Source organism: Schistocerca cancellata, chromosome 2 (assembly GCF_023864275.1).
Source record: "Schistocerca cancellata isolate TAMUIC-IGC-003103 chromosome 2, iqSchCanc2.1, whole genome shotgun sequence".
Lineage (NCBI taxonomy): Eukaryota > Metazoa > Arthropoda > Insecta > Orthoptera > Acrididae > Schistocerca > Schistocerca cancellata.
In genome coordinates this window covers 1,578,363-1,650,451 of record NC_064627.1, presented here as the reverse complement: position 1 = coordinate 1,650,451, position 72,089 = coordinate 1,578,363, and positions in this window count along the sequence as shown.

Genomic DNA, 72,089 nt, shown 5'->3' with positions numbered 1-72,089 from the left:
GTGTTCTATCGTCATTAGGAGGCCCTGAAAGTTACAATTCACTATCAGTTTTTCGTCCGCATGGAGACAAGTCTGCTGGAGGACGATGTATTGAATTGGGACGGAATTTGAGTGTTCCATCGTCATTAGGAGGCCCTGAACGTTATAATTCACTATCAGTTTTTCGTCCGATTCGAAAATCTTTGAGTCACAGCAGGCCTGCCATAAGGAGCCCGAGGCAGCAATAGACCCATGGAGACAAGTCTGCTGGAGGACGATGTATTGAATCGGGACGCAATTTGAGTGATCCATCGTCATTAGGTGGCCCTGAAAGTTACAATTCACTATCAGTTTTTCGTCCGATTCGAAAATCTTTGACTCACAGCAGAACGGCCATAAGGTGCCCGTGGCAGCAATAGACGCATGGAGACAAGTCTGCTGGAGGACGATGTATTGAATCGGGACGGAATTTGAGTGTTCCATCGTCATTAGGAGGCCCTGAACGTTACAATTCACTATCAGTTTTTCGTCCGATTCGAAAATCTTTGACTCACAGCAGAACGGCCATAAGGTGCCAGAGGCAGCAATAGACCCATGAAGTCAAGTCTGCTGGAGGACGATGTATTGAATCGGGACGCAATTTGAGTGATCCGTTGTCATTAGGTGGCCCTGAACGTTACAATTCACTATCAGTTTTTCGTCCCATTCGATAATCCAGATTCACAACAGAACGGCCATAAGGTGCCCGAGGCAGTAATAGACCCATGGAGTCAACTCGGCTGGAGGATGATGTATTGATTCGGGACGCAATTTGCGTGGTCCATCGTCATTAGGTGGCCCTGAATGTTACAATTCACTATCAGTTTTTCGTCCGATTCGAAAATCTTTGACTCACAGCAGAACGGCCATTAGGTGCCCGAGGCAGCAATCGACCCATGGAGACAAGTCTGCTGGAGGACGATGTATTGAATCGGGACGCAATTTGAGTGATCCATCGTCATTAGGAGGCCCTGAACGTTACAATTCACTATCAGTTTTTCGTCCCATTCGATAATCTAGACTCACAGCAGAACGGCCACAAGGAGCCCGAGGCAGCAATAGACCCATGGAGTCAAGTCGGCTGGAGGACGATGTATTGAATCGGGACGTAATTTGAGTGATCCATCGTCATTAGGTGGCTCTGAACGTTACAATTCACTATCAGTTTTTCGTCCCATTCGATAATCTAGATTCACAGCAGAACGGCCATAAGGTGCCCGAGGCAGCAATAGACCCATGGGGTCAACTCGGCTGGAGGACGATGTATTGAATCGGGACGCAATTTGCGTGGTCCATCGTCATTAGGTGGCCCTGAATGTTACAATTCACTATCAGTTTTTCGTCCGATTCGAAAATCTTTGACTCACAGCAGAACGGCCATTAGGTGCCCGAGGCAGCAATCGACCCATGGAGACAAGTCTGCTGGAGGACGATGTATTGAATCGGGACGCAATTTGAGTGATCCATCGTCATTAGGAGGCCCTGAACGTTACAATTCACTATCAGTTTTTCGTCCCATTCGATAATCTAGACTCACAGCAGAACGGCCATAAGGTGCCCGAGGCAGCAATAGACCCATGGAGTCAAGTCGGCTGGAGGACGATGTATTGAATCGGGACGTAATTTGAGTGATCCATCGTCATTAGGTGGCTCTGAACGTTACAATTCACTATCAGTTTTTCGTCCCATTCGATAATCTAGATTCACAGCAGAACGGCCATAAGGTGCCCGAGGCAGCAATAGACCCATGGAGTCAACTCGGCTGGAGGACGATGTATTGAATCGGGACGCAATTTGAGTGATCCATCGTCATTAGGAGGCCCTGAACGTTACAATTCACTATCAGTTTTTTGTCCCATTCGGTAATCTAGACTCACAGCAGAACGGCCATAAGGTGCCCGAGGCAGCAATAGACCCATGGAGTCAAACGGCTGGAGGACGATGTATTGAATCGGGACGCAATTTGAGTGATCCATCGTCATTAGGTGGCCCTGAACGTTACAATTCACTATCAGTTTTTCGTCCGATTCGAAAATCTTTGACTCACAGCAGAACGGCCATAAGGTGCCCGAGGCAGCAATAGACGCATGGAGACAAGTCTGCTGGAGGACGATGTATTGAATCGGGACGCAATTTGAGTGTTCTATCGTCATTAGGAGGCCCTGAAAGTTACAATTCACTATCAGTTTTTCGTCCGCATGGAGACAAGTCTGCTGGAGGACGATGTATTGAATTGGGACGGAATTTGAGTGTTCCATCGTCATTAGGAGGCCCTGAACGTTATAATTCACTATCAGTTTTTCGTCCGATTCGAAAATCTTTGAGTCACAGCAGGCCTGCCATAAGGAGCCCGAGGCAGCAATAGACCCATGGAGACAAGTCTGCTGGAGGACGATGTATTGAATCGGGACGCAATTTGAGTGATCCATCGTCATTAGGTGGCCCTGAAAGTTACAATTCACTATCAGTTTTTCGTCCGATTCGAAAATCTTTGACTCACAGCAGAACGGCCATAAGGTGCCCGTGGCAGCAATAGACGCATGGAGACAAGTCTGCTGGAGGACGATGTATTGAATCGGGTCGGAATTTGAGTGTTCCATCGTCATTAGGAGGCCCTGAACGTTACAATTCACTATCAGTTTTTCGTCCGATTCGAAAATCTTTGACTCACAGCAGAACGGCCATAAGGTGCCAGAGGCAGCAATAGACCCATGAAGTCAAGTCTGCTGGAGGACGATGTATTGAATCGGGACGCAATTTGAGTGATCCGTTGTCATTAGGTGGCCCTGAACGTTACAATTCACTATCAGTTTTTCGTCCCATTCGATAATCCAGATTCACAACAGAACGGCCATAAGGTGCCCGAGGCAGTAATAGACCCATGGAGTCAACTCGGCTGGAGGATGATGTATTGATTCGGGACGCAATTTGCGTGGTCCATCGTCATTAGGTGGCCCTGAATGTTACAATTCACTATCAGTTTTTCGTCCGATTCGAAAATCTTTGACTCACAGCAGAACGGCCATTAGGTGCCCGAGGCAGCAATCGACCCATGGAGACAAGTCTGCTGGAGGACGATGTATTGAATCGGGACGCAATTTGAGTGATCCATCGTCATTAGGAGGCCCTGAACGTTACAATTCACTATCAGTTTTTCGTCCCATTCGATAATCTAGACTCACAGCAGAACGGCCACAAGGAGCCCGAGGCAGCAATAGACCCATGGAGTCAAGTCGGCTGGAGGACGATGTATTGAATCGGGACGTAATTTGAGTGATCCATCGTCATTAGGTGGCTCTGAACGTTACAATTCACTATCAGTTTTTCGTCCCATTCGATAATCTAGATTCACAGCAGAACGGCCATAAGGTGCCCGAGGCAGCAATAGACCCATGGGGTCAACTCGGCTGGAGGACGATGTATTGAATCGGGACGCAATTTGCGTGGTCCATCGTCATTAGGTGGCCCTGAATGTTACAATTCACTATCAGTTTTTCGTCCGATTCGAAAATCTTTGACTCACAGCAGAACGGCCATTAGGTGCCCGAGGCAGCAATCGACCCATGGAGACAAGTCTGCTGGAGGACGATGTATTGAATCGGGACGCAATTTGAGTGATCCATCGTCATTAGGAGGCCCTGAACGTTACAATTCACTATCAGTTTTTCGTCCCATTCGATAATCTAGACTCACAGCAGAACGGCCATAAGGTGCCCGAGGCAGCAATAGACCCATGGAGTCAAGTCGGCTGGAGGACGATGTATTGAATCGGGACGTAATTTGAGTGATCCATCGTCATTAGGTGGCTCTGAACGTTACAATTCACTATCAGTTTTTCGTCCCATTCGATAATCTAGATTCACAGCAGAACGGCCATAAGGTGCCCGAGGCAGCAATAGACCCATGGAGTCAACTCGGCTGGAGGACGATGTATTGAATCGGGACGCAATTTGCGTGGTCCATCGTCATTAGGTGGCCCTGAATGTTACAATTCACTATCAGTTTTTCGTCCGATTCGAAAATCTTTGACTCACAGCAGAACGGCCATTAGGTGCCCGAGGCAGCAATCGACCCATGGAGACAAGTCTGCTGGAGGACGATGTATTGAATCGGGACGCAATTTGAGTGGTCCATCGTCAGTAGGAGGCCCTGAACGTTACAATTCACTATCAGTTTTTCGTCCCATTCGATAATCTAGACTCACAGCAGAACGGCCATAAGGTGCCCGAGGCAGCAATAGACCCATGGAGTCAAGTCGGCTGGAGGACGATGTATTGAATCGGGACGCAATTTGAGTGATCCATCGTCATTAGGAGGCCCTGAACGTTACAATTCACTATCAGTTTTTCGTCCCATTCGATAATCTAGACTCACAGCAGAACGGCCATAAGGTGCCCGAGGCAGCAATAGACCCATGGAGACAAGTCTGCTGGAGGACGCAATTTGAGTGATCCATCGTCATTAGGAGGCCCTGAACGTTACAATTCACTATCAGTTTTTTGTCCCATTCGATAATCTAGACTCACAGCAGAACGGCCATAAGGTGCCCGAGGCAGCAATAGACCCATTGAGTCAAGTCGGCTGGAGGACGATGTATTGATTCGGGACGCAATTTGAGTGATCCATCGTCATTAGGTGGCCCTGAACGTTACAATTCACTATCAGTTTTTCGTCCGATTCGAAAATCTTTGAGTCACAGCAGGCCTGCCATAAGGTGCCCGAGGCAGCAATAGACCCATGGAGACAAGTCTGCTGGAGGACGATGTATTGAATCGGGACGCAATTTGAGTGATCCATCGTCATTAGGTGGCCCTGAACGTTACAATTCACTATCAGTTTTTCATCCCATTCAATAATCTAGACTCACAGCAGAACGGCCATAAGGTGCCCGAGGCAGCAATCGACCCATGGAGACAAGTCTGCTGGAGGACGATGTATTGAATCGGGACGCAATTTGAGTGATCCATCGTCATTAGGTGGCCCTGAAAGTTACAATTCACTATCAGTTTTTCGTCCGATTCGAAAATCTTTGTCTCACAGCAGAACGGAGATTAGGTGCCCGAGGCAGCAATCGACCCATGGAGACAAGTCTGCTGGAGGACGATGTATTGAATCGGGACGCAATTTGAGTGATCCATCGTCATTAGGAGGCCCTGAACGTTACAATTCACTACCAGTTTTTCGTCCGATTCGAAAATCTTTGACTCATAGCAGAACGGCCATTAGGTGCCCGAGGCAGCAATCGACCCATGGAGACAAGTCTGCTGGAGGACGATGTATTGAATCGGGACGCAATTTGAGTGATCCATCGTCATTAGGAGGCCCTGAACGTTACAATTCACTATCAGTTTTTCGTCCCATTCGATAATCTAGACACACAGCAGAACGGCCATAAGGTGCCCGAGGCAGCAATAGACCCATGGAGTCAAGTCGGCTGGAGGACGATGTATTGAATCGGGACGTAATTTGAGTGATCCATCGTCATTAGGTGGCTCTGAACGTTACAATTCACTATCAGTTTTTCGTCCCATTCGATAATCTAGATTCACAGCAGAACGGCCATAAGGTGCCCGAGGCAGCAATAGACCCATGGAGTCAACTCGGCTGGAGGACGATGTATTGAATCGGGACGCAATTTGCGTGGTCCATCGTCATTAGGTGGCCCTGAATGTTACAATTCACTATCAGTTTTTCGTCCGATTCGAAAATCTTTGACTCACAGCAGAACCGCCATTAGGTGCCCGAGGCAGCAATCGACCCATGGAGACAAGTCTGCTGGAGGACGATGTATTGAATCGGGACGCAATTTGAGTGATCCATCGTCATTAGGAGGCCCTGAACGTTACAATTCACTATCAGTTTTTCGTCCGATTCGAAAATCTTTGACTCACAGCAGAACGGCCATTAGGTGCCCGAGGCAGCAATCGACCCATGGAGACAAGTCTGCTGGAGGACGATGTATTGAATCGGGACGCAATTTGAGTGATCCATCGTCATTAGGAGGCCCTGAACGTTACAATTCACTATCAGTTTTTCGTCCCATTCGATAATCTAGACTCACAGCAGAACGGCCATAAGGTGCCCGAGGCAGCAATAGACCCATGGAGTCAACTCGGCTGGAGGACGATGTATTGAATCGGGACGCAATTTGCGTGGTCCATCGTCATTAGGTGGCCATGAATGTTACAATTCACTATCAGTTTTTCGTCCGATTCGAAAATCTTTGACTCACAGCTGAACGGCCATTAGGTGCCCGAGGCAGCAATCGACCCATGGAGACAAGTCTGCTGGAGGACGATGTGTTGAATCGGGACGCAATTTGAGTGATCCATCGTCATTAGGAGGCCCTGAACGTTACAATTCACTATCAGTTTTTCGTCCGATTCGAAAATCTTTGACTCACAGCAGAACGGCCATAAGGTGCCAGAGGCAGCAATAGACCCATGAAGTCAAGTCTGCTGGAGGACGATGTATTGAATCGGGACGCAATTTGAGTGATCCATTGTCATTAGGTGGCCCTGAACGTTACAATTCACTATCAGTTTTTCGTCCCATTCGATAATCTAGATTCACAACAGAACGGCCATAAGGTGCCCGAGGCAGTAATAGACCCATGGAGTCAACTCGGCTGGAGGATGATGTATTGAATCGGGACGCAATTTGCGTGGTCCATCGTCATTAGGTGGCCCTGAATGTTACAATTCACTATCAGTTTTTCGTCCGATTCGAAAATCTTTGACTCACAGCAGAACGGCCATTAGGTGCCCGAGGCAGCAATCGACCCATGGAGACAAGTCTGCTGGAGGACGATGTATTGAATCGGGACGCAATTTGAGTGATCCATCGTCATTAGGAGGCCCTGAACGTTACAATTCACTATCAGTTTTTCGTCCGATTCGAAAATCTTTGACTCATAGCAGAATGGCCATTAGGTGCCCGAGGCAGCAATCGACCCATGGAGACAAGTCTGCTGGAGGACGATGTATTGAATCGGGACGCAATTTGAGTGATCCATCGTCATTAGGAGGCCCTGAACGTTACAATTCACTATCAGTTTTTCGTCCCATTCGATAATCTAGACTCACAGCAGAACGGCCATAAGGTGCCCGAGGGAGCAATAGACCCATGGAGTCAAGTCGGCTGGAGGACGATGTATTGAATCGGGAAGTAATTTGAGTGAGCCATTGTCATTAGGTGGCTCTGAACGTTACAATTCACTATCAGTTTTTCGTCCCATTCGATAATCTAGACTCACAGCAGTACGGCCATAAGGTGCCCGAGGCAGCAATAGACCCACGGAGTCAACTCGGCTGGAGGACGATGTATTGAATCGGGACGCAATTTGCGTGGTCTATCGTCATTAGGTGGCCCTGAATGTAACAATTCACTATCAGTTTCTCGTCCGATTCGAAAATCATTGACTCACAGCAGAACGGCCATTAGGTGCCCGAGGCAGCAATCGACCCATGGAGACAAGTCTGCTGGAGGACGATGTATTGAATCGGGACGCAATTTGAGTGATCCATCGTCATTAGGAGGCCCTGAACGTTACAATTCACTATCAGTTTTTCGTCCGATTCGAAAATCTTTGACTCACAGCAGAACGGCCATAAGGTGCCAGAGGCAGCAATAGACCCATGAAGTCAAGTCTGCTGGAGGACGATGTATTGAATCGGGACGCTATTTGAGTGATCCATTGTCATTAGGTGGCCCTGAACGTTACAATTCACTATCAGTTTTTCGTCCCATTCGATAATCTAGATTCACAACAGAACGGCCATAAGGTGCCCGAGGCAGTAATAGACCCATGGAGTCAACTCGGCTGGAGGATGATGTATTGAATCGGGACGCAATTTGCGTGGTCCATCGTCATTAGGTGGCCCTGAATGTTACAATTCACTATCAGTTTTTCGTCCGATTCGAAAATCTTTGACTCACAGCAGAACGGCCATAAGGTGCCCGAGGCAGCAATAGACGCATGGAGACAAGTCTGCTGGAGGACGATGTATTGAATCGGGACGCAATTTGAGTGTTCTATCGTCATTAGGAGGCCCTGAACGTTACAATTCTCTATCAGTTTTTCGTCCGATTCGAAAATCTTTGAGTCATAGCAGGCCTGCCATAAGGTTGCCGAGGCAGCAATAGACCCATGGAGACAAGTCTGCTGGAGGACGATGTATTGAATCGGGACGCAATTTGAGTGATCCATCGTCATTAGGTGGCCCTGAACGTTACAATTCACTATCAGTTTTTCATCCCATTCTATAATCTAGACTCACAGCAGAACGGCCATAAGGTGCCCGAGGCAGCAATAGTCCCATGGAGTCAAGTCGGCTAGTGGACGATGTACTGAATCGGGACGCGATTTGTGTGGTCCATCGTCATTAGGTGGCCCTGAACGTTACAATTCACTATCAGTTTTTCGTCCCATTCGATAATCTAGACTCAAAGCAGAACGGCCATAAGGTGCCCGAGGCAGCAATAAACCCATGGAGACAAGTCGGCTGGGGACGATGTATTGAATCGGGACGCAATTTGAGTGATCCATCGTCATTAGGTGGCCCTGAACGTTACAATTCACTATCAGTTTTTCGTCCCATTCGATAATCTAGATTCACAGCAGAACGGCCATAAGGTGCCCGAGGCAGCAATAGACCCATGAAGTCAAGTCTGCTGGAGGACGATGTATTGAATCAGGACGCAATTTGAGTGATCCATCGTCATTAGGAGGCCCTGAACGTTACAATTCACTATCAGTTTTTCGTCCTATACGATAATCTAGACTCAAAGCAGAACGGCCATAAGGTGCCCGAGGCAGCAATAAACCCATGGAGACAAGTCGGCTTGAGGACGATGTATTGAATCGGGACGCAATTTGCGTGGTCCATCGTCATTAGGTGGCCCTGAATGTTACAATTCACTATCAGTTTTTCGTCCGATTCGAAAATCTTTGACTCACAGCAGAACGGCCATTAGGTGCCCGAGGCAGCAATCGACCCATGGAGACAAGTCTGCTGGAGCACGATGTATTGAATCGGGACGCAATTTGAGTGATCCATCGTCATTTGGTGGCTCTGAACGTTACAATTCACTATCAGTTTTTCGTCCCATTCGATAATCTAGATTCACAGCAGAACGGCCATAAGGTGCCCGAGGCAGCAATAGACCCATGGAGTCAACTCGGCTGGAGGACGATGTATTGAATCGGGACGCAATTTGCGTGGTCCATCGTCATTAGGTGGCCCTGAATGTTACAATTCACTATCAGTTTTTCGTCCGATTCGAAAATCTTTGACTCACAGCAGAACGGCCATTAGGTGCCCGAGGCAGCAATCGACCCATGGAGACAAGTCTGTTGGAGGACGATGTATTGAATCGGGACGCAATTTGAGTGGTCCATCGTCATTAGGAGGCCCTGAACGTTACAATTCACTATCAGTTTTTCGTCCCATTCGATAATCTAGACTCACAGCAGAACGGCCATAAGGTGCCCGAGGCAGCAATAGACCCATGGAGTCAAGTCGGCTGGAGGACGAAGTATTGTATAGGGACGCAATTTGAGTGATCCATCGTCATTAGGAGGCCCTGAACGTTACAATTCACTATCAGTTTTTCGTCCCATTCGATAATCTAGACTCACAGCAGAACGGCCATAAGGTGCCCGAGGCAGCAATAGACCCATGGAGACAAGTCTGCTGGAGGACGATGTATTGAATCGGGACCCAATTTGAGTGATCCATCGTCATTAGGAGGCCCTGAACGTTACAATTCACTATCAGTTTTTTGTCCCATTCGATAATGTAGACTCACAGCAGAATGGCCATAAGGTGCCCGAGGCAGCAATAGACCCATTGAGTCAAGTCGGCTGGAGGACGATGTATTGAATCGGGACGCAATTTGAGTGATCCATCGTCATTAGGTGGCCCTGAACGTTACAATTCACTATCAGTATTTCGTCCGCATGGAGACAAGTCTGCTGGAGGACGATGTATTGAATCGGGACGGAATTTGAGTGTTCCATCGTCATTAGGAGGCCCTGAACGTTACAATTCACTATCAGTTTTTCGTCCGATTCGAAAATCTTTGAGTCACAGCAGGCCTGCCATAAGGTGCCCGAGGCAGCAATAGACCCATGGAGACAAGTCTGCTGGAGGACGATGTATTGAATCGGGACGCAATTTGAGTGATCCATCGTCATTAGGTGGCCCTGAACGTTATAATTCACTATCAGTTTTTCATCCCATTCTATAATCTAGACTCACAGCAGAACGGCCATAAGGTGCCCGAGGCAGCAATAGTCCCATGGAGTCAAGTCGGCTAGAGGACGATGTACTGAATCGGGACGCAATTTGTGTGGTCCATCGTCATTAGGTGGCCCTGAATGTTACAAATCACTATCAGTTTTTCGTCCGATTCGAAAATCTTTGACTCACAGCAGAACGGCCATAAGGTGCCCGAGGCAGCAATCGACCCATGGAGACAAGTCTGCTGGAGGACGATGTATTGAATCGGGACGCAATTTGAGTGATCCATCGTCATTAGGTGGCCCTGAAAGTTACAATTCACTATCAGTTTTTCGTCCGATTCGAAAATCTTTGACTCACAGCAGAACGGCCATAAGGTGCCAGAAGCAGCAATAGACCCATGAAGTCAAGTCTGCTGGAGGACGATGTATTGAATCGGGACGCAATTTGAGTGATCCATCGTCATTAGGTGGCCCTGAAAGTTACAATTCACTATCAGTTTTTCGTCCGATTCGAAAATCTTTGACTCACAGCAGAACGGCCATTAGGTGCCCGAGGCAGCAATCGACCCATGGAGACAAGTCTGCTGGAGGACGATGTATTGAATCGGGACGCAATTTGAGTGATCCATCGTCATTAGGAGGCCCTGAACGTTACAATTCACTATCAGTTTTTCGTCCCATTCGATAATCTAGACTCACAGCAGAACGGCCATAAGGTGCCCGAGGCAGCAATAGACCCATGGAGTCAAGTCGGCTGGAGGACGATGTATTGTATAGGGACGCAATTTGAGTGATCCATCGACATTAGGAGGCCCTGAACGTTACAATTCACTATCAGTTTTTCGTCCCATTCGATAATCTAGACTCACAGCAGAACGGCCATAAGGTGCCCGGGCAACAATAGACCCATGGAGTCAAGTCGGCTGGAGGACGATGTATTGAATCGGGACGCAATTTGAGTGATCCATCGTCATTAGGTGGCCCTGAACGTTACAATTCACTATCAGTTTTTCGTCCCATTCAATAATCTAGACTCACAGCAGAACGGAAATAAGGTGCCCGAGGCAGCAATAGACCCATGGAGTCAAGTCGGCTGGAGGATGATGTATTGAATCGGGACGCAATTTGCGTGGTCCATCGTCATTAGGTGGCCCTGAATGTTACAATTCACTATCAGTTTTTCGTCCGATTCGAAAATCTTTCACTCACAGCAGAACGGCCATTAGGTGCCCGAGGCAGCAATCGACCCATGGAGACAAGTCTGCTGGAGGACGATGTATTGAATCGGGACGCAATTTGAGTGATCCATCGTCATTAGGAGGCCCTGAACGTTACAATTCACTATCAGTTTTTCGTCCCATTCGATAATCTAGACTCACAGCAGAACGGCCATAAGGTGCCCGAGGCAGCAATAGACCCATGGAGTCAAGTCGGCTGGAGGACGATGTATTGAATCGGGACGTAATTTGAGTGATCCATCGTCATTAGGTGGCTCTGAACGTTACAATTCACTATCAGTTTTTCGTCCCATTCGATAATCTAGATTCACAGCAGAACGGCCATAAGGTGCCCGAGGCAGCAATAGACCCATGGAGTCAACTCGGCTGGAGGACGATGTATTGAATCGGGACTCAATTTGCGTGGTCCATCGTCATTAGGTGGCCCTGAATGTTACAATTCACTATCAGTTTATCGTCCGATTCGAAAATCTTTGACTCACAGCAGAACGGCCATTAGGTGCCCGAGGCAGCAATCGACCCATGGAGACAAGTCTGCTGGAGGACGATGTATTGAATCGGGACACAATTTGAGTGGTCCATCGTCATTAGGAGGCCCTGAACGTTACAATTCACTATCAGTTTTTCGTCCCATTCGATAATCTAGACTCACAGCAGAACGGCCATAAGGTGCCCGAGGCAGCAATAGACCCATGGAGTCAAGTCGGCTGGAGGACGATGTATTGTATAGGGACGCAATTTGAGTGATCCATCGTCATTAGGAGGCCCTGAACGTTACAATTCACTATCAGTTTTTCGTCCCATTCGATAATCTAGACTCACAGCAGAACGGCCATAAGGTGCCCGAGGCAGAAATAGACCCATGGAGACAAGTCTGCTGGAGGACGATGTATTGAATCGGGACGCAATTTGAGTGATTCATCGTCATTAGGTGGCCCTGAACGTTACAATTCACTATCAGTTTTTCGTCCGATTCGAAAATCTTTGAGTCACAGCTGGCCTGCCATAAGGTGCCCGAGGCAGCAATAGACCCATGGAGACAAGTCTGCTGGAGGACGATGTATTGAATCGGGACGCAATTTGAGTGATCCATCGTCATTAGGTGGCCCTGAACGTTACAATTCACTATCAGTTTTTCATCCCATTCTATAATCTAGACTCACAGCAGAACGGCCATAAGGTGCCCGAGGCAGCAATCGACCCATGGAGACAAGTCTGCTGGAGGACGATGTATTGAATCGGGACGCAATTTGAGTGATCCATCGTCATTAGGTGGCCCTGAAAGTTACAATTCACTATCAGTTTTTCGTCCGATTCGAAAATCTTTGACTCACAGCAGAACGGCCATAAGGTGCCAGAAGCAGCAATAGACCCATGAAGTCAAGTCTGCTGGAGGACGATGTATTGAATCGGGACGCAATTTGCGTGGTCCATCGTCATTAGGTGGCCCTGAATGTTACAATTCACTATCAGTTTATCGTCCGATTCGAAAATCTTTGACTCACAGCAGAACGGCCATTAGGTGCCCGAGGCAGCAATCGACCCATGGAGACAAGTCTGCTGGAGGACGATGTATTGAATCGGGACACAATTTGAGTGGTCCATCGTCATTAGGAGGCCCTGAACGTTACAATTCACTATCAGTTTTTCGTCCCATTCGATAATCTAGACTCACAGCAGAACGGCCATAAGGTGCCCGAGGCAGCAATAGACCCATGGAGTCAAGTCGGCTGGAGGACGATGTATTGTATAGGGACGCAATTTGAGTGATCCATCGTCATTAGGAGGCCCTGAACGTTACAATTCACTATCAGTTTTTCGTCCCATTCGATAATCTAGACTCACAGCAGAACGGCCATAAGGTGCCCGAGGCAGAAATAGACCCATGGAGACAAGTCTGCTGGAGGACGATGTATTGAATCGGGACGCAATTTGAGTGATTCATCGTCATTAGGTGGCCCTGAACGTTACAATTCACTATCAGTTTTTCGTCCGATTCGAAAATCTTTGAGTCACAGCTGGCCTGCCATAAGGTGCCCGAGGCAGCAATAGACCCATGGAGACAAGTCTGCTGGAGGACGATGTATTGAATCGGGACGCAATTTGAGTGATCCATCGTCATTAGGTGGCCCTGAACGTTACAATTCACTATCAGTTTTTCATCCCATTCTATAATCTAGACTCACAGCAGAACGGCCATAAGGTGCCCGAGGCAGCAATCGACCCATGGAGACAAGTCTGCTGGAGGACGATGTATTGAATCGGGACGCAATTTGAGTGATCCATCGTCATTAGGTGGCCCTGAAAGTTACAATTCACTATCAGTTTTTCGTCCGATTCGAAAATCTTTGACTCACAGCAGAACGGCCATAAGGTGCCAGAAGCAGCAATAGACCCATGAAGTCAAGTCTGCTGGAGGACGATGTATTGAATCGGGACGCAATTTGAGTGATCCATCGTCATTAGGTGGCCTTGAACGTTACAATTCACTATCAGTTTTTCGTCCCATTCGATAATCTAGACTCACAGCAGAACGGCCATAAGGTGCCCGAGGCAGCAATAGACCCATGGAGTCAAGTCGGCTGGAGGACGATGTATTGTATAGGGACGCAATTTGAGTGATCCATCGTCATTAGGAGGCCCTGAACGTTACAATTCACTATCAGTTTTTCGTCCCATTCGATAATCTAGACTCACAGCAGAACGGCCATAAGGTGCCCGAGGCAGCAATAGACCCATGGAGTCAAGTCGGCTGGAGGACGATGTATTGAATCGGGACGCAATTTGAGTGGTCCATCGTCATTAGGTGGCCCTGAACGTTACAATTCAGTATCAGTTTTTCGTTCCATTCGATAATCTAGACTCACAGCAGAACGGCCATAAGGTGCCCGAGGCAGCAATAGACCCATGGAGTCAAGTCGGCTGGAGGACGATGTATTGAATCGGGACGCAATTTGAGTGATCCATCGTCATTATGTGGCCCTGAACGTTACAATTCACTATCAGTTTTTCGTCCGATTCGAAAATCTTTGACTCACAGCAGAACGGCCATAAGGTGCCCGAGGCAGCAATAGACGCATGGAGAAAAGTCTGCTGGAGGACGATGTATTGAATCGGGACGGAATTTGAGTGTTCCATCGTCATTAGGAGGCCCTGAACGTTACAATTCACTATCAGTTTTTCGTCCGATTCGAAAATCTTTGACTCACAGCAGAACGGCCATAAGGTGCCAGAGGCAGCAATAGACCCATGAAGTCAAGTCTGCTGGAGGACGATGTATTGAATCGGGACGCAATTTGAGTGATCCATTGTCATTAGGTGGCCTTGAACGTTACAATTCACTATCAGTTTTTCGTCCCATTCGATAATCTAGATTCACAACAGAACGGCCATAAGGTGCCCGAGGCAGTAATAGACCCATGGAGTCAACTCGGCTGGAGGATGATGTATTGAATCGGGACGCAATTTGCGTGGTCCATCATTAGGTGGCCCTGAATGTTACAATTCACTATCAGTTTTTCGTCCGATTCGAAAATCTTTGACTCACAGCAGAACGGCCATTAGGTGCCCGGGGCAGCTATCGACCCATGGAGACAAGTCTGCTGGAGGACGATGTATTGAATCGGGACGCAATTTGAGTGATCCATCGTCATTAGGAGGCCCTGAACGTTACAATTCACTATCAGTTTTTCGTCCCATTCGATAATCTAGACACACAGCAGAACGGCCATAAGGTGCCCGAGGCAGCAATAGACCCATGGAGTCAAGTCGGCTGGAGGACGATGTATTGAATCGGGACGCAATTTGAGTGATCCATCGTCATTAGGAGGCCCTGAACGTTACAATTCACTATCAGTTTTTCGTCCCATTCGATAATCTAGACTCACAGCAGAACGGCCATAAGGTGCCCGAGGCAGCAATAGACCCATGGAGTGAAGTCGGCTGGAGGACGATGTATTGAATCGGGACGCAATTTGAGTGATCCATCGTCATTAGGAGGCCCTGAACGTTACAATTCACTATCAGTTTTTCGTCCGATTCGAAAATCTAGACTCACAGCAGAAAGGCCATAAGGTGCCCGAGGCAGCAATAGACCCATGGAGACAAGTCGGCTGGTGGACGATGTATTGAATCGGGACGCAATTTGAGTGATCCATCGTCATTAGGTGGCCCTGAAAGTTACAATTCACTATCAGTTTTTCGTCCGATTCGAAAATCTTTGACTCACAGCAGAACGGCCATAAGGTGCCCGAGGCAGCAATAGACCCATGGAGACAAGTCTGCTGGAGGACGATGTATTGAATCGGAACGCAATTTGAGTGATCCATCGTCATTAGGTGGCCCTGAACGTTACAATTCACTATCAGTTTTTCGTCCCATTCGATAATCTAGACTCACAGCAGAACGGCCATAAGGTGCCCGAGGCAGCAATAGACCCATGGAGACAAGTCTGCTGGAGGACGATGTATTGTATCGGGGCGCAATTTGAGTGATCCATCGTCATTAGAAGGCCCTGAACGTTACAATTCACTATCAGTTTTTTGTCCCATTCGATAGTCTAGACTCACAGCAGAACGGCCATAAGGTACCCGAGGCAGCAATAGACCCATGGAGTCAAATCGGCTGGAGGACGATGTATTGAATCGGGACGCAATTTGAGTGATCCATCGTCATTAGGTGGCCCTGAACGTTACAATTCACTATCAGTTTTTCGTCCGATTCGAAAATCTTTGACTCACAGCAGAACGGCCATAAGGTGCCCGAGGCAGCAATAGACCCATGGAGACAAGTCGGCTGGGGACGATGTATTGAATCGGGACGCAATTTGAGTGATCCATCGTCATTAGGTGGCTCTGAATGTTACAATTCACTATCAGTTTTTCGTCCGATTCGAAAATCTTTGACTCACAGCAGAACGGCCATTAGGTGCCCGAGGCAGCAATCGACCCATGGAGACAAGTCAGCTGGAGGACGATGTATTGAATCGGGACGCAATTTGAGTGATCCATCGTCATTAGGAGGCCCTGAACGTTACAATTCACTATCAGTTTTTCGTCCCATTCGATAATCTAGACTCACAGCAGAACGGCCATAAGGTGCCCGAGGCAGCAATAGACCCATGGAGTCAAGTCGGCTGGAGGACGATGTATTGAATCGGGACGCAATATGAGTGATCCATCGTCATTAGGAGGCCCTGAACGTTGCAATTCACTATCAGTTTTTCGTCCCATTCGATAATCTAGACTCACAGCAGAACGGCCTTAAGGTGCCCGAGGCAGCAATAGACCCATGGAGTCAAGTCGGCTGGAGGACGATGTATTGAATCGGGACGCAATTTGAGTGATCCATCGTCATTAGGAGGCCCTGAACGTTACAATTCACTATCAGTTTTTCGTCCGATTCGAAAATCTAGACTCACAGCAGAACGGCCATAAGGTGCCCGAGGCAGCAATAGACCCATGGAGACAAGTCGGCTGGTGGACGATGTATTGAATCGGGACGCAATTTGAGTGATCCATCGTCATTAGGTGGCCCTGAAAATTACAATTCACTATCAGTTTTTCGTCCGATTCGAAAATCTTTGACTCACAGCAGAACGGCCATAAGGTGCCCGAGGCAGCAATAGACCCATGGAGACAAGTCGGCTGGAGGACGATGTATTTAATCGGGACGCTATTTGAGTGATCCATCGTCATTAGGTGGCCCTGAAAGTTACAATTCACTATCAGTTTTTCGTCCGATTCGAAAATCTTTGACTCACAGCAGAACGGCCATAAGGTGCCCGAGGCAGCAATAGACGCATGGAGACAAGTCTGCTGGAGGACGATGTATTGAATCGGGACGCAATTTGAGTGATCCATCGTCATTATGTGGCCTTGAACGTTACAATCCACTATCAGTTTTTCGTCCCATTCGATAATCTAGACTCACAGCAGAACGGCCATAAGGTGCCCGAGGCAGCAATAGACCCATGGAGTCAAGTCGGCTGGAGGACGATGTATTGAATCGGGACGCAATTTGAGTGGTCCATCGTCATTAGGGGGCCCTGAACGTTACAATTCAGTATCAGTTTTTCGTCCCATTCGATAATCTAGACTCTCAGCAGAACGGCCATAAGGTGCCCGAGGCAGCAATAGACCCATGGAGTCAAGTCGGCTGGAGGACGATGTATTGAATCGGGACGCAATTTGAGTGATCCATCGTCATTAGGAGGCCCTGAACGTTACAATTCACTATCAGTTTTTCGTCCGATTCGAAAATCTAGACTCACAGCAGAAAGACTATAAGGTGCCCGAGGCAGCAATAGACCCATGGAGACAAGTCGGCTGGTGGACGATGTATTGAATCGGGACGCAATTTGAGTGATCCATCGTCATTAGGTGGCCCTGAAAGTTACAATTCACTATCAGTTTTTCGTCCGATTCGAAAATCTTTGACTCACAGCAGAACGGCCATAAGGTGCCCGAGGCAGCAATAGACCCATGGAGACAAGTCGGCTGGAGGACGATGTATTTAATCGGGACGCAATTTGAGTGATCCATCGTCATTAGGTGGCCCTGAAAGTTACAATTCACTATCAGTTTTTCGTCCGATTCGAAAATCTTTGACTCACAGCAGAACGGCCATAAGGTGCCCGAGGCAGCAATAGACCCATGGAGACAAGTCTGCTGGAGGACGATGTATTGAATCGGAACGCAATTTGAGTGATCCATCGTCATTAGGTGGCCCTTAACGTTACAATTCATTATCAGTTTTTCGTCCCATTCGATAATCTAGACTCACAGCAGAACGGCCATAAGGTGCCCGAGGCAGCAATAGACCCATGGAGACAAGTCTGCTGGAGGACGATGTATTGAATCGGGACGCAATTTGAGTGATCCATCGTCATTAGGAGGCCCTGAAAGTTACAATTCACTATCAGTTTTTTGTCCCATTCGATAATCTAGACTCACAGCAGAACGGCCATAAGGTGCCCGAGGCAGCAATAGACCCATGGAGTCAAATCGGCTGGAGGACGATGTATTGAATCGGGACGCAATTTGAGTGATCCATCGTCATTAGGTGGCTCTGAATGTTACAATTCACTATCAGTTTTTCGTCCGATTCGAAAATCTTTGACTCACAGCAGAACGGCAATTAGGTGACCGAGGCAGCAATCGACCCATGGAGACAAGTCTGCTGGAGGACGATGTATTGAATCGGGACGCAATTTGAGTGATCCATCGTCATTAGGAGGCCCTGAACGTTACAATTCACTATCAGTTTTTCGTCCCATTCGATAATCTAGACTCACAGCAGAACGGCCATAAGGTGCCCGAGGCAGCAATAGACCCATGGAGTCAAGTCGGCTGGAGGACGATGTATTGAATCGGGACGCAATTTGAGTGATCCATCGTCATTAGGAGGCCCTGAACGTTACAATTCACTATCAGTTTTTCGTCCCATTCGATAATCTAGACTCACAGCAGAACGGCGATAAGGTGCCCGAGGCAGCAATAGACCCATGGAGTCAAGTCGGCTGGAGGACGATGTATTGAATCGGGACGCAATTTGAGTGATCCATCGTCATTAGGAGGCCCTGAACGTTACAATTCACTATCAGTTTTTCGTCCGATTCGAAAATCTAGACTCACAGCAGAACGGCCATAAGGTGCCCGAGGCAGCAATAGACCCATGGAGACAAGTCGGCTGGTGGACGATGTATTGAATCGGGACGCAATTAGAGTGATCCATCGTCATTAGGTGGCCCTGAAAGTTACAATTCACTATCAGTTTTTCGTCCGATTCGAAAATCTTTGACTCACAGCAGAACGGCCATAAGGTGCCCGAGGCAGCAATAGACCCATGGAGTCAACTCGGCTGGAGGACGATGTATTGAATCGGGACGCAATTTGAGTGATCCATCGTCATTATGTGGCCCTGAACGTTACAATTCACTATCAGTTTTTCGTCCGATTCGAAAATCTTTGACTCACAGCAGAACGGCCATAAGGTGCCCGAGGCAGCAATAGACGCATGGAGACAAGTCTGCTGGAGGACGATGTATTGAATCGGGACGCAATTTGAGTGATCCATCGTCATTAGGAGGCCCTGAACGTTACAATTCACTATCAGTTTTTCGTCCCATTCGATAATCTAGAGTCACAGCAGAACGGCCATAAGGTGCCCGAGGCAGCAATAGACCCATGGAGTCAAGTCGGCTGGAGGACGATGTATTGAATCGGGACGCAATTTGAGTGATCCATCGTCATTAGGTGGCCCTGAACGTTACAATTCACTATCAGTTTTTCGTCCCATTCGATAATCTAGACTCACAGCAGAAAGGCCATAAGGTGCCCGAGGCAGCAATAGACCCATGGAGTCAAGTCGGCTGGAGGACGATGTATTGAATCGGGAAGCAATTTGAGTGATCCATCGTCATTAGGAGGCCCTGAACGTTACAATTCACTATCAGTTTTTCGTCCGATTCGAAAATCTAGACTCACAGCAGAACGGCCATACGGTGCCCGAGGCAGCAATAGACCCATGGAGACAAGTCGGCTGGTGGACGATGTATTGAATCGGGACGCAATTTGAGTGATCCATCGTCATTAGGTGGCCCTGAACGTTACAATTCACTATCAGTTTTTCGTCCCATTCGATAATCTAGACTCACAGCAGAACGGCCATAAGGTGCCCGAGGCAGTAATAGACCCATGGAGTCAAGTAGGCTGGAGGACGATGTATTGAATCGGGACGCAATTTGAGTGATCCATCGTCATTAGGAGGCCCTGAACGTTACAATTCACCATCAGTTTTTCGTCCGATTCGAAAATCTAGACTCACAGCAGAACGGCCATAAGGTGCCCGAGGCAGCAATAGACCCATGGAGACAAGTCGGCTGGTGGACGATGTATTGAATCGGGACGCAATTTGAGTGATCCATCGACATTAAGTGGCCCTGAAAGTTACAATTCACTATCAGTTTTTCGTCCGATTCGAAAATCTTTGACTCACAGCAGAACGGCCATAAGGTGCCCGAGGCAGCAATAGACCCATGGAGTCAAGTCGGCTGGAGGACGATGTATTGAATCGGGACGCAATTTGAGTGATCCATCGTCATTATGTGGCCCTGAACGTTACAATTCACTATCAGTTTTTCGTCCGATTCGAAAATCTTTGACTCACAGCAGAACGGCCATAAGGTGCCAGAAGCAGCAATAGACCCATGAAGTCAAGTCTGCTGGAGGACGATGTATTGAATCGGGACGCAATTTGAGTGATCCATCGTCATTAGGTGGCCTTGAACGTTACAATTCACTATCAGTTTTTCGTCCCATTCGATAATCTAGACTCACAGCAGAACGGCCATAAGGTGCCCGAGGCAGCAATAGACCCATGGAGTCAAGTCGGCTGGAGGACGATGTATTGTATAGGGACGCAATTTGAGTGATCCATCGTCATTAGGAGGCCCTGAACGTTACAATTCACTATCAGTTTTTCGTCCCATTCGATAATCTAGACTCACAGCAGAACGGCCATAAGGTGCCCGAGGCAGCAATAGACCCATGGAGTCAAGTCGGCTGGAGGACGATGTATTGAATCGGGACGCAATTTGAGTGGTCCATCGTCATTAGGTGGCCCTGAACGTTACAATTCAGTATCAGTTTTTCGTTCCATTCGATAATCTAGACTCACAGCAGAACGGCCATAAGGTGCCCGAGGCAGCAATAGACCCATGGAGTCAAGTCGGCTGGAGGACGATGTATTGAATCGGGACGCAATTTGAGTGATCCATCGTCATTATGTGGCCCTGAACGTTACAATTCACTATCAGTTTTTCGTCCGATTCGAAAATCTTTGACTCACAGCAGAACGGCCATAAGGTGCCCGAGGCAGCAATAGACCCATGAAGTCAAGTCTGCTGGAGGACGATGTATTGAATCGGGACGCAATTTGAGTGATCCATTGTCATTAGGTGGCCCTGAACGTTACAATTCACTATCAGTTTTTCGTCCCATTCGATAATCTAGATTCACAACAGAACGGCCATAAGGTGCCCGAGGCAGTAATAGACCCATGGAGTCAACTCGGCTGGAGGATGATGTATTGAATCGGGACGCAATTTGCGTGGTCCATCATTAGGTGGCCCTGAATGTTACAATTCACTATCAGTTTTTCGTCCGATTCGAAAATCTTTGACTCACAGCAGAACGGCCATTAGGTGCCCGGGGCAGCTATCGACCCATGGAGACAAGTCTGCTGGAGGACGATGTATTGTATCGGGGCGCAATTTGAGTGATCCATCGTCATTAGAAGGCCCTGAACGTTACAATTCACTATCAGTTTTTTGTCCCATTCGATAGTCTAGACTCACAGCAGAACGGCCATAAGGTACCCGAGGCAGCAATAGACCCATGGAGTCAAATCGGCTGGAGGACGATGTATTGAATCGGGACGCAATTTGAGTGATCCATCGTCATTAGGTGGCCCTGAACGTTACAATTCACTATCAGTTTTTCGTCCGATTCGAAAATCTTTGACTCACAGCAGAACGGCCATAAGGTGCCCGAGGCAGCAATAGACCCATGGAGACAAGTCGGCTGGGGACGATGTATTGAATCGGGACGCAATTTGAGTGATCCATCGTCATTAGGTGGCTCTGAATGTTACAATTCACTATCAGTTTTTCGTCCGATTCGAAAATCTTTGACTCACAGCAGAACGGCCATTAGGTGCCCGAGGCAGCAATCGACCCATGGAGACAAGTCAGCTGGAGGACGATGTATTGAATCGGGACGCAATTTGAGTGATCCATCGTCATTAGGAGGCCCTGAACGTTACAATTCACTATCAGTTTTTCGTCCCATTCGATAATCTAGACTCACAGCAGAACGGCCATAAGGTGCCCGAGGCAGCAATAGACCCATGGAGTCAAGTCGGCTGGAGGACGATGTATTGAATCGGGACGCAATATGAGTGATCCATCGTCATTAGGAGGCCCTGAACGTTGCAATTCACTATCAGTTTTTCGTCCCATTCGATAATCTAGACTCACAGCAGAACGGCCTTAAGGTGCCCGAGGCAGCAATAGACCCATGGAGTCAAGTCGGCTGGAGGACGATGTATTGAATCGGGACGCAATTTGAGTGATCCATCGTCATTAGGAGGCCCTGAACGTTACAATTCACTATCAGTTTTTCGTCCGATTCGAAAATCTAGACTCACAGCAGAACGGCCATAAGGTGCCCGAGGCAGCAATAGACCCATGGAGACAAGTCGGCTGGTGGACGATGTATTGAATCGGGACGCAATTTGAGTGATCCATCGTCATTAGGTGGCCCTGAAAATTACAATTCACTATCAGTTTTTCGTCCGATTCGAAAATCTTTGACTCACAGCAGAACGGCCATAAGGTGCCCGAGGCAGCAATAGACCCATGGAGACAAGTCGGCTGGAGGACGATGTATTTAATCGGGACGCTATTTGAGTGATCCATCGTCATTAGGTGGCCCTGAAAGTTACAATTCACTATCAGTTTTTCGTCCGATTCGAAAATCTTTGACTCACAGCAGAACGGCCATAAGGTGCCCGAGGCAGCAATAGACGCATGGAGACAAGTCTGCTGGAGGACGATGTATTGAATCGGGACGCAATTTGAGTGATCCATCGTCATTATGTGGCCTTGAACGTTACAATCCACTATCAGTTTTTCGTCCCATTCGATAATCTAGACTCACAGCAGAACGGCCATAAGGTGCCCGAGGCAGCAATAGACCCATGGAGTCAAGTCGGCTGGAGGACGATGTATTGAATCGGGACGCAATTTGAGTGGTCCATCGTCATTAGGGGGCCCTGAACGTTACAATTCAGTATCAGTTTTTCGTCCCATTCGATAATCTAGACTCTCAGCAGAACGGCCATAAGGTGCCCGAGGCAGCAATAGACCCATGGAGTCAAGTCGGCTGGAGGACGATGTATTGAATCGGGACGCAATTTGAGTGATCCATCGTCATTAGGAGGCCCTGAACGTTACAATTCACTATCAGTTTTTCGTCCGATTCGAAAATCTAGACTCACAGCAGAAAGACTATAAGGTGCCCGAGGCAGCAATAGACCCATGGAGACAAGTCGGCTGGTGGACGATGTATTGAATCGGGACGCAATTTGAGTGATCCATCGTCATTAGGTGGCCCTGAAAGTTACAATTCACTATCAGTTTTTCGTCCGATTCGAAAATCTTTGACTCACAGCAGAACGGCCATAAGGTGCCCGAGGCAGCAATAGACCCATGGAGACAAGTCGGCTGGAGGACGATGTATTTAATCGGGACGCAATTTGAGTGATCCATCGTCATTAGGTGGCCCTGAAAGTTACAATTCACTATCAGTTTTTCGTCCGATTCGAAAATCTTTGACTCACAGCAGAACGGCCATAAGGTGCCCGAGGCAGCAATAGACCCATGGAGACAAGTCTGCTGGAGGACGATGTATTGAATCGGAACGCAATTTGAGTGATCCATCGTCATTAGGTGGCCCTTAACGTTACAATTCATTATCAGTTTTTCGTCCCATTCGATAATCTAGACTCACAGCAGAACGGCCATAAGGTGCCCGAGGCAGCAATAGACCCATGGAGACAAGTCTGCTGGAGGACGATGTATTGAATCGGGACGCAATTTGAGTGATCCATCGTCATTAGGAGGCCCTGAAAGTTACAATTCACTATCAGTTTTTTGTCCCATTCGATAATCTAGACTCACAGCAGAACGGCCATAAGGTGCCCGAGGCAGCAATAGACCCATGGAGTCAAATCGGCTGGAGGACGATGTATTGAATCGGGACGCAATTTGAGTGATCCATCGTCATTAGGTGGCTCTGAATGTTACAATTCACTATCAGTTTTTCGTCCGATTCGAAAATCTTTGACTCACAGCAGAACGGCAATTAGGTGACCGAGGCAGCAATCGACCCATGGAGACAAGTCTGCTGGAGGACGATGTATTGAATCGGGACGCAATTTGAGTGATCCATCGTCATTAGGAGGCCCTGAACGTTACAATTCACTATCAGTTTTTCGTCCCATTCGATAATCTAGACTCACAGCAGAACGGCCATAAGGTGCCCGAGGCAGCAATAGACCCATGGAGTCAAGTCGGCTGGAGGACGATGTATTGAATCGGGACGCAATTTGAGTGATCCATCGTCATTAGGAGGCCCTGAACGTTACAATTCACTATCAGTTTTTCGTCCCATTCGATAATCTAGACTCACAGCAGAACGGCGATAAGGTGCCCGAGGCAGCAATAGACCCATGGAGTCAAGTCGGCTGGAGGACGATGTATTGAATCGGGACGCAATTTGAGTGATCCATCGTCATTAGGAGGCCCTGAACGTTACAATTCACTATCAGTTTTTCGTCCGATTCGAAAATCTAGACTCACAGCAGAACGGCCATAAGGTGCCCGAGGCAGCAATAGACCCATGGAGACAAGTCGGCTGGTGGACGATGTATTGAATCGGGACGCAATTAGAGTGATCCATCGTCATTAGGTGGCCCTGAAAGTTACAATTCACTATCAGTTTTTCGTCCGATTCGAAAATCTTTGACTCACAGCAGAACGGCCATAAGGTGCCCGAGGCAGCAATAGACCCATGGAGTCAACTCGGCTGGAGGACGATGTATTGAATCGGGACGCAATTTGAGTGATCCATCGTCATTATGTGGCCCTGAACGTTACAATTCACTATCAGTTTTTCGTCCGATTCGAAAATCTTTGACTCACAGCAGAACGGCCATAAGGTGCCCGAGGCAGCAATAGACGCATGGAGACAAGTCTGCTGGAGGACGATGTATTGAATCGGGACGCAATTTGAGTGATCCATCGTCATTAGGAGGCCCTGAACGTTACAATTCACTATCAGTTTTTCGTCCCATTCGATAATCTAGAGTCACAGCAGAACGGCCATAAGGTGCCCGAGGCAGCAATAGACCCATGGAGTCAAGTCGGCTGGAGGACGATGTATTGAATCGGGACGCAATTTGAGTGATCCATCGTCATTAGGTGGCCCTGAACGTTACAATTCACTATCAGTTTTTCGTCCCATTCGATAATCTAGACTCACAGCAGAAAGGCCATAAGGTGCCCGAGGCAGCAATAGACCCATGGAGTCAAGTCGGCTGGAGGACGATGTATTGAATCGGGAAGCAATTTGAGTGATCCATCGTCATTAGGAGGCCCTGAACGTTACAATTCACTATCAGTTTTTCGTCCGATTCGAAAATCTAGACTCACAGCAGAACGGCCATACGGTGCCCGAGGCAGCAATAGACCCATGGAGACAAGTCGGCTGGTGGACGATGTATTGAATCGGGACGCAATTTGAGTGATCCATCGTCATTAGGTGGCCCTGAACGTTACAATTCACTATCAGTTTTTCGTCCCATTCGATAATCTAGACTCACAGCAGAACGGCCATAAGGTGCCCGAGGCAGTAATAGACCCATGGAGTCAAGTAGGCTGGAGGACGATGTATTGAATCGGGACGCAATTTGAGTGATCCATCGTCATTAGGAGGCCCTGAACGTTACAATTCACCATCAGTTTTTCGTCCGATTCGAAAATCTAGACTCACAGCAGAACGGCCATAAGGTGCCCGAGGCAGCAATAGACCCATGGAGACAAGTCGGCTGGTGGACGATGTATTGAATCGGGACGCAATTTGAGTGATCCATCGACATTAAGTGGCCCTGAAAGTTACAATTCACTATCAGTTTTTCGTCCGATTCGAAAATCTTTGACTCACAGCAGAACGGCCATAAGGTGCCCGAGGCAGCAATAGACCCATGGAGTCAAGTCGGCTGGAGGACGATGTATTGAATCGGGACGCAATTTGAGTGATCCATCGTCATTATGTGGCCCTGAACGTTACAATTCACTATCAGTTTTTCGTCCGATTCGAAAATCTTTGACTCACAGCAGAACGGCCATAAGGTGCCAGAAGCAGCAATAGACCCATGAAGTCAAGTCTGCTGGAGGACGATGTATTGAATCGGGACGCAATTTGAGTGATCCATCGTCATTAGGTGGCCTTGAACGTTACAATTCACTATCAGTTTTTCGTCCCATTCGATAATCTAGACTCACAGCAGAACGGCCATAAGGTGCCCGAGGCAGCAATAGACCCATGGAGTCAAGTCGGCTGGAGGACGATGTATTGTATAGGGACGCAATTTGAGTGATCCATCGTCATTAGGAGGCCCTGAACGTTACAATTCACTATCAGTTTTTCGTCCCATTCGATAATCTAGACTCACAGCAGAACGGCCATAAGGTGCCCGAGGCAGCAATAGACCCATGGAGTCAAGTCGGCTGGAGGACGATGTATTGAATCGGGACGCAATTTGAGTGGTCCATCGTCATTAGGTGGCCCTGAACGTTACAATTCAGTATCAGTTTTTCGTTCCATTCGATAATCTAGACTCACAGCAGAACGGCCATAAGGTGCCCGAGGCAGCAATAGACCCATGGAGTCAAGTCGGCTGGAGGACGATGTATTGAATCGGGACGCAATTTGAGTGATCCATCGTCATTATGTGGCCCTGAACGTTACAATTCACTATCAGTTTTTCGTCCGATTCGAAAATCTTTGACTCACAGCAGAACGGCCATAAGGTGCCCGAGGCAGCAATAGACCCATGAAGTCAAGTCTGCTGGAGGACGATGTATTGAATCGGGACGCAATTTGAGTGATCCATTGTCATTAGGTGGCCCTGAACGTTACAATTCACTATCAGTTTTTCGTCCCATTCGATAATCTAGATTCACAACAGAACGGCCATAAGGTGCCCGAGGCAGTAATAGACCCATGGAGTCAACTCGGCTGGAGGATGATGTATTGAATCGGGACGCAATTTGCGTGGTCCATCATTAGGTGGCCCTGAATGTTACAATTCACTATCAGTTTTTCGTCCGATTCGAAAATCTTTGACTCACAGCAGAACGGCCATTAGGTGCCCGGGGCAGCTATCGACCCATGGAGACAAGTCTGCTGGAGGACGATGTATTGAATCGGGACGCAATTTGAGTGATCCATCGTCATTAGGAGGCCCTGAACGTTACAATTCACTATCAGTTTTTCGTCCCATTCGATAATCTAGACACACAGCAGAACGGCCATAAGGTGCCCGAGGCAGCAATAGACCCATGGAGTCAAGTCGGCTGGAGGACGATGTATTGAATCGGGACGCAATTTGAGTGATCCATCGTCATTAGGAGGCCCTGAACGTTACAATTCACTATCAGTTTTTCGTCCCATTCGATAATCTAGACTCACAGCAGAACGGCCATAAGGTGCCCGAGGCAGCAATAGACCCATGGAGTCAAGTCGGCTGGAGGACGATGTATTGAATCGGGACGCAATTTGAGTGATCCATCGTCATTAGGAGGCCCTGAACGTTACAATTCACTATCAGTTTTTCGTCCGATTCGAAAATCTAGACTCACAGCAGAAAGGCCATAAGGTGCCCGAGGCAGCAATAGACCCATGGAGACAAGTCGGCTGGTGGACGATGTATTGAATCGGGACGCAATTTGAGTGATCCATCGTCATTAGGTGGCCCTGAAAGTTACAATTCACTATCAGTTTTTCGTCCGATTCGAAAATCTTTGACTCACAGCAGAACGGCCATAAGGTGCCCGAGGCAGCAATAGACCCATGGAGACAAGTCGGCTGGAGGACGATGTATTTAATCGGGACGCAATTTGAGTGATCCATCGTCATTAGGTGGCCCTGAAAGTTACAATTCACTATCAGTTTTTCGTCCGATTCGAAAATCTTTGACTCACAGCAGAACGGCCATAAGGTGCCCGAGGCAGCAATAGACCCATGGAGACAAGTCTGCTGGAGGACGATGTATTGAATCGGAACGCAATTTGAGTGATCCATCGTCATTAGGTGGCCCTGAACGTTACAATTCACTATCAGTTTTTCGTCCCATTCGATAATCTAGACTCACAGCAGAACGGCCATAAGGTGCCCGAGGCAGCAATAGACCCATGGAGACAAGTCTGCTGGAGGACGATGTATTGTATCGGGGCGCAATTTGAGTGATCCATCGTCATTAGAAGGCCCTGAACGTTACAATTCACTATCAGTTTTTTGTCCCATTCGATAATCTAGACTCACAGCAGAACGGCCATAAGGTACCCGAGGCAGCAATAGACCCATGGAGTCAAATCGGCTGGAGGACGATGTATTGAATCGGGACGCAATTTGAGTGATCCATCGTCATTAGGTGGCCCTGAACGTTACAATTCACTATCAGTTTTTCGTCCGATTCGAAAATCTTTGACTCACAGCAGAACGGCCATAAGGTGCCCGAGGCAGCAATAGACCCATGGAGACAAGTCGGCTGGGGACGATGTATTGAATCGGGACGCAATTTGAGTGATCCATCGTCATTAGGTGGCTCTGAATGTTACAATTCACTATCAGTTTTTCGTCCGATTCGAAAATCTTTGACTCACAGCAGAACGGCCATTAGGTGCCCGAGGCAGCAATCGACCCATGGAGACAAGTCAGCTGGAGGACGATGTATTGAATCGGGACGCAATTTGAGTGATCCATCGTCATTAGGAGGCCCTGAACGTTACAATTCACTATCAGTTTTTCGTCCCATTCGATAATCTAGACTCACAGCAGAACGGCCATAAGGTGCCCGAGGCAGCAATAGACCCATGGAGTCAAGTCGGCTGGAGGACGATGTATTGAATCGGGACGCAATATGAGTGATCCATCGTCATTAGGAGGCCCTGAACGTTGCAATTCACTATCAGTTTTTCGTCCCATTCGATAATCTAGACTCACAGCAGAACAGCCTTAAGGTGCCCGAGGCAGCAATAGACCCATGGAGTCAAGTCGGCTGGAGGACGATGTATTGAATCGGGACGCAATTTGAGTGATCCATCGTCATTAGGAGGCCCTGAACGTTACAATTCACTATCAGTTTTTCGTCCGATTCGAAAATCTAGACTCACAGCAGAACGGCCATAAGGTGCCCGAGGCAGCAATAGACCCATGGAGACAAGTCGGCTGGTGGACGATGTATTGAATCGGGACGCAATTTGAGTGATCCATCGTCATTAGGTGGCCCTGAAAATTACAATTCACTATCAGTTTTTCGTCCGATTCGAAAATCTTTGACTCACAGCAGAACGGCCATAAGGTGCCCGAGGCAGCAATAGACCCATGGAGACAAGTCTGCTGGAGGACGATGTATTGAATCGGGACGCAATTTGAGTGATCCATCGTCATTATGTGGCCTTGAACGTTACAATCCACTATCAGTTTTTCGTCCCATTCGATAATCTAGACTCACAGCAGAATGGCCATAAGGTGCCCGAGGCAGCAATAGACCCATGGAGTCAAGTCGGCTGGAGGACGATGTATTGAATCGGGACGCAATTTGAGTGGTCCATCGTCATTAGGGGGCCCTGAACGTTACAATTCAGTATCAGTTTTTCGTCCCATTCGATAATCTAGACTCACAGCAGAACGGCCATAAGGTGCCCGAGGCAGCAATAGACCCATGGAGTCAAGTCGGCTGGAGGACGATGTATTGAATCGGGACGCAATTTGAGTGATCCATCGTCATTAGGAGGCCCTGAACGTTACAATTCACTATCAGTTTTTCGTCCGATTCGAAAATCTAGACTCACAGCAGAAAGACTATAAGGTGCCCGAGGCAGCAATAGACCCATGGAGACAAGTCGGCTGGTGGACGATGTATTGAATCGGGACGCAATTTGAGTGATCCATCTTCATTAGGTGGCCCTGAAAGTTACAATTCACTATCAGTTTTTCGTCCGATTCGAAAATCTTTGACTCACAGCAGAACGGCCATAAGGTGCCCGAGGCAGCAATAGACCCATGGAGACAAGTCGGCTGGAGGACGATGTATTTAATCGGAACGCAATTTGAGTGATCCATCGTCATTAGGTGGCCCTGAAAGTTACAATTCACTATCAGTTTTTCGTCCGATTCGAAAATCTTTGACTCACAGCAGAACGGCCATAAGGTGCCCGAGGCAGCAATAGACCCATGGAGACAAGTCTGCTGGAGGACGATGTATTGAATCGGAACGCAATTTGAGTGATCCATCGTCATTAGGTGGCCCTTAACGTTACAATTCATTATCAGTTTTTCGTCCCATTCGATAATCTAGACTCACAGCAGAACGGCCATAAGGTGCCCGAGGCAGCAATAGACCCATGGAGACAAGTCTGCTGGAGGACGATGTATTGAATCGGGACGCAATTTGAGTGATCCATCGTCATTAGGAGGCCCTGAAAGTTACAATTCACTATCAGTTTTTTGTCCCATTCGATAATCTAGACTCACAGCAGAACGGCCATAAGGTGCCCGAGGCAGCAATAGACCCATGGAGTCAAATCGGCTGGAGGACGATGTATTGAATCGGGACGCAATTTGAGTGATCCATCGTCATTAGGTGGCTCTGAATGTTACAATTCACTATCAGTTTTTCGTCCGATTCGAAAATCTTTGACTCACAGCAGAACGGCAATTAGGTGACCGAGGCAGCAATCGACCTATGGAGACAAGTCTGCTGGAGGACGATGTATTGAATCGGGACGCAATTTGAGTGATACATCGTCATTAGGAGGCCCTGAACGTTACAATTCACTATCAGTTTTTCGTCCCATTCGATAATCTAGACTCACAGCAGAACGGCCATAAGGTGCCCGAGGCAGCAATAGACCCATGGAGTCAAGTCGGCTGGAGGACGATGTATTGAATCGGGACGCAATTTGAGTGATCCATCGTCATTAGGAGGCCCTGAACGTTACAATTCACTATCAGTTTTTCGTCCCATTCGATAATCTAGACTCACAGCAGAACGGCGATAAGGTGCCCGAGGCAGCAATAGACCCATGGAGTCAAGTCGGCTGGAGGACGATGTATTGAATCGGGACGCAATTTGAGTGATCCATCGTCATTAGGAGGCCCTGAACGTTACAATTCACTATCAGTTTTTCGTCCGATTCGAAAATCTAGACTCACAGCAGAACGGCCATAAGGTGCCCGAGGCAGCAATAGACCCATGGAGACAAGTCGGCTGGTGGACGATGTATTGAATCGGGACGCAATTAGAGTGATCCATCGTCATTAGGTGGCCCTGAAAGTTACAATTCACTATCAGTTTTTCGTCCGATTCGAAAATCTTTGACTCACAGCAGAACGGCCATAAGGTGCCCGAGGCAGCAATAGACCCATGGAGTCAACTCGGCTGGAGGACGATGTATTGAATCGGGACGCAATTTGAGTGATCCATCGTCATTATGTGGCCCTGAACGTTACAATTCACTATCAGTTTTTCGTCCGATTCGAAAATCTTTGACTCACAGCAGAACGGCCATAAGGTGCCCGAGGCAGCAATAGACGCATGGAGACAAGTCTGCTGGAGGACGATGTATTGAATCGGGACGCAATTTGAGTGATCCATCGTCATTAGGAGGCCCTGAACGTTACAATTCACTATCAGTTTTTCGTCCCATTCGATAATCTAGACTCACAGCAGAACGGCCATAAGGTGCCCGAGGCAGCAATAGACCCATGGAGTCAAGTCGGCTGGAGGACGATGTATTGAATCGGGACGCAATTTGAGTGATCCATCGTCATTAGGTGGCCCTGAACGTTACAATTCACTATCAGTTTTTCGTCCCATTCGATAATCTAGACTCACAGCAGAACGGCCATAAGGTGCCCGAGGCAGCAATAGACCCATGGAGTCAAGTCGGCTGGAGGACGATGTATTGAATCGGGAAGCAATTTGAGTGATCCATCGTCATTAGGAGGCCCTGAACGTTACAATTCACTATCAGTTTTTCGTCCGATTCGAAAATCTAGACTCACAGCAGAACGGCCATACGGTGCCCGAGGCAGCAATAGACCCATGGAGACAAGTCGGCTGGAGGACGATGTATTGAATCGGGACGCAATTTGAGTGATCCATCGTCATTAGGTGGCCCTGAACGTTACAATTCACTATCAGTTTTTCGTCCCATTCGATAATCTAGACTCACAGCAGAACGGCCATAAGGTGCCCGAGGCAGTAATAGACCCATGGAGTCAAGTAGGCTGGAGGACGATGTATTGAATCGGGACGCAATTTGAGTGATCCATCGTCATTAGGAGGCCCTGAACGTTACAATTCACTATCAGTTTTTCGTCCGATTCGAAAATCTAGACTCACAGCAGAACGGCCATAAGGTGCCCGAGGCAGCAATAGACCCATGGAGTCAAGTCGGCTGGAGGACGATGTATTGAATCGGGACGCAATTTGAGTGATCCATCGTCATTATGTGGCCCTGAACGTTACAATTCACTATCAGTTTTTCGTCCGATTCGAAAATCTTTGACTCACAGCAGAACGGCCATAAGGTGCCCGAGGCAGCAATAGACGCATGGAGACAAGTCTGCTGGAGGACGATGTATTGAATCGGGACGCAATTTGAGTGATCCATCGTCATTAGGAGGCCCTGAACGTTACAATTCACTATCAGTTTTTCGTCCCATTCGATAAACTAGACTCACAGCAGAACGGCCATAAGGTGCCCGAGGCAGCAATAGACCCATGGAGTCAAGTCGGCTGGAGGACGATGTATTGAATCGGGACGCAATTTGAGTGATCCATCGTCATTAGGAGGCCCTGAACGTTACAATTCACTATCAGTTTTTCGTCCCATTCGATAATCTAGACTCACAGCAGAACGGCCATAAGGTGACCGAGGCAGCAATAGACCCATGGAGTCAAGTCGGCTGGGGGACGATGTATTGAATCGGGACGCAATTTGAGTGATCCATCGTCATTAGGAGGCCCTGAACGTTACAATTCACTATCAATTTTTCGTCCGATTCGATAATCTAGACTCACAGCAGAACGGCCATAAGGTGCCCGAGGCAGCAATAGACCCATGGAGTCAAGTCGGCTGGAGGACGATGTATTGAATCGGGACGCAATTTGAGTGATCCATCGTCATTAGGAGGCCCTGAACGTTACAATTCACTATCAGTTTTTCGTCCCATTCGATAATCTAGACTCACAGCAGAACGGCCATAAGGTGCCCGAGGCAGCAATAGACCCATGGAGTCAAGTCGGCTGGAGGACGATGTATTGAATCGGGACGCAATTTGAGTGATCCATCGTCATTAGGAGGCCCTGAACGTTACAATTCACTATCAGTTTTTCGTCCGATTCGAAAATCTTGACTCACAGCAGAACGGCCATAAGGTGCCCGAGGCAGCAATAGACCCATGGAGACAAGTCGGCTGGTGGACGATGTATTGAATCGGGACGCAATTTGAGTGATCCATCGTCATTAGGTGGCCCTGAAAGTTACAATTCACTATCAGTTTTTCGTCCGATTCGAAAATCTTTGACTCACAGCAGAACGGCCATAAGGTGCCCGAGGCAGCAATTGACCCATGGAGACAAGTCGGCTGGAGGACGATGTATTTAATCGGGACGCAATTTGAGTGATCCATCGTCATTAGGTGGCCCTGAAAGTTACAATTCACTATCAGTTTTTCGTCCGATTCGAAAATCTTTGACTCACAGCAGAACGGCCATAAGGTGCCCGAGGCAGCAATAGACCCATGGAGACAAGTCTGCTGGAGGACGATGTATTGAATCGGAACGCAATTTGAGTGATCCATCGTTATTAGGTGGCCCTGAACGTTACAATTCACTATCAGTTTTTAGTCCCATTCGATAATCTAGACTCACAGCAGAACGGCCTTAAGGTGCCCGAGGCAGCAATAGACCCATGGAGTCAAGTCGGCTGGAGGACGATGTATTGAATCGGGACGCAATTTGAGTGATCCATCGTCATTAGGAGGCCCTGAACGTTACAATTCACTATCAGTTTTTCGTCCGATTCGAAAATCTAGACTCACAGCAGAACGGCCATAAGGTGCCCGAGGCAGCAATAGACCCATGGAGACAAGTCGGCTGGTGGACGATGTATTGAATCGGGACGCAATTTGAGTGATCCATCGTCATTAGGTGGCCCTGAAAATTACAATTCACTATCAGTTTTTCGTCCGATTCGAAAATCTTTGACTCACAGCAGAACGGCCATAAGGTGCCCGAGGCAGCAATAGACCCATGGAGACAAGTCTGCTGGAGGACGATGTATTGAATCGGGACGCAATTTGAGTGATCCATCGTCGTTATGTGGCCTTGAACGTTACAATCCACTATCAGTTTTTCGTCCCATTCGATAATCTAGACTCACAGCAGAACGGCCATAAGGTGCCCGAGGCAGCAATAGACCCATGGAGTCAAGTCGGCTGGAGGACGATGTATTGAATCGGGACGCAATTTGAGTGGTCCATCGTCATTAGGGGGCCCTGAACGTTACAATTCAGTATCAGTTTTTCGTCCCATTCGATAATCTAGACTCACAGCAGAACGGCCATAAGGTGCCCGAGGCAGCAATAGACCCATGGAGTCAAGTCGGCTGGAGGACGATGTATTGAATCGGGACGCAATTTGAGTGATCCATCGTCATTAGGAGGCCCTGAACGTTACAATTCACTATCAGTTTTTCGTCCGATTCGAAAATCTAGACTCACAGCAGAAAGACTATAAGGTGCCCGAGGCAGCAATAGACCCATGGAGACAAGTCGGCTGGTGGACGATGTATTGAATCGGGACGCAATTTGAGTGATCCATCGTCATTAGGTGGCCCTGAAAGTTACAATTCACTATCAGTTTTTCGTCCGATTCGAAAATCTTTGACTCACAGCAGAACGGCCATAAGGTGCCCGAGGCAGCAATAGACCCATGGAGACAAGTCGGCTGGAGGACGATGTATTTAATCGGAACGCAATTTGAGTGATCCATCGTCATTAGGTGGCCCTGAAAGTTACAATTCACTATCAGTTTTTCGTCCGATTCGAAAATCTTTGACTCACAGCAGAACGGCCATAAGGTGCCCGAGGCAGCAATAGACCCATGGAGACAAGTCTGCTGGAGGACGATGTATTGAATCGGAACGCAATTTGAGTGATCCATCGTCATTAGGTGGCCCTTAACGTTACAATTCATTATCAGTTTTTCGTCCCATTCGATAATCTAGACTCACAGCAGAACGGCCATAAGGTGCCCGAGGCAGCAATAGACCCATGGAGACAAGTCTGCTGGAGGACGATGTATTGAATCGGGACGCAATTTGAGTGATCCATCGTCATTAGGAGGCCCTGAAAGTTACAATTCACTATCAGTTTTTTGTCCCATTCGATAATCTAGACTCACAGCAGAACGGCCATAAGGTGCCCGAGGCAGCAATAGACCCATGGAGTCAAATCGGCTGGAGGACGATGTATTGAATCGGGACGCAATTTGAGTGATCCATCGTCATTAGGTGGCTCTGAATGTTACAATTCACTATCAGTTTTTCGTCCGATTCGAAAATCTTTGACTCACAGCAGAACGGCAATTAGGTGACCGAGGCAGCAATCGACCTATGGAGACAAGTCTGCTGGAGGACGATGTATTGAATCGGGACGCAATTTGAGTGATCCATCGTCATTAGGAGGCCCTGAACGTTACAATTCACTATCAGTTTTTCGTCCCATTCGATAATCTAGACTCACAGCAGAACGGCCATAAGGTGCCCGAGGCAGCAATAGACCCATGGAGTCAAGTCGGCTGGAGGACGATGTATTGAATCGGGACGCAATTTGAGTGATCCATCGTCATTAGGAGGCCCTGAACGTTACAATTCACTATCAGTTTTTCGTCCCATTCGATAATCTAGACTCACAGCAGAACGGCGATAAGGTGCCCGAGGCAGCAATAGACCCATGGAGTCAAGTCGGCTGGAGGACGATGTATTGAATCGGGACGCAATTTGAGTGATCCATCGTCATTAGGAGGCCCTGAACGTTACAATTCACTATCAGTTTTTCGTCCGATTCGAAAATCTAGACTCACAGCAGAACGGCCATAAGGTGCCCGAGGCAGCAATAGACCCATGGAGACAAGTCGGCTGGTGGACGATGTATTGAATCGGGACGCAATTAGAGTGATCCATCGTCATTAGGTGGCCCTGAAAGTTACAATTCACTATCAGTTTTTCGTCCGATTCGAAAATCTTTGACTCACAGCAGAACGGCCATAAGGTGCCCGAGGCAGCAATAGACCCATGGAGTCAACTCGGCTGGAGGACGATGTATTGAATCGGGACGCAATTTGAGTGATCCATCGTCATTATGTGGCCCTGAACGTTACAATTCACTATCAGTTTTTCGTCCGATTCGAAAATCTTTGACTCACAGCAGAACGGCCATAAGGTGCCCGAGGCAGCAATAGACCCATGAAGTCAAGTCTGCTGGAGGACGATGTATTGAATCGGGACGCAATTTGAGTGATCCATTGTCATTAGGTGGCCCTGAACGTTACAATTCACTATCAGTTTTTCGTCCCATTCGATAATCTAGATTCACAACAGAACGGCCATAAGGTGCCCGAGGCAGTAATAGACCCATGGAGTCAACTCGGCTGGAGGATGATGTATTGAATCGGGACGCAATTTGCGTGGTCCATCATTAGGTGGCCCTGAATGTTACAATTCACTATCAGTTTTTCGTCCGATTCGAAAATCTTTGACTCACAGCAGAACGGCCATTAGGTGCCCGGGGCAGCTATCGACCCATGGAGACAAGTCTGCTGGAGGACGATGTATTGTATCGGGGCGCAATTTGAGTGATCCATCGTCATTAGAAGGCCCTGAACGTTACAATTCACTATCAGTTTTTTGTCCCATTCGATAGTCTAGACTCACAGCAGAACGGCCATAAGGTACCCGAGGCAGCAATAGACCCATGGAGTCAAATCGGCTGGAGGACGATGTATTGAATCGGGACGCAATTTGAGTGATCCATCGTCATTAGGTGGCCCTGAACGTTACAATTCACTATCAGTTTTTCGTCCGATTCGAAAATCTTTGACTCACAGCAGAACGGCCATAAGGTGCCCGAGGCAGCAATAGACCCATGGAGACAAGTCGGCTGGAGGACGATGTATTGAATCGGGACGCAATTTGAGTGATCCATCGTCATTAGGAGGCCCTGAACGTTACAATTCACTATCAGTTTTTCGTCCCATTCGATAATCTAGACTCACAGCAGAACGGCGATAAGGTGCCCGAGGCAGCAATAGACCCATGGAGTCAAGTCGGCTGGAGGACGATGTATTGAATCGGGACGCAATTTGAGTGATCCATCGTCATTAGGAGGCCCTGAACGTTACAATTCACTATCAGTTTTTCGTCCCATTCGATAATCTAGACTCACAGCAGAACGGCCATAAGGTGCCCGAGGCAGCAATAGACCCATGGAGTCAAGTCGGCTGGAGGACGATGTATTGAATCGGGACGCAATTTGAGTGATCCATCGTCATTAGGAGGCCCTGAACGTTACAATTCACTATCAGTTTTTCGTCCGATTCGAAAATCTAGACTCACAGCAGAACGGCCATAAGGTGCCCGAGGCAGCAATAGACCCATGGAGACAAGTCGGCTGGAGGACGATGTATTGAATCGGGACGCAATTTGAGTGATCCATCGTCATTAGGAGGCCCTGAACGTTACAATTCACTATCAGTTTTTCGTCCCATTCGATAATCTAGACTCACAGCAGAACGGCGATAAGGTGCCCGAGGCAGCAATAGACCCATGGAGTCAAGTCGGCTGGAGGACGATGTATTGAATCGGGACGCAATTTGAGTGATCCATCGTCATTAGGAGGCCCTGAACGTTACAATTCACTATCAGTTTTTCGTCCCATTCGATAATCTAGACTCACAGCAGAACGGCCATAAGGTGCCCGAGGCAGCAATAGACCCATGGAGTCAAGTCGGCTGGAGGACGATGTATTGAATCGGGACGCAATTTGAGTGATCCATCGTCATTAGGTGGCCCTGAACGTTACAATTCACTATCAGTTTTTCGTCCCATTCGATAATCTAGACTCACAGCAGAACGGCCATAAGGTGCCCGAGGCAGCAATAGACCCATGGAGTCAAGTCGGCTGGAGGACGATGTATTGAATCGGGAAGCAATTTGAGTGATCCATCGTCATTAGGAGGCCCTGAACGTTACAATTCACTATCAGTTTTTCGTCCGATTCGAAAATCTAGACTCACAGCAGAACGGCCATAAGGTGCCCGAGGCAGCAATAGACCCATGGAGTCAAGTCGGCTGGAGGACGATGTATTGAATCGGGACGCAATTTGAGTGATCCATCGTCATTAGGAGGCCCTGAAAGTTACAATTCACTATCAGTTTTTTGTCCCATTCGATAATCTAGACTCACAGCAGAACGGCCATAAGGTGCCCGAGGCAGCAATAGACCCATGGAGTCAAATCGGCTGGAGGACGATGTATTGAATCGGGACGCAATTTGAGTGATCCATCGTCATTAGGTGGCTCTGAATGTTACAATTCACTATCAGTTTTTCGTCCGATTCGAAAATCTTTGACTCACAGCAGAACGGCAATTAGGTGACCGAGGCAGCAATCGACCTATGGAGACAAGTCTGCTGGAGGACGATGTATTGAATCGGGACGCAATTTGAGTGATCCATCGTCATTAGGAGGCCCTGAACGTTACAATTCACTATCAGTTTTTCGTCCCATTCGATAATCTAGACTCACAGCAGAACGGCCATAAGGTGCCCGAGGCAGCAATAGACCCATGGAGTCAAGTCGGCTGGAGGACGATGTATTGAATCGGGACGCAATTTGAGTGATCCATCGTCATTAGGAGGCCCTGAACGTTACAATTCACTATCAGTTTTTCGTCCCATTCGATAATCTAGACTCACAGCAGAACGGCGATAAGGTGCCCGAGGCAGCAATAGACCCATGGAGTCAAGTCGGCTGGAGGACGATGTATTGAATCGGGACGCAATTTGAGTGATCCATCGTCATTAGGAGGCCCTGAACGTTACAATTCACTATCAGTTTTTCGTCCGATTCGAAAATCTAGACTCACAGCAGAACGGCCATAAGGTGCCCGAGGCAGCAATAGACCCATGGAGACAAGTCGGCTGGTGGACGATGTATTGAATCGGGACGCAATTAGAGTGATCCATCGTCATTAGGTGGCCCTGAAAGTTACAATTCACTATCAGTTTTTCGTCCGATTCGAAAATCTTTGACTCACAGCAGAACGGCCATAAGGTGCCCGAGGCAGCAATAGACCCATGGAGTCAACTCGGCTGGAGGACGATGTATTGAATCGGGACGCAATTTGAGTGATCCATCGTCATTATGTGGCCCTGAACGTTACAATTCACTATCAGTTTTTCGTCCGATTCGAAAATCTTTGACTCACAGCAGAACGGCCATAAGGTGCCCGAGGCAGCAATAGACGCATGGAGACAAGTCTGCTGGAGGACGATGTATTGAATCGGGACGCAATTTGAGTGATCCATCGTCATTAGGAGGCCCTGAACGTTACAATTCACTATCAGTTTTTCGTCCCATTCGATAATCTAGACTCACAGCAGAACGGCCATAAGGTGCCCGAGGCAGCAATAGACCCATGGAGTCAAGTCGGCTGGAGGACGATGTATTGAATCGGGACGCAATTTGAGTGATCCATCGTCATTAGGTGGCCCTGAACGTTACAATTCACTATCAGTTTTTCGTCCCATTCGATAATCTAGACTCACAGCAGAACGGCCATAAGGTGCCCGAGGCAGCAATAGACCCATGGAGTCAAGTCGGCTGGAGGACGATGTATTGAATCGGGAAGCAATTTGAGTGATCCATCGTCATTAGGAGGCCCTGAACGTTACAATTCACTATCAGTTTTTCGTCCGATTCGAAAATCTAGACTCACAGCAGAACGGCCATACGGTGCCCGAGGCAGCAATAGACCCATGGAGACAAGTCGGCTGGAGGACGATGTATTGAATCGGGACGCAATTTGAGTGATCCATCGTCATTAGGTGGCCCTGAACGTTACAATTCACTATCAGTTTTTCGTCCCATTCGATAATCTAGACTCACAGCAGAACGGCCATAAGGTGCCCGAGGCAGTAATAGACCCATGGAGTCAAGTAGGCTGGAGGACGATGTATTGAATCGGGACGCAATTTGAGTGATCCATCGTCATTAGGAGGCCCTGAACGTTACAATTCACTATCAGTTTTTCGTCCGATTCGAAAATCTAGACTCACAGCAGAACGGCCATAAGGTGCCCGAGGCAGCAATAGACCCATGGAGACAAGTCGGCTGGTGGACGATGTATTGAATCGGGACGCAATTTGAGTGATCCATCGACATTAGGTGGCCCTGAAAGTTACAATTCACTATCAGTTTTTCGTCCGATTCGAAAATCTTTGACTCACAGCAGAACGGCCATAAGGTGCCCGAGGCAGCAATAGACCCATGGAGTCAAGTCGGCTGGAGGACGATGTATTGAATCGGGACGCAATTTGAGTGATCCATCGTCATTATGTGGCCCTGAACGTTACAATTCACTATCAGTTTTTCGTCCGATTCGAAAATCTTTGACTCACAGCAGAACGGCCATAAGGTGCCCGAGGCAGCAATAGACGCATGGAGACAAGTCTGCTGGAGGACGATGTATTGAATCGGGACGCAATTTGAGTGATCCATCGTCATTAGGAGGCCCTGAACGTTACAATTCACTATCAGTTTTTCGTCCCATTCGATAAACTAGACTCACAGCAGAACGGCCATAAGGTGCCCGAGGCAGCAATAGACCCATGGAGTCAAGTCGGCTGGAGGACGATGTATTGAATCGGGACGCAATTTGAGTGATCCATCGTCATTAGGAGGCCCTGAACGTTACAATTCACTATCAGTTTTTCGTCCCATTCGATAATCTAGACTCACAGCAGAACGGCCATAAGGTGACCGAGGCAGCAATAGACCCATGGAGTCAAGTCGGCTGGGGGACGATGTATTGAATCGGGACGCAATTTGAGTGATCCATCGTCATTAGGAGGCCCTGAACGTTACAATTCACTATCAGTTTTTCGTCCGATTCGATAATCTAGACTCACAGCAGAACGGCCATAAGGTGCCCGAGGCAGCAATAGACCCATGGAGTCAAGTCGGCTGGAGGACGATGTATTGAATCGGGACGCAATTTGAGTGATCCATCGTCATTAGGAGGCCCTGAACGTTACAATTCACTATCAGTTTTTCGTCCCATTCGATAATCTAGACTCACAGCAGAACGGCCATAAGGTGCCCGAGGCAGCAATAGACCCATGGAGTCAAGTCGGCTGGAGGACGATGTATTGAATCGGGACGCAATTTGAGTGATCCATCGTCATTAGGAGGCCCTGAACGTTACAATTCACTATCAGTTTTTCGTCCGATTCGAAAATCTTGACTCACAGCAGAACGGCCATAAGGTGCCCGAGGCAGCAATAGACCCATGGAGACAAGTCGGCTGGTGGACGATGTATTGAATCGGGACGCAATTTGAGTGATCCATCGTCATTAGGTGGCCCTGAAAGTTACAATTCACTATCAGTTTTTCGTCCGATTCGAAAATCTTTGACTCACAGCAGAACGGCCATAAGGTGCCCGAGGCAGCAATAGACCCATGGAGACAAGTCGGCTGGAGGACGATGTATTTAATCGGGACGCAATTTGAGTGATCCATCGTCATTAGGTGGCCCTGAAAGTTACAATTCACTATCAGTTTTTCGTCCGATTCGAAAATCTTTGACTCACAGCAGAACGGCCATAAGGTGCCCGAGGCAGCAATAGACCCATGGAGACAAGTCTGCTGGAGGACGATGTATTGAATCGGAACGCAATTTGAGTGATCCATCGTTATTAGGTGGCCCTGAACGTTACAATTCACTATCAGTTTTTAGTCCCATTCGATAATCTAGACTCACAGCAGAACGGCCATAAGGTGCCCGAGGCAGCAATAGACCCATGGAGACAAGTCTGCTGGAGGACGATGTATTGAATCGGGACGCAATTTGAGTGATCCATCGTCATTAGGAGGCCCTGAACGTTACAATTCACTATCAGTTTTTTGTCCCATTCGATAATCTAGACTCACAGCAGAACGGCCATAAGGTGCCCGAGGCAGCAATAGACCCATGGAGTCAAATCGGCTGGAGGACGATGTATTGAATCGGGACGCAATTTGTGTGATCCATCGTCATTAGGTGGCCCTGAACGTTACAATTCACTATCAGTTTTTCGTCCGATTCGAAAATCTTTGACTCACAGCAGAACGGCCATAAGGTGCCCGAGGCAGCAATAGACCCATGGAGACAAGTCGGCTGGGGACGATGTATTGAATCGGGACGCAATTTGAGTGATCCATCGTCATTAGGTGGCTCTGAATGTTACAATTCACTATCAGTTTTTCGTCCGATTCGAAAATCTTTGACTCACAGCAGAACGGCCAATAGGTGCCCGAGGCAGCAATCGACCCATGGAGACAAGTCTGCTGGAGGACGATGTATTGAATCGGGACGCAATTTGAGTGATCCATCGTCATTAGGAGGCCCTGAACGTTACAATTCACTATCAGTTTTTCGTCCCATTCGATAATCTAGACTCACAGCAGAACGGCCATAAGGTGCGCGAGGCAGCAATAGACCCATGGAGCCAAGTCGGCTGGAGGACGATGTATTGAATCGGGACGCAATTGGAGTGATCCATAGTCATTAGGAGGCCCTGAACGTTACAATTCACTATCAGTTTTTCGTCCCATTCGATAATCTAGACTCACAGCAGAACGGCCATAAGGTGCCCGAGGCAGCAATAGACCCATGGAGTCAAGTCGGCTGGAGGACGATGTATTGAATCGGGACGCAATTTGAGTGATCCATCGTCATTAGGAGGCCCTGAACGTTACAATTCACTATCAGTTTTTCGTCCGATACGAAAATCTTTGACTCACAGCAGAACGGCCGTAAGGTGCCCGAGGCAGCAATAGACCCATGGAGACAAGTCGGCTGGAGGACGATGTATTGAATCGGGACGCAATTTGAGTGATCCATCGTCATTAGGAGGCCCTGAACGTTACAATTCACTATCAGTTTTTCGTCCGATTCGAAAATCTTTGACTCACAGCAGAACGGCCATAAGGTGCCCGAGGCAGCAATAGACCCATGGAGACAAGTCGGCTGGAGGACGATGTATTTAATCGGGACGCAATTTGAGTGATCCATCGTCATTAGGTGGCCCTGAAAGTTGCAATTCACTATCAGTTTTTCGTCCGATTCGAAAATCTTTGACTCACAGCAGAACGGCCATAAGGTGCCCGAGGCAGCAATAGACGCATGGAGACAAGTCTGCTGGAGGACGATGTATTGAATCGGGACGCAATTTGAGTGATCCATCGTCATTATGTGGCCCTGAACGTTACAATTCACTATCAGTTTTTCGTCCCATTCGATAATCTAGACTCACAGCAGAACGGCCATAAGGTGCCCGAGGCAGCAATAGACCCATGGAGTCAAGTCGGCTGGAGGACGATGTATTGAATCGGGACGCAATTTGAGTGGTCCATCGTCATTAGGAGGCCCTGAACGTTACAATTCACTATCAGTTTTTCGTCCGATTCGAAAATCTAGACTCACAGCAGAAAGACTATAAGGTGCCCGAGGCAGCAATAGACCCATGGAGACAAGTCGGCTGGTGGACGATGTATTGAATCGGGACGCAATTTGAGTGATCCATCGTCATTAGGTGGCCCTGAAAGTTACAATTCACTATCAGTTTCTCGTCCGATTCGAAAATCTTTGACTCACAGCAGAACGGCCATAAGGTGCCCGAGGCAGCAATAGACCCATGGAGACAAGTCGGCTGGAGGACGATGTATTGAATCGGGACGCAATTTGAGTGATCCATCGTCATTAGGTGGCCCTGAAAGTTACAATTCACTATCAGTTTTTCGTCCGATTCGAAAATCTTTGACTCACAGCAGAACGGCCATAAGGTGCCCGAGGCAGCAATAGACCCATGGAGACAAGTCTGCTGGAGGACGAAGTATTGAATCGGAACGCAATTTGAGTGATCCATCGTCATTAGGTGGCCCTTAACGTTACAATTCACTATCAGTTTTTCGTCCCATTCGATAATCTAGACTCACAGCAGAACGGCCATAAGGTGCCCAAGGCAGCAATAGACCCATGGAGACAAGTCTGCTGGAGGACGATGTATTGAATCGGGACGCAATTTGAGTGATCCATCGTCATTAGGAGGCCCTGAACGTTACAATTCACTATCAGTTTTTTGTCCCATTCGATAATCTAGACTCACAGCAGAACGGCCATAAGGTGCCCGAGGCAGCAATAGACCCATGGAGTCAAATCGGCTGGAGGACGATGTATTGAATCGGGACGCAATTTGAGTGATCCATCGTCATTAGGTGGCTCTGAATGTTACAATTCACTATCAGTTTTTCGTCCGATTCGAAAATCTTTGACTCACAGCAGAACGGCAATTAGGTGACCGAGGCAGCAATCGACCCATGGAGACAAGTCTGCTGGAGGACGATGTATTGAATCGGGACGCAATTTGAGTGATCCATCGTCATTAGGAGGCCCTGAACGTTACAATTCACTATCACTTTTTCGTCCCATTCGATAATCTAGACTCACAGCAGAACGGCCATAAGGTGCCCGAGGCAGCAATAGACCCATGGAGTCAAGTCGGCTGGAGGACGATGTATTGAATCGGGACGCAATTTGAGTGATCCATCGTCATTAGGAGGCCCTGAACGTTACAATTCACTATCAGTTTTTCGTCCCATTCGATAATCTAGACTCACAGCAGAACGGCCATAAGGTGCCCGAGGCAGCAATAGACCCATGGAGTCAAGTCGGCTGGAGGACGATGTATTGAATCGGGACGCAATTTGAGTGTTCCATCGTCATTTGGAGGCCCTGAACGTTACAATTCACTATCAGTTTTTCGTCCGATTCGAAAATCTAGACTCACAGCAGAACGGCCATAAGGTGCCCGAGGCAGCAATAGACCCATGGAGACAAGTCGGCTGGTGGACGATGTATTGAATCGGGACGCAATTAGAGTGATCCATCGTCATTAGGTGGCCCTGAAAGTAACAATTCACTATCAGTTTTTCGTCCGAATCGAAAATCTTTGACTCACAGCAGAACGGCCATAAGGTGCCCGAGGCAGCAATAGACCCATGGAGTCAACTCGGCTGGAGGACGATGTATTGAATCGGGACGCAATTTGAGTGATCCATCGTCATTATGTGGCCCTGAACGTTACAATTCACTATCAGTTTTTCGTCCGATTCGAAAATCTTTGACTCACAGCAGAACGGCCATAAGGTGCCCGAGGCAGCAATAGGCGCATGGAGACAAGTCTGCTGGAGGACGATGTATTGAATCGGGACGCAATTTGAGTGATCCATCGACATTAGGTGGCCCTGAACGTTACAATTCACTATCAGTTTTTCGTCCCATTCGATAATCTAGACTCACAGCAGAACGGCCATAAGGTGCCCGAGGCAGTAATAGACCCATGGAGTCAAGTAGGCTGGAGGACGATGTATTGAATCGGGACGCAATTTGAGTGATCCATCGTCATTAGGAGGCCCTGAACGTTACAATTCACTATCAGTTTTTCGTCCGATTCGAAAATCTAGACTCACAGCAGAACGGCCATAAGGTGCCCGAGGCAGCAATAGACCCATGGAGACAAGTCGGCTGGTGGACGATGTATTGAATCGGGACGCAATTTGAGTGATCCATCGACATTAGGTGGCCCTGAAAGTTACAATTCACTATCAGTTTTTCGTCCGATTCGAAAATCTTTGACTCACAGCAGAACGGCCATAAGGAGCCCGAGGCAGCAATAGACCCATGGAGTCAAGTCGGCTGGAGGACGATGTATTGAATCGGGACGCAATTTGAGTGATCCATCGTCATTATGTGGCCCTGAACGTTACAATTCACTATCAGTTTTTCGTCCGATTCGAAAATCTTTGACTCACAGCAGAACGGCCATAAGGTGCCCGAGGCAGCAATAGACGCATGGAGACAAGTCTGCTGGAGGACGATGTATTGAATCGGGACGCAATTTGAGTGATCCATCGTCATTAGGAGGCCCTGAACGTTACAATTCACTATCAGTTTTTCGTCCCATTCGATAAACTAGACTCACAGCAGAACGGCCATAAGGTGCCCGAGGCAGCAATAGACCCATGGAGTCAAGTCGGCTGGAGGACGATGTATTGAATCGGGACGCAATTTGAGTGATCCATCGTCATTAGGAGGCCCTGAACGTTACAATTCACTATCAGTTTTTCGTCCCATTCGATAATCTAGACTCACAGCAGAACGGCCATAAGGTGACCGAGGCAGCAATAGACCCATGGAGTCAAGTCGGCTGGGGGACGATGTATTGAATCGGGACGCAATTTGAGTGATCCATCGTCATTAGGAGGCCCTGAACGTTACAATTCACTATCAGTTTTTCGTCCGATTCGATAATCTAGACTCACAGCAGAACGGCCATAAGGTGCCCGAGGCAGCAATAGACCCATGGAGTCAAGTCGGCTGGAGGACGATGTATTGAATCGGGACGCAATTTGAGTGATCCATCGTCATTAGGAGGCCCTGAACGTTACAATTCACTATCAGTTTTTCGTCCCATTCGATAATCTAGACTCACAGCAGAACGGCCATAAGGTGCCCGAGGCAGCAATAGACCCATGGAGTCAAGTCGGCTGGAGGACGATGTATTGAATCGGGACGCAATTTGAGTGATCCATCGTCATTAGGAGGCCCTGAACGTTACAATTCACTATCAGTTTTTCGTCCGATTCGAAAATCTTGACTCACAGCAGAACGGCCATAAGGTGCCCGAGGCAGCAATAGACCCATGGAGACAAGTCGGCTGGTGGACGATGTATTGAATCGGGACGCAATTTGAGTGATCCATCGTCATTAGGTGGCCCTGAAAGTTACAATTCACTATCAGTTTTTCGTCCGATTCGAAAATCTTTGACTCACAGCAGAACGGCCATAAGGTGCCCGAGGCAGCAATAGACCCATGGAGACAAGTCGGCTGGAGGACGATGTATTTAATCGGGACGCAATTTGAGTGATCCATCGTCATTAGGTGGCCCTGAAAGTTACAATTCACTATCAGTTTTTCGTCCGATTCGAAAATCTTTGACTCACAGCAGAACGGCCATAAGGTGCCCGAGGCAGCAATAGACCCATGGAGACAAGTCTGCTGGAGGACGATGTATTGAATCGGAACGCAATTTGAGTGATCCATCGTTATTAGGTGGCCCTGAACGTTACAATTCACTATCAGTTTTTAGTCCCATTCGATAATCTAGACTCACAGCAGAACGGCCATAAGGTGCCCGAGGCAGCAATAGACCCATGGAGACAAGTCTGCTGGAGGACGATGTATTGAATCGGGACGCAATTTGAGTGATCCATCGTCATTAGGAGGCCCTGAACGTTACAATTCACTATCAGTTTTTTGTCCCATTCGATAATCTAGACTCACAGCAGAACGGCCATAAGGTGCCCGAGGCAGCAATAGACCCATGGAGTCAAATCGGCTGGAGGACGATGTATTGAATCGGGACGCAATTTGTGTGATCCATCGTCATTAGGTGGCCCTGAACGTTACAATTCACTATCAGTTTTTCGTCCGATTCGAAAATCTTTGACTCACAGCAGAACGGCCATAAGGTGCCCGAGGCAGCAATAGACCCATGGAGACAAGTCGGCTGGGGACGATGTATTGAATCGGGACGCAATTTGAGTGATCCATCGTCATTAGGTGGCTCTGAATGTTACAATTCACTATCAGTTTTTCGTCCGATTCGAAAATCTTTGACTCACAGCAGAACGGCCATTAGGTGCCCGAGGCAGCAATCGACCCATGGAGACAAGTCTGCTGGAGGACGATGTATTGAATCGGGACGCAATTTGAGTGATCCATCGTCATTAGGAGGCCCTGAACGTTACAATTCACTATCAGTTTTTCGTCCCATTCGATAATCTAGACTCACAGCAGAACGGCCATAAGGTGCGCGAGGCAGCAATAGACCCATGGAGCCAAGTCGGCTGGAGGACGATGTATTGAATCGGGACGCAATTTGAGTGATCCATAGTCATTAGGAGGCCCTGAACGTTACAATTCACTATCAGTTTTTCGTCCCATTCGATAATCTAGACTCACAGCAGAACGGCCATAAGGTGCCCGAGGCAGCAATAGACCCATGGAGTCAAGTCGGCTGGAGGACGATGTATTGAATCGGGACGCAATTTGAGTGATCCATCGTCATTAGGAGGCCCTGAACGTTACAATTCACTATCAGTTTTTCGTCCGATACGAAAATCTTTGACTCACAGCAGAACGGCCGTAAGGTGCCCGAGGCAGCAATAGACCCATGGAGACAAGTCGGCTGGAGGACGATGTATTGAATCGGGACGCAATTTGAGTGATCCATCGTCATTAGGAGGCCCTGAACGTTACAATTCACTATCAGTTTTTCGTCCGATTCGAAAATCTTTGACTCACAGCAGAACGGCCATAAGGTGCCCGAGGCAGCAATAGACCCATGGAGACAAGTCGGCTGGAGGACGATGTATTTAATCGGGACGCAATTTGAGTGATCCATCGTCATTAGGTGGCCCTGAAAGTTGCAATTCACTATCAGTTTTTCGTCCGATTCGAAAATCTTTGACTCACAGCAGAACGGCCATAAGGTGCCCGAGGCAGCAATAGACGCATGGAGACAAGTCTGCTGGAGGACGATGTATTGAATCGGGACGCAATTTGAGTGATCCATCGTCATTATGTGGCCCTGAACGTTACAATTCACTATCAGTTTTTCGTCCCATTCGATAATCTAGACTCACAGCAGAACGGCCATAAGGTGCCCGAGGCAGCAATAGACCCATGGAGTCAAGTCGGCTGGAGGACGATGTATTGAATCGGGACGCAATTTGAGTGGTCCATCGTCATTAGGGGGCCCTGAACGTTACAATTCAGTATCAGTTTTTCGTCCCATTCGATAATCTAGACTCACAGCAGAACGGCCATAAGGTGCCCGAGGCAGCAATAGACCCATGGAGTCAAGTCGGCTGGAGGACGATGTATTGAATCGGGACGCAATTTGAGTGATCCATCGTCATTAGGAGGCCCTGAACGTTACAATTCACTATCAGTTTTTCGTCCGATTCGAAAATCTAGACTCACAGCAGAAAGACTATAAGGTGCCCGAGGCAGCAATAGACCCATGGAGACAAGTCGGCTGGTGGACGATGTATTGAATCGGGACGCAATTTGAGTGATCCATCGTCATTAGGTGGCCCTGAAAGTTACAATTCACTATCAGTTTCTCGTCCGATTCGAAAATCTTTGACTCACAGCAGAACGGCCATAAGGTGCCCGAGGCAGCAATAGACCCATGGAGACAAGTCGGCTGGAGGACGATGTATTTAATCGGGACGCAATTTGAGTGATCCATCGTCATTAGGTGGCCCTGAAAGTTACAATTCACTATCAGTTTTTCGTCCGATTCGAAAATCTTTGACTCACAGCAGAACGGCCATAAGGTGCCCGAGGCAGCAATAGACCCATGGAGACAAGTCTGCTGGAGGACGAAGTATTGAATCGGAACGCAATTTGAGTGATCCATCGTCATTAGGTGGCCCTTAACGTTACAATTCACTATCAGTTTTTCGTCCCATTCGATAATCTAGACTCACAGCAGAACGGCCATAAGGTGCCCAAGGCAGCAATAGACCCATGGAGACAAGTCTGCTGGAGGACGATGTATTGAATCGGGACGCAATTTGAGTGATCCATCGTCATTAGGAGGCCCTGAACGTTACAATTCACTATCAGTTTTTTGTCCCATTCGATAATCTAGACTCACAGCAGAACGGCCATAAGGTGCCCGAGGCAGCAATAGACCCATGGAGTCAAATCGGCTGGAGGACGATGTATTGAATCGGGACGCAATTTGAGTGATCCATCGTCATTAGGTGGCTCTGAATGTTACAATTCACTATCAGTTTTTCGTCCGATTCGAAAATCTTTGACTCACAGCAGAACGGCAATTAGGTGACCGAGGCAGCAATCGACCCATGGAGACAAGTCTGCTGGAGGACGATGTATTGAATCGGGACGCAATTTGAGTGATCCATCGTCATTAGGAGGCCCTGAACGTTACAATTCACTATCACTTTTTCGTCCCATTCGATAATCTAGACTCACAGCAGAACGGCCATAAGGTGCCCGAGGCAGCAATAGACCCATGGAGTCAAGTCTGCTGGAGGACGATGTATTGAATCGGGACGCAATTTGAGTGATCCATCGTCATTAGGAGGCCCTGAACGTTACAATTCACTATCAGTTTTTCGTCCCATTCGATAATCTAGACTCACAGCAGAACGGCCATAAGGTGCCCGAGGCAGCAATAGACCCATGGAGTCAAGTCGGCTGGAGGACGATGTATTGAATCGGGACGCAATTTGAGTGTTCCATCGTCATTTGGAGGCCCTGAACGTTACAATTCACTATCAGTTTTTCGTCCGATTCGAAAATCTAGACTCACAGCAGAACGGCCATAAGGTGCCCGAGGCAGCAATAGACCCATGGAGACAAGTCGGCTGGTGGACGATGTATTGAATCGGGACGCAATTAGAGTGATCCATCGTCATTAGGTGGCCCTGAAAGTAACAATTCACTATCAGTTTTTCGTCCGAATCGAAAATCTTTGACTCACAGCAGAACGGCCATAAGGTGCCCGAGGCAGCAATAGACCCATGGAGTCAACTCGGCTGGAGGACGATGTATTGAATCGGGACGCAATTTGAGTGATCCATCGTCATTATGTGGCCCTGAACGTTACAATTCACTATCAGTTTTTCGTCCGATTCGAAAATCTTTGACTCACAGCAGAACGGCCATAAGGTGCCCGAGGCAGCAATAGGCGCATGGAGACAAGTCTGCTGGAGGACGATGTATTGAATCGGGACGCAATTTGAGTGATCCATCGTCATTAGGAGGCCCTGAACGTTACAATTCACTATCAGTTTTTCGTCCCATTCGATAATCTAGACTCACAGCAGAACGGCCATAAGGTGCCCGAGGCAGCAATGGAGTCAAGTCGGCTGGAGGACGATGTATTGAATCGGGACGCAATTTGAGTGATCCATCGTCATTAGGAGGCCCTGAACGTTACAATTCACTATCAGTTTTTCGTCCGATTCGAAAATCTAGACTCACAGCAGAACGGCCATAAGGTGCCCGAGGCAGCAATAGACCCATGGAGACAAGTCGGCTGGTGAACGATGTATTGAATCGGGACGCAATTTGAGTGATCCATCGACATTAGGTGGCCCTGAAAGTTACAATTCACTATCAGTTTTTCGTCCGATTCGAAAATCTTTGACTCACAGCAGAACGGCCATAAGGTGCCCGAGGCAGCAATAGACCCATGGAGTCAAGTCGGCTGGAGGACGATGTATTGAATCGGGACGCAATTTGAGTGATCCATCGTCATTATGTGGCCCTGAACGTTACAATTCACTATCAGTTTTTCGTCCGATTCGAAAATCTTTGACTCACAGCAGAACGGCCATAAGGTGCCCGAGGCAGCAATAGACGCATGGAGACAAGTCTGCTGGAGGACGATGTATTGAATCGGGACGCAATTTGAGTGATCCATCGTCATTAGGAGGCCCTGAACGTTACAATTCACTATCAGTTTTTCGTCCCATTCGATAATCTAGACTCACAGCAGAACGGCCATAAGGTGCCCGAGGCAGCAATAGACCCATGGAGTCAAGTCGGCTGGAGGACGATGTATTGAATCGGGACGCAATTTGAGTGATCCATCGTCATTAGGAGGCCCTGAACGTTACAATTCACTATCAGTTTTTCGTCCGATTCGAAAATCTAGACTCACAGCAGAACGGCCATAAGGTGCCCGAGGCAGCAATAGACCCATGGAGACAAGTCGGCTGGTGGACGATGTATTGAATCGGGACGCAATTTGAGTGATCCATCGTCATTAGGTGGCCCTGAAAGTTACAATTCACTATCAGTTTTTCGTCCGATTCGAAAATCTTTGACTCACAGCAGAACGGCCATAAGGTGCCCGAGGCAGCAATAGACCCATGGAGACAAGTCGGCTGGAGGACGATGTATTTAATCGGGACGCAATTTGAGTGATCCATCGTCATTAGGTGGCCCTGAAAGTTACAATTCACTATCAGTTTTTCGTCCGATTCGAAAATCTTTGACTCACAGCAGAACGGCCATAAGGTGCCCGAGGCAGCAATAGACCCATGGAGACAAGTCTGCTGGAGGACGATGTATTGAATCGGAACGCAATTTGAGTGATCCATCGTCATTAGGTGGCCCTGAACGTTACAATTCACTATCAGTTTTTAGTCCCATTCGATAATCTAGACTCACAGCAGAACGGCCATAAGGTGCCCGAGGCAGCAATAGACCCATGGAGACAAGTCTGCTGGAGGACGATGTATTGAATCGGGACGCAATTTGAGTGATCCATCGTCATTAGGTGGCTCTGAATGTTACAATTCACTATCAGTTTTTCGTCCGATTCGAAAATCTATGACTCACAGCAGAACGGCCATTAGGTGCCCGAGGCAGCAATCGACCCATGGAGACAAGTCTGCTGGAGGACGATGTATTGAATCGGGACGCAATTTGAGTGATCCATCGTCATTAGGAGGCCCTGAACGTTACAATTCACTATCAGTTTTTCGTCCCATTCGATAATCTAGACTCACAGCAGAACGGCCATAAGGTGCCCGAGGCAGCAATAGACCCATGGAGCCAAGTCGGCTGGAGGACGATGTATTGAATCGGGACGCAATTTGAGTGATCCATAGTCATTAGGAGGCCCTGAACGTTACAATTCACTATCAGTTTTTCGTCCCATTCGATAATCTAGACTCACAGCAGAACGGCCATAAGGTGCCCGAGGCAGCAATAGACCCATGGAGTCAAGTCGGCTGGAGGACGATGTATTGAATCGGGACGCAATTTGAGTGATCCATCGTCATTAGGAGGCCCTGAACGTTACAATTCACTATCAGTTTTTCGTCCGATACGAAAATCTTTGACTCACAGCAGAACGGCCGTAAGGTGCCCGAGGCAGCAATAGACCCATGGAGACAAGTCGGCTGGAGGACGATGTATTTAATCGGGACGCAATTTGAGTGATCCATCGTCATTAGGTGGCCCTGAAAGTTACAATTCACTATCAGTTTTTCGTCCGATTCGAAAATCTTTGACTCACAGCAGAACGGCCATAAGGTGCCCGAGGCAGCAATAGACGCATGGAGACAAGTCTGCTGGAGGACGATGTATTGAATCGGGACGCAATTTGAGTGTTCCATCGTCATTAGGAGGCCCTGAACGTTACAATTCACTATCAGTTTTTCGTCCGATTCGAAAATCTTTGACTCACAGCAGAACGGCCATATAGTGCCCGAGGCAGCAATAGACCCATGGAGACAAGTCGGCTGGTGGACGATGTATTGAATCGGGACGCAATTTGAGTGATCCATCGTCATTAGGTGGCCCTGAAAGTTACAATTCACTATCAGCTTACATCCGATTCGAAAATCTTTGACTCGCAGCAGAACGGCCATAAGGTGCCCGAGGCAGCAATAGACCCATGGAGACAAGTCTGCTGGAGGACGATGTATTGAATCGGAACGCAATTTGAGTGATCCATCGTCATTAGGTGGCCCTGAACGTTACAATTCACTATCAGTTTTTCGTCCCATTCGATAATCTAGACTCACAGCAGAACGGCCATAAGGTGCCCGAGGCAGCAATAGACCCATGGAGCCAAGTCGGCTGGAGGACGATGTATTGAATCGGGACGCAATTTGAGTGATCCATAGTCATTAGGAAGCCCTGAACGTTACAATTCACTATCAGTTTTTCGTCCCATTCGATAATCTAGCCTCACAGCAGAACGGCCATAAGGTGCCCGAGGCAGCAATAGACCCATGGAGTCAAGTCGGCTGGAGGACGATGTATTGAATCGGGACGCAATTTGAGTGATCCATCGTCATTAGGAGGCCCTGAACGTTACAATTCACTATCAGTTTTTCGTCCGATACGAAAATCTTTGACACACAGCAGAACGGCCGTAAGGTGCCCGAGGCAGCAATAGACCCATGGAGACAAGTCGGCTGGAGGACGATGTATTTAATCGGGACGCAATTTGAGTGATCCATTCGATAATCTAGATTCACAGCTGAACGGCCATAAGGTGCCCGAGGCAGCAATAGACCCATGGAGTCAACTCGGCTGGAGGACGATGTATTGAATCGGGACGCAATTTGCGTGGTCCATCGTCATTAGGTGGCCCTGAATGTTACAATTCACTATGTTTTCGTCCGATTCGAAAATCTTTGACTCACAGCAGAACGGCCATTAGGTGCCCGAGGCAGCAATCGACCCATGGAGACAAGTCTGCTGGAGGACGATGTATTGAATCGGGACGCAATTTGAGTGGTCCATCTTCATTAGGAGGCCCTGAACGTTACAATTCACTATCAGTTTTTCGTCCCATTCGATAATCTAGACTCACAGCAGAACGGCCATAAGGTGCCCGAGGCAGCAATAGACCCATGGAGTCAAGTCGGATGGAGGACGATGTATTGAATCGGGACGCAATTTGCGTGGTCCATCGTCATTAGGTGGCCCTGAACGTTACAATTCACTATCAGTTTTTCGTCCCATTCGATAACCTAGACTCACAGCAGAACGGCCATAAGGTGCCCGAGGCAGCAATAGACGCATGGAGACAAGTCTGCTGGAGGACGATGTATTGAATCGGGACGCAATTTGAGTGTTCCATCGTCATTAGGAGGCCCTGAACGTTACAATTCACTATCAGTTTTTCGTCCGATTCGAAAATCTTTGACTCACAGCAGAACGGCCATAAGCTGCCCGAGGCAGCAATAGACCCATGGAGACAAGTCGGCTGGTGGACGATGTATTGAATCGGGACGCAATTTGAGTGATCCATCGTCATTAGGTGGCCCTGAAAGTTACAATTCACTATCAGTTTTTCGTCCGATTCGAAAATCTTTGACTCACAGCAGAACGGCCATAAGGTGCCCGAGGCAGCAATAGACCCATGGAGACAAGTCTGCTGGAGGACGATGTATTGAATCGGAACGCAATTTGAGTGATCCATCGTCATTAGGTGGCCCTGAACGTTACAATTCACTATCAGCTTTTCGTCCCATTCGATAATCTAGACTCACAGCAGAACGGCCATAAGGTGCCCGAGGCAGCAATAGAGCCATGGAGACAAGTCTGCTGGAGGACGATGTATTGAATCGGACGCAATTTGAGTGATCCATCGTCATTAGGAGGCCCTGAACGTTACAATTCACTATCAGTTTTTTGTCCCATTCGATAATCTAGACTCACAGCAGAACGGCCACAAGGTGCCCGAGGCAGCAATAGACCCATGGAGTCAAATCGGCTGGAGGACGATGTATTGAATCGGGACGCAATTTGAGTGATCCATCGTCATTAGGTGGCCCTGAACGTTACAATTCACTATCAGTTTTTCGTCCGATTCGAAAATCTTTGACTCACAGCAGAACGGCCATAAGGTGCCCGAGGCAGCAATAGACGCATGGAGACAAGTCTGCTGGAGGACGATGTATTGAATCGGGACGCAATTTGAGTGATCCATCGTCATTAGGTGGCCCTGAAAGTTACAATTCACTATCAGTTTTTCGTCCGATTCGAAAATCTTTGACTCACAGCAGAACGGCCATAAGGTGCCCGAGGCCGCAATAGACCCATGGAGACAAGTCCGCTGGGGACGATGTATTGAATCGGGACGCAATTTGAGTGATCCATCGTCATTAGGTGGCTCTGAACGTTACAATTCACTATCAGTTTTTCGTCCCATTCGATAATCTAGATTCACAGCTGAACGGCCATAAGGTGCCCGAGGCAGCAATAGACCCATGGAGTCAAGTCGGCTGGAGGACGATGTATTGAATCGGGACGCAATTTGAGTGATCCATCGTCATTAGGAGGCCCTGAACGTTACAATTCACTATCAGTTTTTCGTCCCATTCGATAATCTAGACTCACAGCAGAACGGCCATAAGGTGCCCGAGGCAGCAATAGACCCATGGAGTCAAGTCGGCTGCAGGACGATGTATTGAATCGGGACGCAATTTGAGTGATCCATCGTCATTAGGAGGCCCTGAACGTTACAATTCACTATCAGTTTTTCGTCCGATTCGAAAATCTTTGACTCACAGCAGAACGGCCATAAGGTGCCCGAGGCAGCAATAGACCCATGGAGACAAGTCGGCTGGAGGACGATGTATTTAATCGGGACGCAATTTGAGTGATCCATCGTCATTAGGTGGCCCTGAAAGTTACAATTCAATATCAGTTTTTCGTCCGATTCGAAAATCTTTGACTCACAGCAGAACGGCCATAATGTGCCCGAGGCAGCAATAGACGCATGGAGACAAGTCTGCTGGAGGACGATGTATTGAATCGGGACGCAATTTGAGTGTTCCATCGTCATTAGGAGACCCTGAACGTTACAATTCACTATCAGTTTTTCGTCCGATTCGAAAATCTTTGACTCACAGCAGAACGGCCATAAGGTGCCCGAGGCAGCAATAGACCCATGGAGACAAGTCTGCTGGAGGACGATGTATTGAATCGGGACGCAATTTGAGTGATCCATCGTCATTAGGAGGCCCTGAACGTTACAATTCACTATCAGTTTTTTGTCCCATTCGATAATCTAGACTCACAGCAGAACGGCCATAAGGTGCCCGAGGCAGCAATAGACCCATGGAGTCAAGTCGGCTGGAGGACGATGTATTGAATCGGGACGCAATTTCAGTGATCCATCGTCATTAGGAGGCCCTGAACGTTACAATTCACTATCAGTTTTTCGTCCGATTCGAAAATCTAGACTCACAGCAGAACGGCCATAAGGTGCCCGAGGCAGCAATAGACCCATGGAGACAAGTCGGCTGGTGGACGATGTATTGAATCGGGACGCAATTTGAGTGATCCATCGTCATTAGGTGGCCCTGAAAGTTACAATTCACTATCAGTTTTTCGTCCGATTCGAAAATCTTTGACTCACAGCAGAACGGCCATAAGGTGCCCGAGGCAGCAATAGACCCATGGAGACAAGTCTGCTGGAGGACGATGTATTGAATCGGAACGCAATTTGAGTGATCCATCGTCATTAGGTGGCCCTGAACGTTACAATTCACTATCAGTTTTTCGTCCCATTCGATAATCTAGACTCACAGCAGAACGGCCATAAGGTGCCCGAGGCAGCAATAGACCCATGGAGACAAGTCTGCTGAAGGACGATGTATTGAATCGGGACGCAATTTGAGTGATCCATCGTCATTAGGAGGCCCTGAACGTTACAATTCACTATCAGTTTTTTGTCCCATTCGATAATCTAGACTCACAGCAGAACGGCCATAAGGTGCCCGAGGCAGCAATAGACCCATGGAGTCAAGTCGGCTGGAGGACGATGTATTGAATCGGGACGCAATTTCAGTGATCCATCGTCATTAGGAGGCCCTGAACGTTACAATTCACTATCAGTTTTTCGTCCGATTCGAAAATCTAGACTCACAGCAGAACGGCCATAAGGTGCCCGAGGCAGCAATAGACCCATGGAGACAAGTCGGCTGGTGGACGATGTATTGAATCGGGACGCAATTTGAGTGATCCATCGTCATTAGGTGGCCCTGAAAGTTACAATTCACTATCAGTTTTTCGTCCGATTCGATAATCTTTGACTCACAGCAGAACGGCCATAAGGTGCCCGAGGCAGCAATAGACCCATGGAGACAAGTCGGCTGGAGGACGATGTATTTAATCGGGACGCAATTTGAGTAATCCATCGTCATTAGGTGGCCCTGAAAGTTACAATTCACTATCAGTTTTTCGTCCGATTCGAAAATCTTTGACTCACAGCAGAACGGCCATAAGGTGCCCGAGGCAGCAATAGACCCATGGAGACAAGTCTGCTGGAGGACGATGTATTGAATAGGAACGCAATTTGAGTGATCCATCGTCATTAGGTGGCCCTGAACGTTACAATTCACTATCAGTTTTTCGTCCCATTCGATAATCTAGACTCACAGCAGAACGGCCATAAGGAGCCCGAGGCAGCAATAGACCCATGGAGTCAAATCGGCTGGAGGACGATGTATTGAATCGGGACGCAATTTGAGTGATCCATCGTCATTAGGTGGCCCTGAACGTTACAATTCACTATCAGTTTTTCGTCCGATTCGAAAATCTTTGACTCACAGCAGAACGGCCATAAGGTGCCCGAGGCAGCAATAGACCCATGGAGACAAGTCGGCTGGTGGACGATGTATTGAATCGGGACGCAATTTGAGTGATCCATCGTCATTAGGTGGCCCTGAAAGTTACAATTCACTATCAGTTTTTCGTCCGATTCGATAATCTTTGACTCACAGCAGAACGGCCATAAGGTGCCCGAGGCAGCAATAGACCCATGGAGTCAAGTCGGCTGGAGGACGATGTATTGAATCGGGACGCAATTTCAGTGATCCATCGTCATTAGGAGGCCCTGAACGTTACAATTCACTATCAGTTTTTCGTCCGATTCGAAAATCTAGACTCACAGCAGAACGGCCATAAGGTGCCCGAGGCAGCAATAGACCCATGGAGACAAGTCGTCTGGTGGACGATGTATTGAATCGGGACGCAATTTGAGTGATCCATCGTCATTAGGTGGCCCTGAAAGTTACAATTCACTATCAGTTTTTCGTCCGATTCGATAATCTTTGACTCACAGCAGAACGGCCATAAGGTGCCCGAGGCAGCAATAGACCCATGGAGACAAGTCGGCTGGAGGACGATGTATTTAATCGGGACGCAATTTGAGTAATCCATCGTCATTAGGTGGCCCTGAAAGTTACAATTCACTATCAGTTTTTCGTCCGATTCGAAAATCTTTGACTCACAGCAGAACGGCCATAAGGTGCCCGAGGCAGCAATAGACCCATGGAGACAAGTCTGCTGGAGGACGATGTATTGAATAGGAACGCAATTTGAGTGATCCATCGTCATTAGGTGGCCCTGAACGTTACAATTCACTATCAGTTTTTCGTCCCATTCGATAATCTAGACTCACAGCAGAACGGCCATAAGGAGCCCGAGGCAGCAATAGACCCATGGAGTCAAATCGGCTGGAGGACGATGTATTGAATCGGGACGCAATTTGAGTGATCCATCGTCATTAGGTGGCCCTGAACGTTACAATTCACTATCAGTTTTTCGTCCGATTCGAAAATCTTTGACTCACAGCAGAACGGCCATAAGGTGCCCGAGGCAGCAATAGACCCATGGAGACAAGTCGGCTGGGGACGATGTATTGAATCGGGACGCAATTTGAGTGATCCATCGTCATTAGGTGGCTCTGAATGTTACAATTCACTATCAGTTTTTCGTCCGATTCGAAAATCTTTGACTCACAGCAGAACGGCCATTAGGTGCCCGAGGCAGCAATCGACCCATGGAGACAAGTCTGCTGGAGGACGATGTATTGAATCGGGACGCAATTTGAGTGATCCATCGTCATTAGGAGGCCCTGAACGTTACAATTCACTATCAGTTTTTCGTCCCATTCGATAATCTAGACTCACAGCAGAACGGCCATAAGGTGCCCGAGGCAGCAATAGACCCATGGAGTCAAGTCGGCTGGAGGACGATGTATTGAATCGGGACGCAATTTGAGTGATCCATCGTCATTAGGAGGCCCTGAACGTTACAATTCACTATCAGTTTTTCGTCCCATTCGATAATCTACACGCACAGCAGAACGGCCATAAGGTGCCCGAGGCAGCAATAGACCCATGGAGTCAAGTCGGCTGGAGGACGATGTATTGAATCGGGACGCAATTTGAGTGATCCATCGTCATTAGGAGGCCCTGAACGTTACAATTCACGATCAGTTTTTCGTCCGATTCGAAAATCTAGACTCACAGCAGAACGGCCATAAGGTGCCCGAGGCAGCAATAGACCCATGGAGACAAGTCGGCTGGTGGACGATGTATTGAATCGGGACGCAATTTGAGTGATCCATCGTCATTAGGGGGCCCTGAAAGTTACAATTCACTATCAGTTTTTCGTCCGATTCGAAAATCTTTGACTCACAGCAGAACGGCCATAAGGTGCCCGAGGCAGCAATAGACCCATGGAGACAAGTCGGCTGGAGGACGATGTATTTAATCGGGACGCAATTTGAGTGATCCATCGTCATTAGGTGGCCCTGAAAGTTACAATTCACTATCAGTTTTTCGTCCGATTCGAAAATCTTTGACTCACAGCAGAACGGCCATAAGGTGCCCGAGGCAGCAATAGACGCATGGAGACAAGTCTGCTGGAGGACGATGTATTGAATCGGGACGCAATTTGAGTGTTCCATCGTCATTAGGAGGCCCTGAACGTTACAATTCACTATCAGTTTTTCGTCCGATTCGAAAATATTTGACTCACAGCAGAACGGCCATAAGGTGCCCGAGGCAGCAATAGACCCATGGAGACAAGTCGGCTGGTGGACGATGTATTGAATCGGGACGCAATTTGAGTGATCCATCGTCATTAGGTGGCCCTGAAAGTTACAATTCACTATCAGTTTTTCGTCCGATTCGAAAATCTTTGACTCATAGCAGAACGGCCATAAGGTGCCCGAGGCAGCAATAGACCCATGGAGACAAGTCTGCTGGAGGACGATGTATTGAATCGGAACGCAATTTGAGTGATCCATCGTCATTAGGTGGCCCTGAACGTTACAATTCACTATCAGCTTTTCGTCCCATTCGATAATCTAGACTCACAGCAGAACGGCCATAAGGTGCCCGAGGCAGCAATAGACCCATGGAGACAAGTCTGCTGGAGGACGATGTATTGAATCGGGACGCAATTTGAGTGATCCATCGTCATTAGGAGGCCCTGAACGTTACAATTCACTATCAGTTTTTTGTCCCATTCGATAATCTAGACTCACAGCAGAACGGCCATAAGGTGCCCGAGGCAGCAATAGACCCATGGAGTCAAATCGGCTGGAGGACGATGTATTGAATCGGGACGCAATTTGAGTGATCCATCGTCATTAGGTGGCCCTGAACGTTACAATTCACTATCAGTTTTTCGTCCGATTCGAAAATCTTTGACTCACAGCAGAACGGCCATAAGGTGCCCGAGGCAGCAATAGACGCATGGAGACAAGTCTGCTGGAGGACGATGTATTGAATCGGGACGCAATTTGAGTGATCCATCGTCATTAGGTGGCCCTGAAAGTTACAATTCACTATCAGTTTTTCGTCCGATTCGAAAATCTTTGACTCACAGCAGAACGGCCATAAGGTGCCCGAGGCAGCAATAGACCCATGGAGACAAGTCGGCTGGGGACGATGTATTGAATCGGGACGCAATTTGAGTGATCCATCGTCATTAGGTGGCTCTGAACGTTACAATTCACTATCAGTTTTTCGTCCCATTCGATAATCTAGATTCACAGCAGAACGGCCATAAGGTGCCCGACGCAGCAATAGACCCATGGAGTCAAGTCGGCTGGAGGACGATGTATTGAATCGGGACGCAATTTGCGTGGTCCATCGTCATTAGGTGGACCTGAATGTTACAATTCACTATGTTTTCGTCCGATTCGAAAATCTTTGACTCACAGCAGAACGGCCATTAGGTGCCCGAGGCAGCAATCGACCCATGGAGACAAGTCTGCTGGAGGACGATGTATTGAATCGGGACGCAATTTGAGTGGTCCATCGTCATTAGGAGGCCCTGAACGTTACAATTCACTATCAGTTTTTCGTCCCATTCGATAATCTAGACTCACAGCAGAACGGCCATAAGGTGCCCGACGCAGCAATAGACCCATGGAGTCAAGTCGGCTGGAGGACGATGTATTGTATAGGGACGCAATTTGAGTGATCCATCGTCATTAGGAGGCCCTGAACGTTACAATTCACTATCAGTTTTTCGTCCCATTCGATAATCTAGACTCACTGCAGAACGGCCATAAGGTGCCCGAGGCAGCAATAGACCCATGGAGTCAAGTCGGCTGGAGGACGATGTATTGAATCGGGACGCAATTTGCGTGGTCCATCGTCATTAGGTGGCCCTGAACGTTACAATTCACTATCAGTTTTTCGTCCCATTCGATAATCTAGACTCACAGCAGAACGGCCATAAGGTGCCCGAGGCAGCAATAGACGCATGGAGACAAGTCTGCTGGAGGACGATGTATTGAATCGGGACGGAATTTGAGTGTTCCATCGTCATTAGGAGGCCCTGAACGTTACAATTCACTATCAGTATTTCGTCCGATTCGAAAATCTTTGAATCACAGCAGGCCTGCCATAAGGTGCCCGAGGCAGCAATAGACCCATGGAGACAAGTCTGCTGGAGGACGATGTATTGAATCGGGACGCAATTTGAGTGATCCATCGTCATTAGGTGGCCCTGAACGTTACAATTCACTATCAGTTTTTCATCCCATTCTATAATCTAGACTCACAGCAGAACGGGCATAAGGTGCCCGAGGCAGCAATAGTCCCATGGAGTCAAGTCGGCTAGTGGACGATGTACTGAATCGGGAGGCAATTTGTGTGGTCCATCGTCATTAGGTGGCCCTGAATGTTACAAATCACTATCAGTTATTCGTCCGATTCGAAAATCTTTGACTCACAGCAGAACGGCCATAAGGTGCCCGAGGCAGCAATCGACCCATGGAGACAAGTCTGCTGGAGGACGATGTATTGAATCGGGACGCAATTTGAGTGATCCATCGTCATTAGGAGGCCCTGAACGTTACAATTCACTATCAGTTTTTCGTCCCATTCGATAATCTAGACTCACAGCAGAACGGCCATAAGGTGCCCGAGGCAGCAATAGACCCATGGAGTCAAGTCGGCTGGAGGACGATGTATTGAATCGGGACGCAATTTGAGTGATCCATCGTCATTAGGTGGCCCTGAACGTTACAATTCACTATCAGTTTTTCGTCCCATTCGATAATCTAGACTCACAGCAGAACGGCCATTAGGTGCCCGAGGCAGCAATAGACCCATGGAGACAAGTCTGCTGGAGGACGATGTATAGAATCGGGACGCAATTTGAGTGATCCATCGTCATTAGGAGGCCCTGAACGTTACAATTCACTATCAGTTTTTCGTCCCATTCGATAATCTAGACTCACAGCAGAACGGCCATAAGGTGCCCGAGGCAGCAATAGACCCATGGAGTCAAGTCGGCTGGAGGACGATGTATTGAATCGGGACGCAATTTGAGTGATCCATCGACATTAGGAGGCCCTGAACGTTACAATTCACTATCTGTTTTTCGTCCCATTCGATAATCTAGACGCACAGCAGAACGGCCATAAGGTGCCCGAGGCAGCAATAGACCCATGGAGTCAAGTCGGCTGGAGGACGATGTATTGAATCGGGACGCAATTTGAGTGATCCATCGTCATTAGGAGGCCCTGAACGTTACAATTCACTATCAGTTTTTCGTCCGATTCGAAAATCTAGACTCACAGCAGAACGGCCATAAGGTGCCCGAGGCAGCAATAGACCCATGGAGACAAGTCGGCTGGTGGACGATGTATTGAATCGGGACGCAATTTGAGTGATCCATCGTCATTAGGGGGCCCTGAAAGTTTCAATTCACTACCAGTTTTTCGTCCGATTCGAAAATCTTTGACTCACAGCAGAACGGCCATAAGGTGCCCGAGGCAGCAATAGACCCATGGAGACAAGTCGGCTGGAGGACGATGTATTTAATCGGGACGCAATTTGAGTGATCCATCGTCATTAGGTGGCCCTGAAAGTTACAATTCACTATCAGTTTTTCGTCCGATTCGAAAATCTTTGACTCACAGCAGAACGGCCATAAGGTGCCCGAGGCAGCAATAGACGCATGGAGACAAGTCTGCTGGAGGACGATGTATTGAATCGGGACGCAATTTGAGTGTTCCATCGTCATTAGGAAGCCCTGAACGTTACAATTCACTATCAGTTTTTCGTCCGATTCGAAAATCTTTGACTCACAGCAGAACGGCCATAAGGTGCCCGAGGCAGCAATAGACCCATGGAGACAAGTCGGCTGGTGGACGATGTATTGAATCGGGACGCAATTTGAGTGATCCATCGTCATTAGGTGGCCCTGAAAGTTACAATTCACTATCAGTTTTTCGTCCGATTCGAAAATCTTTGACTCACATAAGGTGCCCGAGGCAGCAATAGACCCATGGAGACAAGTCTGCTGGAGGACGATGTATTGAATCGGAACGCAATTTGAGTGATCCATCGTCATTAGGTGGCCCTGAACGTTACAATTCACGATCAGCTTTTCGTCCCATTCGATAATCTAGACTCACAGCAGAACGGCCATAAGGTGCCCGAGGCAGCAATAGACCCATGGAGACAAGTCTGCTGGAGGACGATGTATTGAATCGGGACGCAATTTGAGTGATCCATCGTCATTAGGAGGCCCTGAACGTTACAATTCACTATCAGTTTTTTGTCCCATTCGATAATCTAGACTCACAGCAGAACGGCCATAAGGTGCCTGAGGCAGCAATAGACCCATGGAGTCAAATCGGCTGGAGGACGATGTATTGAATCGGGACGCAATTTGAGTGATCCATCGTCATTAGGAGGCCCTGAACGTTACAATTCACTATCAGTTTTTCGTCCGATTCGAAAATCTTTGACTCACAGCAGAACGGCCATAAGGTGCCCGAGGCAGCAATAGACGCATGGAGACAAGTCTGCTGGAGGACGATGTATTGAATCGGGACGCAATTTGAGTGATCCATCGTCATTAGGTGGCCCTGAAAGTTACAATTCACTATCAGTTTTTCGTCCGATTCGAAAATCTTTGACCCACAGCAGAACGTCCATAAGGTGCCCGAGGCAGCAATAGACCCATGGAGACAAGTCGGCTGGGGACGATGTATTGAATCGGGACGCAATTTAAGTGTTCCATCGTCATTAGGAGGCCCTGAACGTTACAATTCACTATCAGTTTTTCATCCCATTCTATAAGCTAGACTCACAGCAGAACGGGCATAAGGTGCCCGAGGCAGCAATAGTCCCATGGAGTCAAGTCGGCTAGTGGACGATGTACTGAATCGGGAGGCAATTTGTGTGGTCCATCGTCATTAGGTGGCCCTGAATGTTACAAATCACTATCAGTTTTTCGTCCGATTCGAAAATCTTTGACTCACAGCAGAACGGCCATAAGGTGCCCGAGGCAGCAATCGACCCATGGAGACAAGTCTGCTGGAGGACGATGTATTGAATCGGGACGCAATTTGAGTGATCCATCGTCATTAGGTGGCTCTGAACGTTACAATTCACTATCAGTTTTTCGTCCCATTCGATAATCTAGATTCACAGCAGAACGGCCATAAGGTGCCCGAGGCAGCAATAGACCCATGGAGTCAACTCGGCTGGAGGACGATGTATTGAATCGGGACGCAATTTGCGTGGTCCATCGTCATTAGGTGGACCTGAATGTTACAATTCACTATGTTTTCGTCCGATTCGAAAATCTTTGACTCACAGCAGAACGGCCATTAGGTGCCCGAGGCAGCAATCGACCCATGGAGACAAGTCTGCTGGAGGACGATGTATTGAATCGGGACGCAATTTGAGTGGTCCATCGTCATTAGGAGGCCCTGAACGTTACAATTCACTATCAGTTTTTCGTCCCATTCGATAATCTAGACTCACATCAGAACGGCCATAAGGTGCCCGACGCAGCAATAGACCCATGGAGTCAAGTCGGCTGGAGGACGATGTATTGTATAGGGACGCAATTTGAGTGATCCATCGTCATTAGGAGGCCCTGAACGTTACAATTCACTATCAGTTTTTCGTCCCATTCGATAATCTAGACTCACTGCAGAACGGCCATAAGGTGCCCGAGGCAGCAATAGACCCATGGAGTCAAGTCGGCTGGAGGACGATGTATTGAATCGGGACGCAATTTGCGTGGTCCATCGTCATTAGGTGGCCCTGAACGCTACAATTCACTATCAGTTTTTCGTCCCATTCGATAATCTAGACTCACAGCAGAACGGCCATAAGGTGCCCGAGGCAGCAATCGACCCATGGAGACAAGTCTGCTGGAGGACGATGTATTGAATCGGGACGGAATTTGAGTGTTCCATCGTCATTAGGAGGCCCTGAACGTTACAATTCACTATCAGTTTTTCATCCCATTCTATAATCTAGACTCACAGCAGAACGGGCATAAGGTGCCCGAGGCAGCAATAGTCCCATGGAGTCAAGTCGGCTAGTGGACGATGTACTGAATCGGGAGGCAATTTGTGTGGTCCATCGTCATTAGGTGGCCCTGAATGTTACAAATCACTATCAGTTTTTCGTCCGATTCGAAAATCTTTGACTCACAGCAGAACGGCCATAAGGTGCCCGAGGCAGCAATCGACCCATGGAGACAAGTCTGCTGGAGGACGATGTATTGAATCGGGACGCAATTTGAGTGATCCATCGTCATTAGGTGGCCCTGAACGTTACAATTCACTATCAGTTTTTCGTCCCATTCGATAATCTAGACTCACAGCAGAACGGCCATTAGGTGCCCGAGGCAGCAATAGACCCATGGAGACAAGTCTGCTGGAGGACGATGTATTGAATCGGGACGCAATTTGAGTGATCCATCGTCATTAGGAGGCCCAGAACGTTACAGTTACAGTTTTTTGTCCCATTCGATAATCTAGACTCACAGCAGAACGGCCATAATGTGCCCGAGGCAGCAATAGACGCATGAAGTCAAGTCTGCTGGAGGACGATGTATTGAATCGGGACGCAATTTTAGTGTTCCATCGTCATTAGGAGGTCCTGAACGTTACAATTCACTATCAGTTTTTCGTCCGATTCGAAAATCTTTGACTCACAGCAGAACGGCCATAAGGTGCCCGAGGCAGCAATAGACGCATGGAGACAACTCTGCTGGAGGACGATGTATTGAATCAGGACGCAATTTGAGTGATCCATCGTCATTAGGTGGCCCTGAACGTTACAATTCACTATCAGTTTTTCGTCCCATTCGATAATCTAGACTCACAGCTGAACGGCCATAAGGTGCCCGAGGCAGCAATAGACCCATGGAGTCAACTCGGCTGGAGGACGATGTATTGAATCGGGACGCAATTTGAGTGATCCATCGTCATTAGGAGGCCCTGAACGTTACAATTCACTATCAGTTTTTCGTCCCATTCGATAATCTAGACTCACAGCAGAACGGCCATAAGGTGCCCGAGGCAGCAATAGACCCATGGAATCAAGTCGGCTGGAGGACGATGTATTGAATCGGGACGCAATTTGAGTGATCCATCGTCATTAGGTGGCCCTGAACGTTACAATTCACTATCAGTTTTTCGTCCCATTCGATAATCTAGACTCACAGCAGAACGGCCATAAGGTGCCCGAGGCAGCAATAGACCCATGGAGACAAGTCTGCTGGAGGACGATGTATTGAATCGGGAGGAAATTTGAGTGATCCATCGTCATTAGGAGGCCCTGAACGTTACAATTCACTATCAGTTTTTTGTCCCATTCGATAATCTAGATTCACAGCAGAACGGCCATAAGGTGCCCGAGGCAGCAATAGACCCATGGAGTCAAGTCGGCTGGAGGACGATGTATTGAATCGGGACGCAATTTGAGTGATCCATCGTCATTAGGTGGCCCTGAACGTTACAATTCACTATCAGGTTTTCGTCCGATTCGAAAATCTTTGACTCACAGCAGAACGGCCATAAGGTGCCCGAGGCAGCAATAGACGCATGGAGACAAGTCTGCTGGAGGACGATGTATTGAATCGGGACGCAATTTGAGTGTTCCATCGTCATTAGGAGGCCCTGAACGTTACAATTCACTATCAGTTTTTCGTCCGATTCGAAAATCTTTGAGTCACAGCAGGCCTGCCATGAGGTGCCCGAGGCAGCAATAGACCCATAGAGACAAGTCTGCTGGAGGACGATGTATTGAATCGGGACGCAATTTGAGTGATCCATCGTCATTAGGTGGCCCTGAACGTTACAATTCACTATCAGTTTTTCATCCCATTCTATAATCTAGACTCACAGCAGAACGGCCATAAGGTGCCCGAGGCAGCAATAGTCCCATGGAGTCAAGTCGGCTAGTGGACGATGTATTGAATCGGGAGGCAATTTGCGTGGTCCATCGTCATTAGGTGGCGTTGAATGTTACAATTCACTATCAGTTTTTCGTCCGATTCGAAAATCTTTGACTCACAGCAGAACGGCCATTAGGTGCCCGAGGCAGCAATCGACCCATGGAGACAAGTCTGCTGGAGGACGATGTGTTGAATCGGGACGCAATTTGAGTGATCCATCGTCATTAGGAGGCCCTGAACGTTACAATTCACTATCAGTTTTTCGTCCGATTCGAAAATCTTTGACTCACAGCAGAACGGCCATAAGGTGCCAGAGGCAGCAATAGACCCATGAAGTCAAGTCTGCTGGAGGACGATGTATTGAATCGGGACGCAATTTGAGTGATCCATTGTCATTAGGTGGCCCTGAACGTTACAATTCACTATCAGTTTTTCGTCCCATTCGATAATCTAGATTCACAACAGAACGGCCCGAGGCAGTAATAGACCCATGGAGTCAACTCGGCTGGATAATGATGTATTGAATCGGGACGCAATTTGCGTGGTCCATCGTCATTAGGTGGCCCTGAATGTTACAATTCACTATCAGTTTTTCGTCCGATTCGAAAATCTTTGACTCACAGCAGAACGGCCATTAGGTGCCCGAGGCAGCAATCGACCCATGGAGACAAGTCTGCTGGAGGACGATGTATTGAATCGGGACGCAATTTGAGTGATCCATCGTCATTAGGAGGCCCTGAACGTTACAATTCACTATCAGTTTTTCGTCCGATTCGAAAATCTTTGACTCATAGCAGAACGGCCATTAGGTGCCCGAGGCAGCAATCGACCCATGGAGACAAGTCTGCTGGAGGACGATGTATTGAATCGGGACGCAATTTGAGTGATCCATCGTCATTAGGAGGCCCTGAACGTTACAATTCACTATCAGTTTTTCGTCCCATTCGATAATCTAGACTCACAGCAGAACGGCCATAAGGTGCCCGAGGCAGCAATAGACCCATGGAGTCAAGTCGGCTGGAGGACGATGTATTGAATCGGGACGTAATTTGAGTGAGCCATTGTCATTAGGTGGCTCTGAACGTTACAATTCACTATCAGTTTTTCGTCCCATTCGATAATCTAGACTCACAGCAGTACGGCCATAAGGTGCCCGAGGCAGCAATAGACCAACGGAGTCAACTCGGCTGGAGGACGATGTATTGAATCGGGACGCAATTTGCGTGGTCTATCGTCATTAGGTGGCCCTGAATGTAACAATTCACTATCAGTTTCTCGTCCGATTCGAAAATCATTGACTCACAGCAGAACGGCCATTAGGTGCCCGAGGCAGCAATCGACCCATGGAGACAAGTCTGCTGGAGGACGATGTATTGAATCGGGACGCAATTTGAGTGATCCATCGTCATTAGGAGGCCCTGAACGTTACAATTCACTATCAGTTTTTCGTCCGATTCGAAAATCTTTGACTCACAGCAGAACGGCCATAAGGTGCCAGAGGCAGCAATAGACCCATGAAGTCAAGTCTGCTGGAGGACGATGTATTGAATCGGGACGCAATTTGAGTGATCCATTGTCATTAGGTGGCCCTGAACGTTATAATTCACTATCAGTTTTTCGTCCCATTCGATAATCTAGATTCACAACAGAACGGCCATAAGGTGCCCGAGGCAGTAATAGACCCATGGAGTCAACTCGGCTGGAGGATGATGTATTGAATCGGGACGCAATATGCGTGGTCCATCGTCATTAGGTGGCCCTGAATGTTACAATTCACTATCAGTTTTTCGTTCGATTCGAAAATCTTTGACTCACAGCAGAACGGCCATTAGGTGCCCGAGGCAGCAATCGACCCATCGAGACAAGTCTGCTGGAGGACGATGTATTGAATCGGGACGCAATTTGAGTGATCCATCGTCATTAGGAGGCCCTGAACGTTACAATTCACTATCAGTTTTTCGTCCCATTCGATAATCTAGACTCACAGCAGAAAGGCCATAAGGTGCCCGAGGCAGCAATAGACCCATGGAGTCAAGTCGGCTGGAGGACGATGCATTGAATCGGGACGTAATTTGAGTGATCCATCGTCATTAGGTGGCTCTGAACGTTACAATTCACTATCAGTTTTTCGTCCCATTCGATAATCTAGATTCACAGCAGAACGGCCATAAGGTGCCCGAGGCAGCAATAGACCCATGGAGTCAACTCGGCTGGAGGACGATGTATTGAATCGGGACGCAATTTGCGTGGTCCATCGTCATTAGGTGGCCCTGAATGTTACAATTCACTATCAGTTTTTCGTCCGATTCGAAAATCTTTGACTCACAGCAGGCCTGCCATAAGGTGCCCGAGGCAGCAATAGACCCATGGAGACAAGTCTGCTGGAGGACGATGTATTGAATCGGGACGCAATTTGAGTGATCCATCGTCATTAGGTGGCCCTGAACGTTACAATTCACTATCAGTTTTTCATCCCATTCTATAATCTAGACTCACAGCAGAACGGCCATAAGGTGCCCGAGGCAGCAATAGACCCATGGAGATAAGTCGGCTGGGGACGATGTATTGAATCGGGACGGAATTTGAGTGATCCATCGTCATTAGGTGGCTCTGAACGTTACAATTCACTATCAGTTTTTCGTCCCATTCGATAATCTAGATTCACAGCAGAACGGCCATAAGGTGCCCGAGGCAGCAATAGACCCATGGAGTCAACTCGGCTGGAGGACGATGTATTGAATCGGGACGCAATTTGTGTGGTCCATCGTCATTAGGTGGCCCTGAATGTTACAATTCACTATCAGTTTTTCGTCCGATTCGAAAATCTTTGACTCACAGCAGAACGGCCATTAGGTGCCCGAGGCAGCAATCGACCCATGGAGACAAGTCTGCTGGAGGACGATGTATTGAATCAGGACGCAATTTGAGAGGTCCATCGTCATTAGGAGGCCCTGAACGTTACAATTCACTATCCGTTTTTCGTCCCATTCGATAATCTAGACTCACAGCAGAACGGCCATAAGGTGCCCGAGGCAGCAATAGACCCATGGAGTCAAGTCGGCTGGAGGACGATGTATTGTATAGGGACGCAATTTGAGTGATCCATCGTCATTAGGAGGCCCTGAACGTTACAATTCACTATCAGTTTTTCGTCCCATTCGATAATCTAGACTCACAGCAGAACGGCCTTAAGGTGCCCGAGGCAGCAATAGACCCATGGAGACAAGTCTGCTGGAGGACGATGTAT